Raw genomic sequence first — 64,186 nt, 5'->3', positions numbered from 1 at the left:
CTGCAGTGACTCTTGCTGTTTCTTCTGCTAAAGCGTCGCAGAAGGCTCTATGAGTGATGAAGCTATCTCTCCTGTTCATCAAATAGAAAAGAAGAAAAAAAATTTCATACTTAACCCAAAGAACAACAACAGTTGTAGTAGTAGTCACACACACACACACACACACACACACACACACACAACGGAGTTGTACCACCAATCTTAAAGAGAAAGATAGGTCCTAAGAGGAGAAGATAATTAACCAATGGATGAAAATAAAGAATATGTCAATAACAATCTATTTGACTTCTCTCATGCCTTATTTCCCTTTAGATCATAGAAGACAAATGAAGAGAGAAGGGCATCTTTTTTTTCTTTTTTTTTTTTTTTTTGGGGGGGGGGGGCGGTGGAGTCCTATTGTCTATTTCATTGATCATACATACAAGAATATTTCAACCACACAAATCACTTTCAGGCTTCTTCTACATCCTTGACCTACTAATTATTGTATGTGATTTCTATGAATCAAATCTAAATCCCTCAATCACCATATGTAGAAATTAAAATTTATGATGTTAATTTATATATATCAAAAATGATTGGTTGATAGATGTTAGGTTGCTACTCATTTTTTTAGGGAGGGGAAGCAAACGGCTGACACCGTTGCTTCAATTGGTGCTCGAAGAAAATTGAATGCTACTATTGTTGATCTTGTTTTTAGGAAGCATAATTAACCAGATCGGAACGTGTAACATTTTACAAAACTGATAGACTTCTTGTTGTACTTTAGAAAAAATTTACCGTGAAAATAGAGTCCCACAATCGCATTTGTACTCCCTAGTGCCACAAGTTTTCGAATGGGCCTTCCAATCTGATTGCACCGCATATCGTTTCGAGCACTTCTCACACTTCCATTTCTTTTCCCCGTGTTTTCGACAGAAGTGCTTCTTTATACCAGTGAGGTCTCCAAGAGCCCTTAAGGGGTGATGATGAACACAGCTCTTTTCGGGGCACACGTAGACTCGCTTTCGTGGTTCTTTGCTGCTCCTTTGCTTGAGCTTCCATGGAAGGTTATGGCCACGACGATGTAGCTGAAGGTTTTGATCTCTCTGAAATCCTTTCCCACATATCTCACACAAGAATCTGTTTGTAGCCATTAGTGTCTTTGGAGATAAGGCGATGACCTCAGCTTCAGGATCTGTAAATTAAAACAACAATTTATGTTCACATGGGATCGACAATCACAAACATTAAGATCTGCGAATATACCCATAATCATAAAATAAAAATAAAAGAACTAATTAAGAAAAAGAAGAAGAAGAATAAAAAAAGAGTACATGAAGAAGAGAAGATTACCTGGTGTTCCTGGTAAGTTTCTCTTCTTCTTTATGATTTGAGGATTGGATCCAAGTGTTGGGTTTTGAGTGAAAGCATTAGTGATTGCTTCTCCTTCCATCTTCTCCAACAATCTCTAATGATTCAATCTACAAGATATTCAAAGAAGAAGAAATATTAAGATCAATAATAGATTGATGATAAAGATGAAATCAAGAGGAAACCCAAGAGTGTTAGTACCTTTGTTATGCCTCTAATGTGGTTTCATGAGCTAATAAAAGGTGGGTCTCACACACTCTCTCTCTCTCTCTCTCTCTCTCCTGTCTTAAAAAAGATTAGTTTATGTGAGGCGGTGAAAAGTTAAAGATGAGAGGGTGGCCAAAGGTGCATGATGACACATATGATGAGGTTGGAGGAAAGGGAGTATCCATGCCTTTACCATTTGGAATGATTATCCCATAATTTGGATCATGTTTTTAAGGTGGATGAAGTTCTCTCAAATGGTGCTGTTGTCCAATGAGTGACTGCCATCTGTACATGGTAAGTCGCCCATATGATGTGCCAAGAGAATTTTCCAGATGGCAGTCACCCAATGGCCCTTTATACCCTTATATATATCACTCAACTACATCGGAAATTTACTTAATTTTGTTTTACTTTATGTTGAATTTTGTCTGGGAACTATAGCTCCAATCAGCAAGCTAATTAAAATGGGAATTCCATCAAAGTAAATTAGAGAATCTCCTCAATTTTATTCTTATTTCATATAGTCTAGCTTCTACATAAAGGCTACCCAAATGGGTCTCTTTCTTTATGAGCATAATCACAGTTAATTAAATATTAACATGTAAGTTAAAACTAAATCTTAAACTGGTAATTATTGAATATGAGTAATATGTACAATTGATTATTTATAGTATTGTAGAGGCTTTTTCATTGATTTGCCTTAAACAACTCAAATTTCCTTGATGATAGGCCCTCCCTCATCACAAACACGTTGGGGTACCGGTGTGGTACTTGTCAAACACCCTTTGATGCTTAAATTAGAATTGAAATTGCAGGGAATAATAAACCAAGCTTTTCCTCTAAAAAGTCTCTCTCCCCAAAGTCCTTCTTGTCGAAATCTTTCTCCTTATTTATAGGTTCACTTATTTTCTTAATCGCCCATTCTAATACGTTACCCCCTTATTATTCGTGAGGATTATTATATATCTCATTATAAATCATTCGGGTGGATAAAGAAAAATTCTTATTAAACAAGACAATGTTTTGTATCTCATCTAAGAGGAAGCCGTCTTGCATAGTCCTTGGGGGATTGCCCCCCTAACTGTGTACTGAGTGGACCTCAAGGAGGGATAGGAGGACCATCCATTTCTCTCATAGGGTCTTCTTTCTTTCTTTCAATGATGGCAACCAGTTCTTCTGGTTTGTCTTGGAAAAATCTTTTTAAGGGTAGTGTTGGAGTGAATCGCTCTTTGCCTACCTTTCCTGGCCTTTATAATAAAAAGGCTATTCACATTCCTAAACTTAATATTGAGGATGAAAGGCTTAAGTGGGATAATTCATTAGATGGGTATCTTCTTAGGAAAAAGCCTTATTATCAAGGATTGAAGATGGTTGTGGAAAGATTACGAAAGATTAAGGGATCGATGCAGATGCTCTCCATGATTGATGGTTTCTTTCTATTTAAATTTAATCTTAAGGAAGATTGTGATCATGTTCTTAATTTGGCAATTTGGTCGATAGTTGGGAGGTTGCTTATACTGCGTGAATGGAGCCCAAGGATTAAACCAATGCGGGAGCTTATCAAGACTTTGTCGTTGTGGATTTGTTTACCAAAACTACCTCTCCAGTTCTAGGGGAAAAATACGTTGGGTGTGATGGCAGTATGGTGGGTCAGCCTCTGCATATGGATGAATTAACATGCAAAAATCTCGAATTACTTATGCCAAACTTTGTGTCAAGAATGACATTAATTGTGAGTTTCCAAGATTTGTGTCATTAGAAGTTGATGATGGCCATGCTTATACAAAGGAGATCGAGTACGAATGGATGCCGAAATCGTATAAGACTTGTGAGACCTTTAATCTCCTCAAAGTAAGTGTGCTAGAAAATATATTGAGCCCAAGCAAATATGGAGATCTAACGAGGACGAAGCTAAGACGATAAAGGTTGTTGGTGAATTTCTTTATGGCGTGGATGAGTTTATTGGTGAGAATGGCAGCAAGGATTCAATGGTAGAGAAATCTGGTATACCTACGGTGATGGCATGTGAGGATGGGTCTAGGACCATTGGATCTATTGAACATATAAACAATTCAGATGGAACTGAAAATCGGAAGAGGAGGTTCAGTAGATTCGGGATAGTAACACGTTTGATTTAGCTAGAACTGTAAATTCGATGGAAATAGTTCAACAAAATCTAGACTTTGTTACTAAACGTAATCCCACAACGAGCTTAGAGGTGGACTTATCTTGGACTCCTTCTTTGGAGTAGCAACGGTGCCAAATAATAGCAACATTTTAAGGCCTGAGAATGGTAATGGAGTGGTTATGGATATCCAACCCATTCTGAATGTAGAATCTAATGTGGTTGAAGTTGAGCCGATATAGTCTGAGTTGGCAAACCGTAATAAATTCGATATTTTAGGGTCTAACTTGGGTGGTAATATAGGTAAAGATGGTAATCTTGAGGCAAAATAAGGGATTGACGATGGGCAACGTTCGAAAGCAAAACATCATCGTGTCTACAAATTTACATGCTCACAATTGCAGGCTATGAAACAGATAGGGGGACACTAATTCTAAATGAAGATTATCTCGTGGAATGTCCGGGGGCTTCACCACTAGAATAAATGGGCTAAGGTGAAGAATATTTTAAAGGAGAATAGAGAAGATATTATGTGTTTATCTAAAACTAAAATTCAGTAGAATTTGAGTGGAAAAGTTCATCGAAAATTGGGGAGCTCGATTTCCTTTGTGGATAATTGTGGTAGTGATCCATCTAGTAGAGTGTGGATTGGTTGGGATAGTAGCAGCTATGGGGTGGAGAAAATTTTGGAATCTAATCAATTTGTTCATTGTAAATTTGTGAATGCGAGGAATTCAGATGAGTTCTATTTAACGATGGTGTATGCTTTTAATTTTGGTGCAGAGAGGAGTGTCTTATGGAATGATTTAGGGGTGATGACGGTTGATGTGGATGGTAATATCCCTTAGGTGGTATTAGGCGATTTTAATTCAGTTCGATTTGCAAATGAAAAATGGGTGTGAGAGTAGTGCCGAGCAGAGTTTTGGAGCCGTTTAATAGATGTATTGAGTCTTGTGAATTGAGGGATTTGAATGTTGAGGAGTTTACCTTCTCTTGGAGTAATAAATCATGGGGGGGGGGGGGGGGTTGGAGGATAATGTATCGGTTGGATAGAATTCTTGTGAACATAATGTGGGTTTTGAAATTGCTGCATAGTTCTATGAATATTTAAATCATGGAATTTCGAAGCATTCACCAATGGTGATTTCAGATAATGTGAGGATCAATGGAGGGCCGAAACCATTTAAATTCTTTAACTATTGTTTGAGGTTTCAGGGCATTGAAGAAATGGTGGTTGTATCTTGAAATCAACAAGTTTGTGGAAATCCAATGTTTGTGGTTGCACAAAAATTGAGGCTTACGAAAGAGGCTCTTAAAAAATGGAATAAGGAGAGGGTTGGGGATATTTTTATGCGAAAGAATATTGCACATTTGGAGTTGCAAGAAATTCAAAATAAAATCCAACGTGACCCTCTTTTAATCCAGTTTTATCGGAGATGGAGAGTGGAGCTACTAGGAGAGTTCATAAGGAGATTCGAATTGAAGACTAATTTGTTTTGCAGAAATCTCAAATTCAATGGTTGAAAGAAGGGGTTGCGAATTCAAAATTCTTCCATGCTTCAATTGCGTCAAGGATTTCATCATAATTTATTCAATTAATGAAAAAGGATGATGGATCCTTCATGACTAATAAGGAAGAAATCGGTAATATGGGGGTTCATTTTTTTCAGAATATTTTTACTCCAATTTCAAATGATGATTGCCCTGTGATCCCGTTTCAAAAATGTCTATCGAAGGCAAAAGAAATGTCTTAATTGTTGCAGTTTTGCCTGAGGAGATTAAAGATGTTATCTTTAGTTCCCCAAGAAATAAAGCTCCGGGTCTGGATGGATTTCCAATAGATTTCTATATTTCTTTTTGGAATATAATGGGGGAGGATATGATCAAAGCTATGCAGAATTTTTTCAAAAAATCCAAACTTCTCCATGAGGTAAACTCCACGTTTATAACACGTATTCCTAAGGAAGATGGCGCATGTTCCTTTGATAAGGTGAGACCTATATAACTTTGTAATTTTTTATACAAAGTTATAACCAAGATTATGGCTAATAGATTGGCGGGATGTTTGGATTCTATTATGAGTAAAAACCAATCAGCTTTTATTAGAGGTAGAAGGATTTCTGATAATATTCTTCTCGCTCATGAATTAGTCATAAATTCTAATTGAGGTCGGGACCTAAGGTTTTTTGTACTAAAGTTGATATAAGGAAGGCTTATGATCAGGTTAGATGGGATTTCTTAATTGCAATTCTTAAGCAATTAGGATTTAATGAGATTTGGATTTTGTGGGTATTCGAGTGTATTTCTACACCAAAATTCTCTCTAATCATCAACGGATCTCATTACGGGTTCTTTAATAGTAGATGTGGGCAGCGTCAAGGCGATCCCATTTCATCGTACCTATTCACGATAGTCATGGAGGCCTTTTCATGCTTATTGGACGAACAAGTTCGAGTGTGACATGTTAAGGTACCTTCCATGTTCGAGTGCCCGATTATTTCACATTGTTATTTGTGGACGACTTGCTGATTTTTTCAGAAGATAGGGTATTTTTTTTCATTTATATTCATAAAACTCTTGATTTATTTACAAAAATCTTAGGACTTGAAGCGAATGATCGAAAGAGCTCAATATTCTTTAGCAAGGAGTGTAGAAGACATTCAACTATTTTGAATAAAATGAAAATTTAATGAAGGAGATTTACCTATTAGATACTTGGGACTACCATTATTTCTGTCAAAGTTAAACAATACGTTGTGCAGACCATTGATGGATAAAATATTGCGTCGGGTTGAGACTCGGATGGCGTCCTTGCTTTCGTTAATAGGAAGGGTAGAACACTTTAAGTCAATATTAAATAGTTTCCAGATTTATTGGAGATTGATTTTTTTTATTCCTTGGAGACTTCTGAAAGAAATTGAATAAGTTTTTGCAAGGTTTCTGTGGTGAGGTTCTTCTTTAGCTCAATCATTGCACCCGATTAGTTGGAAAAAAATGTGTAGTCCTAAAGAGGAGGAGGGGTAAGGCTTAAAAGGCATGTAGATTGGAATACTGTGGGGTTAATGAAACAATTATGATTTTTGGTAAGTGATACTAAATCTTTGTGGTGTTCTTGGATGAGAGCTCGGTATGTGAAAAATAAATCAATATGGGAGTATGATGTGCCATCAGACTGCTATTGGGTGTAGAGAGTGATAAGGTCCCATAAAGTCATTTTTGATATCGTAATTATACAAGGATTATCGACACCTAATTGTATTTGTCCCAAATAAACATAAATTGTATTAATTTGTCAAATTATTGAAACTAATAGATTTTCTTACTATTTGTAGGTAAAAAGGATAAATTTGGAGACAAATATTTTTGTAACAATTTTTGTTACAATATACAAGTCAAGAGGAGCAGCCTACCAAATTTCGGAGTTAAAATCTGTCGGCAATGGGTCCTTAGTGCTCCACGATAATCTCAAGGAATTATGCCTCGAGATCCAAGCTAAACATTCTAGACGCTTTGATTATTGTAACTGAAAACCCTTTCGAATCAACTGGAGCAAAAATTCGACCCAATAACCCGAATATAAATCTATAAATTGAGGGATTGTCCCAAAGGAAGGGGTCCCTTTTGGTCCCTCTTCATCTTCCTAATTTCTTTGTAATTTTTTAGTTTTTTTGTGATAAAGAGAATTCTTTTAAAGTGAGAGCTAAAAGAATCATCTTTTTTTTTCTTTAATTTTCCTTTGAAACTCCATTGTAAGATCATAAAGCTTGGAATCAAAGTGCAATATAGATTATCTCACTCTCTTCTCCACCATATTTGCTTTATTTCATTTTGTTTCAACTTGCTTCTTGCAATGATCGGCTAGATTCTCCATAGAGAAATCAATGATGTCAGAGTGAGTCTTACTTGATTTCATTTAAGCAACTCTTTATTTCCTATTTTAATTATGTTTGTGTGAAGTTTATTAAGTTTGGATTATCCGATTTGTATCAATTGTCCTCACTTTGATGATTCATGTTTAGATAAGATCAAGTTTAATCATGCTTAGTGACAACTTGAGATAGAAATCTAATAATACCACATTGATTTACAACTCACACATTTTGGATTCATATAAGATTAATTGAATAATCCTCCAATCCACAAACAATAGTTTGTTATGTGGATTGAGACTGAATTAGAGTTACTTAACTTGTTAAGTTGACTTACAAAGGTGGATTTGATCTTTCTAATTTCTTTTACATTGCTTTAAATTCATTTCTTACTTTAATTTCAATTTACTTTTTAACTGCAAATCTTCTAAATTGTTTTAAAATTCTATTTTGATTTCAATTCGAAAGAAATTTGAATTACTATTGTCCATGTGGAACGAATCTTATTCATTAAAGTTTCATTTATTATTTGTTCAATTCTTATATATGCAATCTACTACAAGTCCGAATAGAGAGGGCTTTGTAGGGTGAATGAACAAATTAGAAATTATATACGAATATTGATTGGAGGAGGGAGGTCAACCTTTTTTGGAAAGATCCTTGGTTAACACATAAATCTCTTATAGAAAAGTTTGGGAATATGATCATTAGCCAATTTAAAAGTCGTGATGATATTTTTGTCAGAGATATGTGCGATAATGGTAGATGGAATTTGATCGATCCTTTTACAGCAAGGATGCACCAGTTTTTGATCGGGTACAGGCTCATGCGTTACCAACGGAGGGATATGAGGATAAAGTGGTGTGGAGTCTTACATCGAATGGTAGGTTATCGTTGAGAAGTGCATGATATGTGATTCATGAGCAACAAAATCAGTTTAGATGGAGTAAATTTGTGTGGCATAAGGAACACATTAAACGACATGTTATGTGTGCATGGTTAGCCATCCAAAATAAACTTATGATGATAGAGAATTTATTAAAGAGAGGTTTAATGTTGCCATCTAGATGTGTGCTTTGCTGCAATACTAACGAGACTAATGAACATCTTTTCTAGAAATGTTCCTACTCAAGTTGGATTTGGAGGTCCATTATGCGATGGTTTGATACTTTTCCAAATAGTATGGAAGGGAGAATGGAGATGATGAGAGCCTTGGAGGATGCGTGTGATAACAAGGCAACATTTTTTATTTGGGTTAAGGTAGCATCAAATGCATTTTTTTTTATCATGTATGGAGGAAAAGGAATAAAAAGATTTTTGAAGGTGTGTTTAAAGATCGGAAAAAAAATCATTGATGATATTATTCAAGATCTGACCCTTAGATATTTTGATTTGGAATTATAGAAGTGGATCTGGTAAAGAAAAGTATGTTGAAAATATGCTGGAGGTATGACCCTATACCCCCTCAAAACGAGATGTACTATTTTTTGCCGATAGACTCGTCTGCAATAACATTTTGTCAAGGTAAATAAAGATGGAGCAATGGTGGAAGGGAGATCATCATTTGGGTGGATCATGAGAGATGATTTGGGCAGGTTTATGGAGTGCTCATTTGGAGGATGCGGCTTGAGTGATATAAATTTGGTGGAGTTGTTTGCAATTCAACAAGCTCTAATGGAGATTCAACATTTTGGCGTAAGCAGGGTCATTGTTTCTTCCAACTCTCTTGTAGCGATAAACTTGATAAAGGATATGGGGAAATGTCCAAGGAGGTATTTGGGTATTTGTAAGAGTATCCTAGCTTATTTCAACAATTTAATGTGGTTGAGTTCCAACATAGTTAGAGAGAAACAAATAGGGCGGCTGATTTTCTATTGAAGGAGGGATTGAATGTTGATTCAGTTTTTCGGTGGTCCTCAGCCTCTGATCTACCAAGTGAGTTGTGCTTAATTATACGATACGATTGTAATACTTTATTCACTAGTTTGTAAGATCTTGCATTTATTATCAATAAGGGGGGGGGGGGTCCCTTAGGGAAGATTGTGATTGACGTGATTAATCACTGGTAGAATCTTGGGAGGTGGTTGGGGATTTTCTGGAATCGACTCTTTGGGTCAAGTTTGGTTTGTAGGATGGTCAAGAACTGAAGTGAAGGATGTAATATCCATAAAGCTGAAAGCAATTTTGGAAGCAATGAAATTCACCTTATTTAAAGGTTTTAACTGAATTCTGATTTCTTCGGACTCCTTATACCCAATAAAGAGCATTAAGCGTGAGATTGATGTCTCTTGAAAGTATAATGAACTGGTGAAGGAAATTCAATTTGTACTCTTTTGAAATTTAGTGGAGAGAAAGCAACAGGACAACTGATTTTCTTACTAAACTTGATGCTACTTGTAGTAAATTTTCTGTAATTGAGGATGTTGATTCTATTTCTCAAGAGCTATCGAGAATAATCTTAGATGATGTAACTTGTAATTATTCTCAAAGTTAAATACAATAAAAAGGATGGGATCCCTCTAACCCTAGCTTACCGATGAAAAAAATAGAAAATGAATGTATCTTATTATAAGAAAACCTATTGATTAAGATGTTGATATGTGCCTTTCCAATTATATCATTCACATGCTTTGATTAACTCGTGTAGATTGCTCATCATACCACCCTTTGTTTATTTCACCCGTTAGTTTAGATTTCATGTTAGATACAATATTCTTGGTCATTTGATCATTAAATGTTCTTATCTAATCCTTGTTTCATCAAAATTTTATTGATGATTGTCTAGTCTTGTTGCAGTATCCCCTTAATATCACATGTCAAACAATAGCTTTATTCCCTCATATCAAGTTAATGATGGGTCCCGTTCAGCACCAAACATTTTGGCCAACATTTTAGCCAACCATTTTTGTCCTACATGGGTTAGAAGTTTTGGAATGGGCTGATTTTTGGTGAGGATGTTAGAAAATTGGAATGGGCTGAGCCCAAAAATTCCAAAACTTCTAACCCATGTTTTGAAAAATGTTTTGCCAAAATGTTTGGTGCTGATCATTTCTCGTTAATGATATGTTACCAGATTAACATATTTCCAGCCTATATCAAATGAGCCATTACTGCATCTAAGTGCATAGGAAGTTAGCCAAGATGAATATTTTCTTGCAATCCCTTGAAGGAAGCAAATGTCAAGGCTTCATGAATTCTCTACGAAAATGAGATGAGAGAAGACCATACCCATGACATCTAAAACAAAGCAACCATTGGAGTCCCTGCCAATGAAACTAGACCCTCCCCCATTTGCGGTTAGGATCCATCCAAATTTATTTTAATGATATTCAAAGAAGATTGATGGATAAATCAAGAAGGTCCCCAACTCAAATCTCCTACAATTCTATTGATGGTCTAGTCACACACCACATTTCCACTCAGAGGTACCCATGTGTACAATCTCTATTGAGAGATTTTTTTTCTCACAGCCCAACACGGCTTGACATGTGGCACAAATGACATAAGTAATTAAAAAAATTCTCTCTCCCTTCCACAATGGAAAACAAAAATTTCTTAATCAGATCATCTTGTGGAATTCAAGAACATGATTGGATAGATGATGAAATTTTGTGAACTTAAAAATAAAATATTAAAACAACTTATTTTCTCCATTGAATTTTAGTTTTAAATTTAAATTTGGATGCTCAGTAGCCATCTATTTTCAACTCCTTGGATCAAGCTTGAAAACATTAATTTTTTTTTTTTTTAAATAAATTTTTTTCATGAAATCTAGATGGCTATAGTGTTAAATAGCTAATGTGACAATCCATACTTTTTAAGATTTAAAATCTTAAAATTAAAATTTGTGGGTGGGAGCGAGAAATTTTCTCTCTAATACTTACATCATTTGCGTCACATGTCTAACCATTATTGGGCTGTGAGCAAAAACTCACTCACCTCGATGTGAGGAGATTTCAATTGACTACACTAACAAACAAAATATGTAACTACATATGCAATGTAAAATATGAGTAGATTTTAAGTTAAAAAAATTATGATCAATGGATTTGATTCCAAATAAGTTAAGTGCAAACCATGCACGTGCTCATCTGTCGAGGCAGCTAAAATCCGAAGGAAACGACACTTCCAAACACGAAAATATATAAACAAAAGGGAATAATCGTCCATATGACTAATGACTGTGACATCTCTCTAGTACTCCTTATTTTGACCAGATCTGACCCACTTCACCCCCCCTCCTATTTATCTCTTTAAAATCCTAAAATCACTGCAGCTGTAACACCACCCCTTGGCTGATTCAGACCGTTAGATTGGTGGGCCTCAACACCACCTTGAGTCATAGGATCAAATCAACTCAACGGACATCCAAGTCAAATTGAATTTTTGAGTCAAATCATCTCAGTATCATTTTTTCAAATTAACTTGAAAATCCAGCTGAACTCAGATGCCCACTGAGCCAAGTCAACTCGATGGGTATGTTTATTCATCAATCAGGTCAAATAAATTGATAGAAGAACCGACGAATCTTTCAAAAGAAATTTAATGGAAGAACATGATTCATTCCCAACCCCAACTTTTTGAGATATTGGTGTAATTTATATGTGTAAAACAAAGGAGAATCATCTACATTCTTCTTAATTCATAGTCATATTTATTTTATATTGTTAGAACAAACACACACTTCTGAAGTATAAATTGAACAAGAACATAGAAACAATCACACAAGACAAAAAATATATGTGGTTTAGTCAGAATTGATCTATGTCCTCGGGCGAAAGCTGTAGTTTCACAATATTAACCAATTGAAGAATCAAGTGACAACCTTCCTCTATCTCCTGTATCTCTCTAACAATGCGGTCAGGGTTTCTTATCCTTCTTACACTCTTAAGAAAAATTTCTAAAAATACCCTTTCTATACTTAGGATTACATAAAGGATGAAACGGGTCGGATCAAACCCCAGACCAAAGGGGTCCGAAATTTCGGGTCATACGGGTCGTTAATGGATCATCAAGAATCTGGGTTGAATTCATGACAACTCTCCAACATCAGGAACAGAAGACATAACTTAACATATATTTTAGGTAAGTATGGTTGTAGTAGAAGTGAAGGTATCACTTAGCTTTGGTAAAGGCTTGAGGAGAGTTGATCCCATGACCTAGGTTCAAATCCCATTGAACCCATCTTCAATTTCATTAACCACTAATCCCTTGCTCTCTTAGTCAAAAAAAAAAAAAAAAATCCTGTAGTAGAAGTGTAGTAAAATTGGAAGTCCAAAATTCTATTTAAACATTAATGGTGAAATGTATTTTTGTATTATTCATACTAAATAAATTTATTATTCCTTTTGTTTAATATTGTTCACAGTCGTAAATGTGTCTAATGATTTTGGTTATATATATATGAGTAGCGTTCGGCAACCAACGTTTTGTCTTATACGGGTTAACAGCTTAGAATGGGTTGATTTTTGTGAGGATGATCTCTATGGTGAGGAGATCATCATCACAAAAATATATAGTTAATTCCAAAACTTCTAACTTAACAGTCCACAATTCTTCAACTTATAAATCACTTTTGATGGGGTTAGAGATCATTCTCACAAAATATCAGTCCCATTCCAAACTATTAACCTATATAGGACAAAACGTTGGATCCCTAATGTTGGTTGTGGAACGTGACCATATATATATTTGGTAACACTCGGTCATAAATTTAATGAATTGATACTAAGACAATTCTTCTAATTTTTTTATCGCAAAGTTGTCATTATTTTAGGTTAAGGTGCGCATTTAACTTTGACCCATCATTTTGAGCCTTATCGCTCTATATAGCCTTCTACAACTCGTCCTCTAACCCTATCTTATTCATGAGATTTAAATGTTGAAGGAAATAAAAAAATTGATGGCGATGGATAAATTTTTTACCAAATTCCAAGATTAATCAATGAATTATTAAAAAATTCTTCGATTCGCATTTATTCGCCTAATCCCAAATTCGGACAATTTTACAAAATTTTGGAAAAATTCAAAAAATTTATAACTATGATTGGATATGACCTTTATGATGATGATGAAATTCATACACATTGTTCCAAAATAGATCATATATAGGATATATGCAAGATGATTGATCTTCTAGCCCAAATCAGTGACTTAGTTCAAACGAGTTTCAGGACCGAGTAAAATCTGAGGAGAGTCGAGTTGGAGACCACTTAAAAAAAATAGATTTGAAGAACACAAAGACGTCTTTGTGTTTAACAATTGAGTCTAAAAAGGTTAAAAGACAGGGAGCTGACAAAGGCAGTGAATTTTTGGAAGTTTGAGCAGTCGTCTCCTTGTGGGCTGACTTTTCCTAATATCATTAATCATAATCTAATGATGTTTTAGACACCTTTGCTTTTAGAATTTTTTTAATATTTAATTTTTGGAGTTTTGTTGTTGTTCTTTGGTGACCTAAGAATATACTCACCTCCTCCAACACTACCAAGTGCTTCAACTTTCAAGATTTACAAGATTCCTTCGCAAACCCCAACATAAATTACTGTCTTTCGACTAAAAAAACTCTCTTTCTCTCTCTCTCTCTCAGAATAATTAATCTTGTTTAGGCCAGAGATTACAGACAAATGAGAGAGATGGGTTTGGGAAAAAGCAAATTGTTGTCAATAAGGGTATGTTTGTTTATTTGCTGTTTGTTGATAGAAAAATTGTAGTGTCCAAACCACGTCGGATGCAACAAGCATACGACACGTATGAGATCACGGAATAAAGTTGAGCCAAATTGAAAATCGAAGAATCAACTTGAATGAGTTAAATGATATGTATTTTTTAACGTAGAAGCCCATGGGCCTAACTCATCCTCACAAAACCGGTTTGTAAGGTGAGGATGCCCCAGATTTATGTACAGCCTAAGGTCATGATGCCAGGCGATGTGGGGTTATCTCTTACACTCCCTCTTATATGTAACGTGTCTCCAACATCTATGTGATTACCTATTCTGATACCATGTAGAAGTCCATGGGCCTGACTCAACTTCACAAAGCCGACTTGTAAGGGGAGGATTGCCCCATATTTATATACAGCTCAAGGTCAGATACCCAAGTGATGTGGGACTATCTCTTACAATTTTTAGTGAACAAAGATATTGTATATTTTGTTAGCTCCATTGAGTTTAATTTCTAATCCATTTTGATACACTATAGGAGGTGAATTGACCAATTCGACAAGTTGAGTGTGCCAATTTTTGAAATTGACTCGCTGAATGGGTTCCATCAAAGTCTCGGGGTTGGGTCATTTAGAAATCCAATCAAGTCGAGTCAACTCAACTTAGCCAAGCTTCAAGTTTTAATAAAACTGATATCAACAACCCTTCCCCGAGGAAAAGTAATAATAATCTTTTCTAATTCCAAGGGATTGAGGTGTCCACAACTCCCAATAAACATATCCACAGGTCATATGAGACTCCCAATTCTTTGTTTCAGGTTGTTTAAAGAATGAATAATTGTACCATGCATCAATGGTTAATAGAACTGCAATTATATAGAAGAAAATATAAATGAAAAGAAATGGTGATAATGTATGAAGACTTGCATAGAAGTTCAGTGCGAGACATTTTTCTTATTGATCGATCAATGGTTGTGATGTTTATCATAGGGTTAAGCCCTTTTAATTTGGTCTTATCTGATTGCTCATATTAGCATTTAATTCACATAATTAACTGTGATTACAACTTTTTCTTTTATTCTTCTTTAATCTTTGGAAGAAAAGAATGATAGTTTCAATTCAAAATATTTAATTTGGAGAGAAATTGTTTAGCTTTTAATATAAAAAAGTAGAGCAGATATGGATCTAGAAGCCATTAAATAAATAAATAACTTTTGCTTAAAAAAAGCTGGAGAATAAATGGCTTTTATAAACCCTCCATTATATTATTTTTGAATCCCACATGTCATTATTCTAATGGAAACATTTCCTTAACCCAACTTTTAGTACAGTCATTAGGTAATATATGTTCACTTAAATATTAGTTTTGCTCAAAACCATGGTTTGGGGACTTTGGTCTATCTGTAATGAATGACAATGGACAGGATTTTGTAGGCTGGAGTGTCTCCAATGCCTTATTATTTTAAGTCATGATGGATGATTAATTATGGATCCATTCAGTAAAATTTAAATAAACATCCACAGCCACAGGAACCAGTTTATTATCAACTTCTCGATCTTTATTATGCTTAAATGGACAATTCTCTATTAAACCTGTAAGTGACAATTTTGCAATCTAGGATCGATCTTGAGCTAGCTAGTTTAGTGGGTATTTATTTTGATCTCAAGGACAGTTGAATTACAAGATTAGGGCCTAAAATGTTGTTGCTAGGGTCTTATTTACAAAGACTTTAAGATTGAATAATACATAAAATGCCCTAAATAGATATAATATATTGATAGTCCATATTTATTATTATTTTTGAATAAATTGTGTATTTTTGGATTAATTATGATTATTTATGTGTAATAAGTTAAAGTCGCGAGATTTAAAAGGATGAACTAAGATAATTAAAGATGCACATTACAATTCAAAACTAAAGAAAAAACCACAGATTGAAGATCAAAGTCAACTGGCCCACAAGCACTGCAACGCGGTGAACACCTTGGGCGGTGCCATGAAGTAGGCAAGAAATACCTTGAGATTCGTACAACTTTACGAAGGCATGATTTGTGACGTAACAAAATAGGGTTTGGACTTTTTGTAAAACACAGAAGTATTCTAAATCCTAAAGAAATCCTAATCTGGTCTCTATTAGACCAGAGCTAATTCATTTCATCTCTTTTGAGATCATCTTCTCTAGTTCTCTTCTATTTTTTTAATTTTTAATTTATATTATGTTCAAACTTTGTAAACAATATGAGTACTCTGTCAATTTCAAGTCAAGATTAATAAAAGGATCATCACTTTCTTCTCAATCTCTTTTTATTTTTTATTTTTTATTGCTATGATCTGTAGGTGGACCTTCGTTAAAGAGGTTAATGAAACATAAGCAAGATCATCTTAGATAATTATTAGTTTCAATCATGCTTCAATGTTTTATTGTGACTCTAATTTCTTAAGTAGTGATCATTAGATAGAATGCTATTCCCATAATTTTGATAGTTTAATCTTTAAATAAGTTCAAGTTAAACTATGCTTTATTAGAGATTCGATATTATACCTTTGATTTTATCTTATTAAATATTATTATAGAATTTAGGAGTAATAGTTTAATTAACAGATTTCATCTTCCGATCCAATAACATTAGTTTTGTTAATTTGATCGAGATAATAAATAAATAAATTGATAAGATGACTTGTTTTGGTGGATTTGACTGATTTAATTCTTTACATTCTGATTTTCATTCTGGTTTATATATCTTGGAATAGTTCTAATTTAATTTCCTCTAATATTTCAAACTATGATTGTTTTAAGTCAAAATAAAAATTATTGGATTAACGTTGTCTCTATGGATCGACCATTTCTTACCAAGATTTTTATATATTTTTGTTATCTTATTTTTATTGATAATTACGCGTGAAAAATGGGTGGGAAAATGTTCATTTTCCAACAACTTTCATCATGTCCATGATTGTGTATTTTCTTGTAATTCAATTTCCCACCCAAAGCTATTTTCCACCTTGGAAGGAAAATGTTTTCCCAACCATCCCCTAGGAAATAATTTTTCCACCTCTAATGTTATTAGTTTTTGTCGAACCTGTTTATGTATTTTTTTTTTTTTTGCTAAGCTATTTTTATACCCTAAGTTCATTTCATTTGCCCTATTTAGCATGTTATTTATCAATATTTCAAGTGGAAGTCCATTTTGAAGTATGCATATGAGACATCCTACCAGACCACTAGACTTGAACCTTACATATGTTAGGACAAAAGTCACAAATTAATGGAGATCTTTAAGACCAAAACTTGAATTAATAAGCACTAGATCATAGCCATCTAGCTAGGGCTGTTTTCTTACCCGCTTGTAAATTTTTCTAATCATCAAGATGATTAATTAATATACAAATATCAATTTCCCCTTGTCCCAGGTAGTAGAAATTGGCAATTTGAAAGATCCAACAACTTAGAGAAAACTTTAAAAAAAGGCGTGAATTGAGATGATAGAAGAGGATATAAACACATTTCAAATAAAAGAAGACATAATTCTAGATATGGTTGAACAAAGAAACAATGGTCGCTCAACAAACCCTAAATTCTCAAAATTAGGCTTTGTTAATGATAATGCTGAATGTTGTCTCCCTTTTGAATCATTTGATACACAAGAACAATGAAGTCTCATATGCCAAAGTTTTGGGGTCGATTAAATGAATCATGTACCTATATTCTATTTTGTTCAATGCAAAAATTTTTGTTATTGAAAGTGAACATAAATATAAAGAATAAATTCTTCATGTCATCACATGCTGAGATAAGCACTAAGCATAATAATTGACGGATCCGATGTCAACAAACACAAGAATACGTTGAATTGCACTAATATATCAAAACATATTCTCATTTTTTAATCAAAATACCTATAGCTCATCTTTCGACTAAATGCCATTATTACAAAGATTTACACTTTTTTATTCATAAATATCTTCCATGTAGAACGGTAGTAGACCCTGATTCCAATGTCACGTAGCATCTTAAGAGAATAGTGCTACGTAAATGAGTCCATTCTTTAGAGAATTGATAATGGAATCTAGTAGTAAATTGACCAAGTCATCATCTCTCCCTTTCTCTCTCACTCACTCATTGATACAATCATGTTGGTCAAATTAGAAAAAGACCCATTTCGATAAACAATTTAAAAACTAAGTAGCCATCATTTGTTGAGTGCGACCTTTATATTAACATTACAAAATGAAATAGTAGAGACCACTAAAACCTATCAACAAGATGATAATGTGCTCATCCAATATGATATAAGATAAATGATTCTCTTTCTCTCTTTTTTATCGGAATCAAAGGTGAAGAATTTCTCTCGTATAGATATCGTGTTAGACAATTCAATTGTACAATAAATCATTCTCGTGATATCTACCAGTAACTCTATCTCTTTCTTCTGGTTAATCGCTCTCGCCATCCTCCTCTCACTTTCTCACTTTGGTTCTCTTTTACAGATTTCTTTCTTTTGAATTTTTAAGAAGTGGAAAGTAAAACGAATTAGGAGATGAGATACATAAGAAAACCCTACAAATCCTAGTCATAAACCCCTAACCTTTTATCCTTGTTCCTCTCTCTCTCTCTTCCCTTCTCTATCTTTCTCATTCTCTTATCGGTTCCTACATTCCGTTCTATTTGGATCATTTGACACAATAGCGCTAGCATAAGTTTTTATTTATTTATTGGTAATAGTCACATCACTAGTAATTTTTAAGGTAAGTTCAATAATATTGCACTCGTTCATAACTCACATATGTTCCTTGGTACACCATAACATTCGTCGGATTTATACTGAGCCAATCACCTTAATGAAAGGAATCGCAACCACATTATTTCGCAAGAAAAGATTACATCCAAGCGTAATTACCGCATGAGTAAGGAGTAAGACCAATAACTAGAGACTAACTTTCATACTTTATATATTTCATAAAAAGTGAATTAGGACTGTACATTGCCTTTAGAGAATGCATGCGGAACGTCCAGTTCACGTTAAGAGAGAGAAACTAATGGCGTACATCCAATTAAAAGGTGAGAGAGAGATTTGTGCATAGGCATTGCAAATCATAGACTCTATCGAGAGTGACCTCCTCAAGTAATGGACATTGAAATTTCCACTAAGTATCAAATCTTTTAGTTAAAAACTTAAAAAGACTAAAGGCAACTCAATTGCATTGTTAATTTGCTTTAAAGGCAAATATAGCAAGAATCAGTGGACAATTCAACCCACTAGGATTAAAAGATATTCGAATTAATGTATAGGTGTGTGTAAGAGAGAGTGACTTGAAAATTTTCCTCAAACAAATAGTTCTACAAAAATTTGAAGGAATAAAATTTTGCTGATTATAACTTCCATCAAATATGTGCATTTTGATGTGGAACAAATTTTGTACTAGTTTCTAAAGTACGGTTGGCGATCAAAGATCAATGATTGTATGGAGAAATAGTCATCCAAAGAAATCACTTCCTTATTGGAACATTTTTATTCAACGAAGAACAATGTGGAGGAATGTGGATTTTGATCAAACCCATCTGAAGTCACAATGAATCGAACTCCATGTTTCAATTCTAACGGTTCCTATAAAGCTAAATATATCATGAAAGATATTACTTTTTACTCATATATTTGATTGAAAAGATGCTAGATATGTTTCATAAGCTCATTTCGAAATTTACAATAACTTCTTCGCAATTTTTGTAAATATTCCAGCATTTTTGGCCTGAAAACTATGTTCAATAGAATTGACTATTGGTTGCAAGTCATCCTATCTGTGTCTTTAACTGCTCAAGCCAAACTTCCTCAATAATTAAGTGCTCCCTCTATCATTTCGCCTTCATTTCCCGAAGTCTGGGCACTTCTGCCATTGTGCGAACAAGTACTAATATATATTTCATTATTAATGTGGATGAATCACATTACTATATATTTCATTGATTTTGGGAGACTGTTCTGATGTTGCCCATATTATGATGATAATTGGGTATTTAGTTACTATTAGAAAATATTTATGGTTGTTTACATGGATCATTGAAATTAGTTATTTGGATTTGAGTTAGACTTTGAAATTTTGTTTCTAAAAAATAGATGTTATTAAAGCAATGTAAATGAGACACTTTCTATTCTTGAATAGGATTTATATTTAGGTTGTTGTTTAGTACCTTTGTGAACTATTAGGATTGCCTGTGTTAGCATCATGTGAGAAGTTTTAATTTTTTTTTTCTTAGATTTTACTCTTAAGAATTTTTAAAATCTACCGCGATTGAAGCTTTTAGTCTTTACCTCATGAATAGAGAAAAAACATGTAAACTTATTCGAGCAACTACAAAAGAAAAACATTGTAAATAAAATTGTCTTAAATATTAATATTAAATCATCTCCTCAATCTAGATTTAAATACGATTGGAGAGCACTTAGATGGAACAAGACATTTTTCTTCTCGATCTACATTTCTTAGATCTAGCTATCGGTTTAGATTCAATATCCCAATCATCAACCTATTAAGAACATATCATTTTTACAACATCAAAGCTCTTTAATTCCATCAGTGATTTATCCTTCTCCCATTCTGACTCTGATTGGAATGGAAGAGAAAAGTTTGATCTACATCCCAAAAATGTCATGTGGCACAAAATCAGCTTGATTGGTGATTTATGACCATTTAAAACAATCAGAAATAATGTGGGATATGACAATATTTGGGTTGAGATTCAATTTTGTTTTCCAAAGTCGGATAAATAAGTTTTCAGACAAACGATAGGTATGGTTGCACTGTCATTAATTTTTCTTAGTAAGTATAAATTCATTAAAACATAAGAAATACAAACAAGAAGTAGAAGAGACCTACCTAAAACCAAAGGGCCAGGCTATTTGCCACCTATCATTTCTGCTCATTTCACCAACTTAAGCCACATTTTGGGGTAGGATCTATAGAGGTAAAGTGGGTGCACTGAGCATAAACAGTGGGTGCAATTAGAACGGCCCAAAAACCAAAACAAGTAAGGCTAAAGCCCAGCCAGGGCTGGGAATTGAGTTTAGCAGTTATATCAAATCTGGGCTGGGCCTAATTGTACAAAACAAAGTTAAGACTTAAGAAAACTTTGGTCCAATTTATTTGATGGGCCTTTTACTTTTTTATTTGTACAGCTCTTGTAGTATTTACTCTCTATTACTTGTAGCTTATATTAGGTTGTTTAATGAAGTAAAAAATATCTAGGGTGATTTAGGCAAACCCTCCATACGTTGGCGAATATTTGAGATACCCCTGCATTTGAAAACTAATGAAAGATCTTATTGCTGTGGTTTTCTATGACAAACTAGGAGTAATTGGCCGAAAAGCCCGTCTTCAACCTTTTAGTTTTTTAGAATATATAATATATTGAGTAATTTAGCAAGTCTTGTCTCTTGAATTTTATCCCATTAAAACCCATTTCTCATACAGTCATTTATTTTGAAAAGTCATTTATGGTAAAAACTTTTATAAATATATTATTAATTATAGGGATGACAATGGGTTGGGTGTGGATCAGATGAAACTATTTTCATATCCTTATCCAACTCTAAATCCGATTAACCATATCCGATTTTTTACCCACTTATGTTAAAGATATCCATATCCGACTATTTATCCATTTTTCTAAAAGATATCCATATTCAACTTGTACCCAAATTTCAAGCGGATATCTAAGTTGGATATATATACCTTATTTGGAACAAGATGGAAAACCTTAATTTTGGATTGTACATATATCTAATTGTGAATTTATCGAATTAAAGTCAGATAAACAGATATTCAAATTGGATAAGAAACATATCCATATCCAAACCTAAAAATATTCAGATAAAAATAATTGCGGATAAATTTATCCGAATTCATAATCTGATAAAAAATTTGTACCTATACCCAAATAACTTAGGTAGGATGAGTCTAATGAGTGGATATTATCCGACCCATTACCATCCCTAATTAATTGAGAAGAAAAAAATCAAGTAAATAATCTAATCATGTGGAGAATACAAATTCTCATTGAACTATTGGTTTGGCCCCGTTTTCAAAATACTGGTATTGTGATAATTTTGTATTAGTCTCTCATAAAAGACCATGGTAAGGGAGATATTATCATCAGTTTGAAAATGCAAAAGCGTATCTCAAATATTCTTCAAAACCCGAGGGGGTATTATAAAGTTCAAACAATTTTCAAATCACTTGTTGCTTTGTACCCACGCAATTATGCTATACTATTTAAAAGAAACGGATCCTTTGTGATTTTTGTCACATATTCCAAAATTACCCTTATAAGTAGGACAATGAGTTGCCTTCTTGTCAGTCCGCTTCAACATTTGAAGGAACCCTCTTTGTTATAAGACATGTGGCATTTTGAATTATTTCATGCCTTACATTTTTGCCAAATTTTAAAATACCTCTTTGAAAATGCAACGTGTAATCCAATGATGAGGGTTCCTTCAAAATTTTGAAGTAGGCTACCTGCTTCTAAACTTTTTCCTTCTTTTCTCTCGACATAAGCTTGATTCACTAAAGAGGTGTTGTTTCTAATGAAATGCTTTAGTCTTAGTCTTTGAAGACTTTTAGGGTATATTTGATTGCACATGGAAAATATGGTGGAAAATCAATTTCCATGGAAAATGACATTTTTCAAGTGTTTGATATCACATGGAAATGGAAATTCATTTTTCACCCCATTCAAAAAGTCCACTAAATCATGGATTTCACTTTCCCACCCATATGGGTGGGAAAATGAAATCCACCCATATTTTCCATCCTCAATTGTTCCTTACCACCACCACCACCACCATTACACTAATCTCGCCGTCGGTTCCGTCTCCGACCACCTTCTCTCTCTATCTTCTTCTTTTTCTTATTTTCCTTCTTCTCCATCCCTCACCTCCTCCGCCACCACCACCACGACGTTCTCCCCCCATCTTCCTCACTTACCTCCCTCGCCGCCGCCATCATCGACGCCGCTGCCACCGTCGTCGTCGCCACCTTCATCGCCACATCCTGCCCCCTCCCTCTTCCTCGTCATCTTCTTCTTCCTCTCCCCCTCCTCTCATCTTCTTTCTCCTTCTCCTATTCTTCTTTTTTCTCATATTTTTCATGATTTTATCCAAGTGAAATCAAATAATGGAATTTGATTTTCCAACCCTATCTATTTTGCACAACTAATTTTCCATGGATTTCAAATTCCATGAAAAGTGACTTTCCATGCAATCAAACATACCCTTATAGTATTTTCTTCTTTCCAAGCTTGAGTTTGACCTTGATCTATTAAGAATTGGGTTCACTTTTTAAAATAATGTTTTTAGGCTTTGTCTTCTTTGGAGGATTTTTTTAAAGGCTTTTTGTTCTTTTTGGATACTTAATCGTCCAAGAAAGAGGTTTTTTATTTATTTATAAATAAATACTTTACTTAATTTTTGTTACAGATTAAGGTCTAAATATTGTGTTGAAGAGCTTTTAATCATTTTGTTCTCTGAAAAGGGGGTTTAGGTTTTCTTGGAATAAATGGTTTCATATCCCTTTAATGGTCTAAATTGTGAGTGATTTTTTGATAATCCATTGATTTGATAGGTTTTAGTTAGTTGATCTAAAGTTTAAATCAGTCCCATTTCAATTTTAATAATTTTAATGTAGTTTTGTGGGTTTCACTCATCTCTTTCAAAATGGTACCGACAAACAACCTTTGTACTTGACCCGATGCATTTTGATGGGTTTGTTAACTCAATCAAGGATTACTGTTGAACTTATCAGGTGCATAAGTTTAATACCTAGCGTGAATCACTCAAACATGTTTCTTTTGACTTATAATGGATGCAAGGACCTTTTTGTGATCTCTTCTTAATTCTTTTTTCCCCCTATAATTTTGTACTTGTTCTAGTGCATTATGTGTCAGAGTCCAGATGAAGGGGAAAAAAAAAAAAAAAAGATATGTATATTGACTTTGAAATGAAAAGAAAAAAAATAATAATAGTTATTTTTCATCGACACCTGTTTATTCAAGGGGGAAAAAAAGAAGTGATTTCGACATACCCTCTAAGTTTTTGCCAAATCTTTATTTTCAACAGAGGACTGATCTCCCTCTCCTCTGTTGACATAAGTAATTGGTTAAATCACGTAAATCTTTGCGTTCTTTGTATATGTGTTTATTTTCAATTTTACTTCTTACTTTCGTTATAGTTCCACACAATATTGAGATAATCTTTGTATTTTCAAACTAATGACATCCACAACAAATTAATAGAAAATAGCATTTTTATCTTTCTTCAATCCTTTAATTTTTTTAAATATGTGTAAATCCTTGTCTTCAATCTTAAAGAATCTCTCTCCTTCAACTTTCAATCTAAATAAGATAGTTTTATTTTTAGGGAAGTAGATGACCATGGATTTTTTGGGAAGAAAATTCAAAGGTTTTTTTTATAAATTGTTAAATATGTTAGAAAAATTTCCTCTTAAATGTTGAGGAGATGTCTTTCACCACCTCATAAAAGGTGAAACTGAAATTCTTATTTTTTTTTCCTTCTCTTCGTCCATCCTTAAGCCCATTAACAATGTGAACCGCAAACACTAGACCCTTTTTGATGCGGTGGCTAATTTGACATGAAGAACTTGAAGATCGACAAATTTTTATCCAGAGTTTAAAGAGAAGGGAGCATTTAGGTCATTATACACTAGTCTCTTAGAGAAGACATACATCAAGGGGGCATATCATCAGTTTGAAAATACAGCGTGAGAGCAGGGGGTCTCAAATATTGACCAAAATCTCATTTTAGCTTACACATTGAAGTGTTACAAGTAAAAGTTGGCGTGGAAATATAAGATCTCCTTCACTAAAAACAAGCTCCTCTGGAGACTCTCCCACTCTCACTTCCCTTCCCTGTTATAAAACTTCTCTCTCAGAAAAACAGAGGAGAGAGATCTAAGGAAAGGAAAATGATGCAGAAGTTCTTCAGTAGGGGCTCTGCCTCTAAAGACAACAACGAAATCATCGATACGTCCCCCCAATCTCTCTCTCAGAGTCAGAACCAAAACCTTTATTCTCCTTCTTCCAGCACAACCGTCTTCGCAGCAGGTACAGGTCCCGCAAGGCCTCTTCGTATCGTCTACTGTGACGAGAAGGGAAAGTTCAAGATGGATCCAGAGGCCGTAGCCACTCTTCAGCTCGTTAAAGGACCCATTGGTGTTGTCTCTGTCTGTGGTCGCGCTCGCCAGGGCAAGAGCTTCATATTAAATCAGGTACCCCAATCTTTCCACAATTTTCTTTCTAGGTTTTATGTTATTGGATGTTTATTAGAATTTCTGTAGAAGTTAAAAAAAAGCAATTTTGGTTAACGGGTTTTAACAAGTTGTTAAAAACCCTAAGTGGGTATTAAAATGATTGTGAATTAGGGGTAGGGTTAGTCTAGTTTTGATTATTTATGCTAAGTTTTGTGTTTGTCTCTGTAAAGGATTCTAATTGAACGGTAGCGTGGATTTTGAGCTGTTATTTCTCTTTGGATTAATTAAAGAAAGTTAGTGGCGTTGTTTGCATCTCACTTGATTCTACATTGCTCAATGAAATTGAAACAAAAAATTTATTTAACAATTGAAATATAAAGATTCAGCAAGATTGAAACTTTTGTTGGAACATACTTAGCCAATTAGCTGGTGTTGGTGGATGCCTCACCTGCCAAGATTAGGTTTCTCGTAGGTCTAGTGTGCTATTTTGAGTGGTGTCTGGTCGGGCGATCAGTCTTTCCTAAAGCAAGGTGCTTGGGGTTGTGGACATTCCTAATCTTGGTAATATGGGTAATGTCTTGGAGTGTGTAGTTATATTGGCTTGCCTTGTTGCAACTTACAGGTGCAAAGCTATCTGGGATCCAATCATTGAAAGAGGTGGTAGGCATTTAGGGTCTTGGAAATTGAGGCTCTTATCTAAAGAAGTTAAATTGACCTTAGTGAAGAGCACCTTAGACGGCATTCTTATGTACTTTCTATCTTTATTTTCTTTGTGAAAAGCACCGTAGTTAAATTGGATAAATTTTCTGTGATTTCTTTTGGAATGATAACGATAGGTCTCATAAAATCCACCTTATGGAAGTTTTAGCATTGCTATTTTTTTTTGGTGTAAAAGGTTTAAAGAATTTAGGAGAATTTTCTTTGAAAACTTCTTACTTAGGTGGGAGAGGGTTTGTTAATATCTTTCTTTCTTTTTCGGCGGCTTGCCCGTCTTTTGGTAGGTTTGTATTTCTTCCTTCGGTTGGTCCTCTTGACCTCTGTTTTTGATATATGAAATTATCTTTATCTATCAAAAAAACAAAATCTACTGTATCAACTGGAAGACCATCTGTTCTTCCAAAAAGGGTAAAGGGCTAGGTTTTCATGGAACCATGGTGATGAGTCGACGCACCCAAGGTAATAGAAGTGAAGGAATAGAAAGAAAACAAGTACGAGTACAGAAAACCAAACCAATTATGTGGAGTCCTTACAAACTAATTCTTAAAAATAGAGTCTTCAAAAAAAAGATTTTGAAGCTCGTAAAGAATTTGCACCAAAAGAAAGTAAGGGCTGAACTGCTGATGATGACCTCGTGGGTTGGACCACTGGTTCGGTCCTGTTTTTAAATCATTAATAACATTGACCACGGAAAGATCCAATTAATACCAAAAATAATTAGTGAGATGTGAATAAACGTCGAAGGCAAAGTTACAAGGAATTAGTAGGCGATTAACATATTCACCACTACATTTGCTTGAGGAGTGAAAATCCATGAATAATTACTATACCATGATAAATAATATGATTCATAGTTAAGATCTTCTCAACTGCAACCGCCCATTCGCCATCTTGGATGGGATTCTAGATCTCCAAATACTAGGAGTTGGGAAGTCAAAAGAAGGGAGGATGGGTGGGCAAGAGCATGATAAAATGATTTGATAGAAAATACACACCTTCATGACTGTTTGACAAGACCCAACTCTCCTGAACCAAGAGATAAAATGGAAGTTAGCAAGTCTTTTGAGTTTGCTCTATGTTGTCGAGGGATCCTTAAGAAAGTGAAAAGTATTATTGAGAAAGAAACATTCAATTACATTTTACGTCTCAATTGAGTTTACACTATAAACATTGTTTATACCTGTGTAGTTAAGGGTGAAAGGCGCACTTAAGGCGTAAAGGCCTCCTAGTGCTTGAGGCGCACACTTGAGTAAAGTAAGGCACGATAAAATTATAAAAAATAAAACAGTGAAATGTGGGTTCTAGATATTTTACAATTATAACATGTATAAATGTGAGGTTTACAAACAAGTTAAAGTATTCAACAATTTAAGAAGAAGGACTATCAATAATAAAAGGAAAAGTAGAGAGGAATAAGGAGAATAAGAATAAGGGAAGAAAAAGACATAAAAGTAGAAATATAAGAAGAAGTAGGCTAACAACATATGTTGTTTTTGCCATGGCACAACAACAACTAAGACTATTAATGGGTGGGTTCAGGTTAGGCTTGGTTCAGCCCTAAAAAGGTGGGTTCTACCTTAGACTGGCCCTATAGCCTTATCGGGCCTAAGTTGAAATTCAATATTTTTAATGGTAAAAAATAAAACTTTCTAAATACTTATTTTGTATGTAAAAATTATACAATCAGACCTGAAATTAATGTCTTATTTAAACAAATTAATTCATTTTTAGTGAGGTGCAAGGCGCACCGTGCACCTTGCTCGTTGACTGAGGTGGAGTCGAGATGCGTGCATTGGTGCGCTTCATTTAAACTGCCTCGCCTCATGTATTAAGGCTCCTTTGGCCCGCTCTGCCTTGATGCGCGCCTGCACTCACCTTCACCACACTGGTTTATACTTTCTAGAGTCCTTAGATCTTCCACTTAAAGGAAAAAAGACAAAAGTCAAGCTTAATTTGCTACTTCTGATAATTTATAGATCAATTATGAAGCCACTACTTACAACCTAAATGGTTCTTCGGAATGCAAAATGGTGAAGACAAAAAGCTCAAAGACCAGATGTTGAAGAATAGAATACATCCAGAACATAAAATATATCATACATATGGCCAACTCGAGTCTAGAAGTAAACATCATGTTAGAAAGTAATTTGGAATTCAAATGACAGCACACAACATGAAGACAATTGGAACACATATGTTGGCAGCCAACAAGGATACACAATAAAACCTAAAATTCCACTAAGTCGTTTATGATCACAAAAAAGTATCCAGGTCTTTGTCGCATAGCTCAAGAGTTATTCAATGGACCTCAATTAACAACTTGATTTTTTTTTTTTTGATGAATATAAGGTTTTATTAAGAATATAAAATAGGTGGTTGTGAAGACATACCAAAACTGCGAGCCAATATAATGGAAAAACAAAAGCACAAGATCAATCTTATAGACTGAACCCTATATAAACATTAGGTCTTCGACGGAAATCTAATGTTTGTGGGAAATATTGAAGTTCGTAATTCCAAGAATGAAAAGTTTTGCGGAATTTTGGATTCATATTCAATTGCTGTATCAAAAAATTGTATTGCCCTTGAATCTGCTAAGGTTAAGGGAGGAGATTAACTATTGGAGCTTGCTATATTGGTAAAGACTATCTTTATTGATACTACAAACATGGGTTTACAGTTTTTCTTTTTGAACTAAACCCATCAAATTACTTGCCTACCTGAAAAAGAAGTGTTCTCTTTTGGTTGGGAAGTGATCTTTTTATCCTACCTGCAAAGAAAATGTTTTTTTATACCACTTTACAAAGCAAGGTTTCAGAACTAAGATTCGGGACCTGATTTGGGCAGGACTGAGATCAAGCATATATGGCTGTCACTAACATTTATAGACAAGTTGAACTGATTCGGGTGACACACGGATGTCTCATTAGAGAGAACATTCTTTGAAACACACCTTTCTATGCTTAGTTCTGAAACTATGCACAAAGTCTAGCCCAGGGGTAGCGATATTGGGTTCCAACTGAGACCACTTGTGTGGAGTTTTTATTGATCAAACCAAGTGAACAGTTACCTTAAGATACCATCGCTGTGAATCTGTAGGTAGTTTTTTTCCCCAATCAGTAACTGGAGCTGGACATGTTTCTTGTTTTTATTTCTAATTTGATAGTGAATGCATAGTTTTGTTATGTGAATGCACATTAAAAAGAATAATTTCAATCATCATGGAGAATTTATTTGTTCCATGGAGGGTTATTGGGTCAGTAGTATAAGCGGTAATACCAATCTAAATGATCTTGGAAAATGGTACATGTTTGTTTACCACATTTTTTTTATAATTGATCTCTGTAATTTAGTTTGTTTCTTGTGCTGATGTGTTGTAGCTTCTTGGGAGGAGTAGTGGATTTCAAGTTGCGTCAACCCACCGGCCGTGCACTAAAGGTCTTTGGATGTGGAGCGCACCATTGAAGAGAACTGCTCTTGATGGAACTGAATACAATCTGTTACTTTTGGACAGTGAAGGGATTGATGCTTATGATCAGACAGTTAGCTCCCCATCTTTTCTTATAAGAACGTGAACTAGTGATTTTGCAGTCTTTTGTTTAATAGGAGCATTGTCTACTTGTATCAGCTTGCATCAAGGCTAACATTTAGCTTATTTAACTGCTCCTTTGCTGACTGATACTTCGTTTGGTAGATATATATTTTTTTGATAGTTATGGGGTTAGTAGTTTGCAAATGAAGTTGGAACTCTCAGCCAAGTCAATTCTATATTTTCCTGACAATAAATGCTCTTAAAATCGCTGCATACAGAGCTGATTGTTGGAACCATTTGTAGAACATTCATGAAAGATTTCTGCTATCAAGCCACACAGATCTGTATGCAGTGATTTCAAGAGCATTTATTGTCATGTAATTTATTTATTTTTTGATCAGTTCATGTAATTTATTATTTGTTTCATACTTTATTCTTTAGATTGTCATTATACTAGATCCATCTTTCACTTTGGAAGATGCAATTTATACTCTTGCCTCGATATTTATGTTATTTAATTATTCTCCTTTATCACATCTTCTTTGACAGGGAACATACAGCACGCAGATATTCTCGCTGGCTGTCCTATTGTCTAGCATGTTTATCTACAACCAGGTTGGGACATTTCATGCTAAGTTTCATTTTTTAAAGCATAACAACTGGGTTTTATTTGAAACTCTTTGCCAGTCTTAACTTGTGCTTTGAGCTTCCATTTAACAGCATATTTATTCTTAATTATCAAAAACAAAATTTTTTTTTTCACTTTTTGCGGGTTTCCCTGTGTGCTGTAGTCTCTCCTCATTATTCTCCTTTCTTCTCATTCAGATGGGTGGCATCGATGAAGCTGCACTTGATCGTCTCTCCCTTGTCACTGAAATGACTAAACATATTCGTGTTAGAGCTTCTGGAGGAAGGACTACAGCATCTGAGCTTGGGCAGTTCTCCCCAATCTTTGTTTGGCTTCTGAGGGTGATATATTTTGACATTATTCTACTTCCCATGTCTGTTGAATTATTATTTATTGATAAAATAGTTTGGTGGTGAGTGAGAATTTAAATTAAATGGTCAAAACCTTGAATGCATGCAACCTAGATGGACAGCACCCAAAGAGGCGATCATCATCAAAGTCTTTCTAGTTTTTTCCCCCAAAGCCATATTTATCTATTTGGCAATTCATAATCTAATACTATGTCATTTGCAGGATTTCTATTTGGATTTGGCAGAAGATAATAGGAAGATAACTCCACGTGATTACCTAGAGCTGGCCTTAAGGCCAATGCAAGGTGGTGGGAAAGATGTAGCTTCCAAAAATGAGGTATCATATAGGATCTTAAAATGATTAAATAATGGGAGAATTTTTACAAGCAAACATAATATGAGCAATTTTTTGCTGTTGCTCCTGACATGCTAGTGTTCTCGGGCATTTGGTATTATCCATTTATGTATTGTTGTTTGGGTGTTGGGCATATAGAACATCTCTTCTTGGTTCAAATTTTGTTTTGTTTAAGTTTGCTCATAGTAGAGACATCTTTGGAATTTGGCATGGCCGAAACAAAGCAAGTCAAAATTTTTATTTGTATCGTTCATGTCAAAATTGTTCAGTTTGTATAAGCGAGATAAATCAGGAAATTAGGAGAGAAATTTTTTTGGAAAAAGCTTAGCATTCAAATCAAATGGCTAGATATCATCACTGAATTAAAATAGGATCAGAGCTAAAATACCAATAATGCTGATTTTTTGTATGTAGTGTGACCAAGAAGTGTCAAACATTAGTGTGGTCTTGATCCCAGAGAAAGAATGCTACATGGCATTTGATATACGATCATCAAATCTTTGAAGTGCAATGGGTACTAAATTAGTTTTACTCTGTAAACACTTGGTAGACCTAATTATATTGTACTTAAAATGGTATAGCCCTCCGCCAAAATGCCACGTGGAACACTCTGTGGGATCTACTCATTAAACATCACCTTTTTTTTTCTAAAGAATATATAAACAGAGAAGCACAACTACTGGTAGTTGACCTTACAAACATCTGACAATCGTGTCTTGTCCATTATGCCACATGTATATGTTAGCTTTATCTAAGCAATAAGCATATTTTGGACATAGCTTAGTATATTCAATTGGTGTCACAATGCGTGAACCATGGATACATTTATGGTCTCATAGTCTTTTTTTCCATGGAATGTGTTACTTTCCTAAAAGAAACAGCTGTTGACTTGGGTCTGTAATAGCGTTTATCAAACAACAGAATTATTATTTTATAATGTTGTAAATGTACATTCTGCTGTAAAATCTTTTTCATTTTAAATGTTATTTATGCTATATATCTAAGTGGGGGTTCCAATTTGTCTTGAAAAATAATGATCAATAGATAAGGGAGTCCATTCGAGCTCTTTTCCCGGACCGGGAATGTTACACCCTCGTGCGGCCTTTGAACAATGAGAACGAGCTGCAACGACTTGATCAAATATCTGTGAGTTTTCTTAATGTTTGCTCATATCCTTTTATTTCTTGTGTATGAATTTATGAACCCAATTCTTTCGTTGAGTTTCTACCTTATTAAATTAAAGTTTTGGGTACTGTTTGCAGTTGGACAAATTACGACCAGAATTTAGATCTGGCTTGGATGCATTAACAAAATTCGTTTTTGAGAGAACGAGGCCCAAGCAATTAGGGGCTACAATAATGACAGGCCCCATTCTTGCTGGTCTCACACAATCTTTTCTGGATGCTCTTAACAATGGTGCAGTGCCTACAATATCTTCATCATGGCAGGTTGGTATTCTACCATGTATGCAATTTCCAGTTCATTTTGTTTCCTTAATTACAGGAACTGAAACTAGCACAAGTCAGTTCAAGTGTTTCTTTTCAAATAAAAGGCGTAAAAAATAGAGACCTGTCGTGAATCAATCAACAGTTTAGGGCATCTGAAAAGTTGATTTTCAAATTTGTAATTGTTGTGGTCGTTCATTTTGGATTGTTGCATTCTAAGCTAAAGCTCATGCTATAGATATTTTAAGGATCGACTCCTGAGTGGTGTATCTTGTTTTTCATTCTCTCTTTATGCACTTATGTTTTGAACTTCTCTCCCTTGTTTATGTTCACTAATATATATTTATGTAGGTAATAAGATGCATTCCATTCAATAAATATTATGTCCGACTTAGATACATTAGTCCCTGATCGCAATTGAGAAAAATAAAGTTCTCTCAAGTGTCATTTACCACAAAAATCCAAAGATTTTTCACTCCTCTGTCCACCCTATATGTTCAAGTGGATAATTAATTTTTCTCTCATGAGGAGTCACAGAAATAAATCAATTTTTCTGCATATAGGGATTACGTCTTTTCTGTAATGGAGCTTCTGAATCTCTGAGCTATTCTTCTTTTGCAGAGTGTTGAAGAAGCTGAATGTCGAAGGGCATACGATTCAGCTTCTGAAGTTTATATGTCTTCTTTTGACCGCGCAAAGCCTCCTGAGGAAGTAAGTACCATTTAAACAACTTGTTAGTGATTTTTATTGTTTTCTAAAATCAGTTATTATAGGTTGCCTTAAGAGAAGAACATGAGGAAGCAGTTCAAAGATCTCTTGCTGCATTTAACTCTAGTGCTGTTGGGGCTGGTTCAGTGAGACACAAGTACGAAAAGCTTCTTCAGACTTTCTTCAGAAAGGCATTTGAGGTGATGATTATTTATTTCGCAAGAATGGATTGGTTTGGATAACTAAAGAGAGATTCATGTATGAAATAGTGGATGCTACTTCATATTTTAAGCTAATTTTGTTATCTATGAGGTTTTTTTTTAAGCTTGAACTACTGTTATCTTTTTTAGCAAAGTCACCTAATTCCCCTATAACCCGGAGAATTGCAAATGGGTCTTTTTCTATAGAAGTTTAATCAGATCTGTGTCTGGTTCTTTGGCAATTTACTTTTTTTTTTTTTTTTTTGATCGGTAAAGATGATTTATTGATAAAGGGGTCGAGATGACCACCCACAAAGAAAACGAAGCTACAAGACAAAGAAACCAACAAAAACAAAAGCAAGGATAACAAAACAAAGATATGGCCCCCGGGTCAGTCTCCTTGTAACGCACACACCATGTCCCAACGCACGACAAAGTCTTCGAAGAAAACCCCTTTGAATTATTTGTATAGTTTACTCCAAGAGAATAGGAACTCTAGAATAGAAGAAATTGTTCTTTCCATCGTTGGGGCTTTCCCCTCAAATATACGACTATTACGGTCTTTCCAGATACCTCAACAGATGGCGAATGGAACCAAGAACCAAAGAATCCGTTTAGAAAACGAGAATGAGGCTCCCCACGCCAACCAAGAGTCCAACAACTCCTTAACTGATCTAGGAAAACAACCCACTATCCCGAATAAAGACAAGAAATACGTCTAAATGTGGTGAGCCACCCTACAATGTATGAATAAGTGATTTGCCGTTTCCGCCTGGGAACTACACATACAACACTGGTTTGGAGAAATGAAGCCTCTTCTGATCAATTGGTCTAGAGTTGCAAGTCTCTCTAGAGCCGTCAACCAAAGGAAAAATGAAATCTTCGGAGGTATCTTATCACCCCAGACAACAAAATGAGGGAATAACGCCGTGTTACTAGGAACAATGCAATCATACAACGATTTTACCATGAACTTCCCATCCCGGGTACCTACCCACAATCTACTGTCTTCCGAAGGGTTCTGAACATAGATTCTCTCCACAGTGGCAATAAACCTCCCTAAAGGATCCAACTCCCAATCATTAAAAGTTCTTCTAAACCCAAAGTCCCAGTTTAGTGCCCCATTTTCCACCCTCTTGAAATCAGAAATAACTTGGTTCTTCTTCAAAGATACGAGAAATAGATCTGGAAACGAGTCCTTAAGAGGACCATTCCCACACCACCAATCCTCCTAGAGCCTCACCTTAGTCCCACTCCCAACCTTCCATCTCACTCTTTTCTTAACTGCCGAGAGTCTTTTAAGGATTCCCTTCCACACTCCACACCCCATCGCACCTCTAGCAGGGCCACTCTCCCACCCGTTTCCATTTACACCATATTTGTCCGCAATTACTTTCCTCCACAAACTGTCCCCCTCCTCGCCAAACCTCTAAAACCACTTCCCCAACAGTGCCGAATTCATAGAGCCAAAGTTCCGTATACCCAATCCCCCATTCTTCTTGGGCAGACATAGCTTACTCCAACTCACCCAATGGTGCTTTCTCAAACCATCCTTACCATGCCACAGAAAATCCCTGCAAATTCTTTCTAGTTGAACTTCCACAGATCTTGGCAATGAAAAAAGAGACAAAGTATAGATGGGAATGCTGGCCAACGTACTTTTAATAAGGGTAATCTTCCCTCCTTTGGTTAAAAGTTTCGCTTTCCAGCTGCTAAGTCTCTTTCTCATCTTTTCAATTACTGGCTCCCAAATATCTTTGCTCGTGTAGCCCATCCCCAAAGGAAGCCCCAGGTATGTGGATGGAAGGGCCCCTACCTGAAGACCAATTGGGGCCCCCACTACTTCCAACCCTTCCTCTTCCCCAACCGCAAACAGCTTGCTCTTGCGAAAGTTCACTAGAATTCTAGAGATTACCTCAAAACACCCAAGAATCCTGCTTAGGAAGCTCAGCTGACTTGGGGAATAATCTAAGAAGATTAATGTATCGTCTGCAAACTGCAGATGCGAAACCACATGACCACCCACCCTGGTAGTAAAGCCGGTGAGCTCCCCTCCAACCACGGCCTTGGAAATCATCTGTCCCAAAGCCTCCATGACTATTACAAACAAAAACGGGGACAGCGGGTCACCCTGGCGGAGACCCCTCGAACTCCTAAAATAACCAGTCGAAGATCCATTGACCAGGATCGAAAATGTAGCCGTTGAGATACACTCATGACCCACCTAACCCACCTTTCACCAAACCCCATCCTCCGTAGTAAATACTTCACCAAGTTCCAGTTCACATGATCATAAGCTTTCTCTAGATCAACTTTACAAACTAACCCCGGAATTCTCGCTTTTCTGCGCGAGTCAATGCATTCATTTGCTATAAGAACCCCGTCCAAAATCTGTCTCCCTGAAACAATAGCTCCTTGGGCCGAGCCAATAATATTACTTAGCACAGTCTTAAGCATGGAAGCTAAAAGTTTCGAGATGATTTTATAGACTGAGCTCACCAGACTAATCGGCCTGAGGTCCCTGATGTCTTCTGTCCCTGACACCTTGGGAATCAAAGCAAGGAAAGTACAATTGGAGCCCAGATCTAGAAAACCTTCCCTACAAAAATCCTCGATAGTTGCCATCACATATACTCTCACTGTTTCCTAACAAGCTTTAAAAAAACCTAGAGATAACCCATCTGGGCCCGGGGCCTTGTCGCTCGCCAAACCACACACCACTCCCCACACTTCATCTACATCAACCGGCCTTGGCAATTTACTTCAATGCCGTTGCTTCACCCATTTGTACAGATTTATCAGTTTGAGAGGAGAGACCAATTCCTTCATGAAGAAATTAAAGGAGTGAGTAGGGAGATATATATTTTCGAAAAAGGTGGCAACTACAACCCATTTACTTCTACTTTTCGACAACTTAAGATCCAAAAGAAGTTACTTTTATAGGTTTTCTAAGTTGAGCAGTTATCAGATCCACTTGTAGGGAGAACAATAAATAATTCATGTCAATCCCCCACTAATTCGAAGGTCTTCAAAGCATTTCTATTACTGTTGATGTGATGAGACTTGAATCGGTCTCTAACTCACTCCTTATTTCTCAATTTCTCAATCTAGATCTGGTTGATTATTTTCTGCTTGGCTGACTTATTACAATTATGCTTTATGTGTTAATCGTGTATCTTTTGATGAAGCACGATTGGGACATTCCCATGTGGATTGGGTACGTTCGTACTTTTTCACTTGTAAATTGTAATAAACGTGTTTTATTTTTTCCCTTTCAATTATTCCCCTAAATACAAGTATCTTGTTTTGATGAGCACAATAGTCATTGCTTCTGTGGTTTCGTACGATTTTTTTCCTAGCTATTTTCTGGGTAGTGCCCCAAGAGGAGGAAAATGACAAATAATAAATGCATTCCTAAACGGCTACACAAATATTTCCCCTTGAAATGTCTCTTCCCGTGAGGCAATTGGAGCCTAAGTGCCCCATAGACCACCTCAAACCAAATTGAATATGTCGTTGAGAAGGTCCGTGTACTTAAAAATTATATTCTTCAGTTTCTCTCATTAATAGATATTGTATGGTCTTTAGTTATCACTCCAACGGTTGGAGTTGTTTTTCGGAATTATTGATAAGCTAGTAAATTACTAAGGAGCAAGTTAAAGAGCTTCAGTTGATGAAAATGGTTGAAGCAGCATTGTGGTTGCAATAAATTGCACCTAATGTAAGCCGAACGCATGGCTCTTCGATAGTGCGGGTGGACGGGAGGAACTAAACCCTACAGACTTATTAGTCAAGCAACTATACTCTAGAATATAAACTTATTTCTGTTTGATCTCCAAATTTTGGGCACCTTTTGACCAAACAAAAGCTAAATATATATAACAAATAAATCCAATTTTAGAGCTATGACCACAATTACCACCACTCCTATTGGAACGTATGAGCTACATAAACTCTTAAGTTAAATCTGTTTTACCAGCACGAGAATCCAAATTAACAGCTTGCTAAATTCATTGTTAAGTTCTCTGTTAATGAGTAATGATGGTTTCTATTCTATCCTTCATTGCTAAGGATACCTCTGGATGTCAATATCAGTCAGTAATACATTTTATAGTTTCTGTTAAGGGTTTCACGAACCCAGCTATCCTTTCATTGAAGTAATGGTATTGAATATAGATTACCAAATCTAACGTAGTCTTACTCTTTCATGTATCTGTTTGGCACAATGCTTAAACTGTGTTTCTGTTTATTTGGATTGGCCACTAATGCAGGATTACAAAAGAAATGCTTTTATGGAAGCCGATTTAAGATGTTCAAACACCATCCAGAGCATGGAAAAGAAGTTACGAGCAGCTTGTCATGTTCCAGAAGCAAAAATTGATCACGTTCTTCAAGTGAGCTTTTTTATTGCCTGACCTCTCTTCTTGTTTTTCATGTTTTTGTTAGAAAATTCCCCACTTAATGTAGAAACTTATCTAGGGTTTAGAGAAGACAGAGAGAGGAGAAAAGAAATTCAGGAAAAATTAACTTGTTTATTTCTCCTTGTTAATTGTTTGTATACTTACACAAATAAATAGGAAAAGACAGAAAAGGACATGAACATGAAAAATATAGAAAAGACTAAATAACTAATATCACTGTTAACACTCTCCCTCAAGCTGGGGCAAAGATATCACACATGCCCAACTTGCCCATAAGACTATCAAAATTGGCGTGACCGAAGGCTTTAGTGAGGGCATCGGCTACCTGTTGTGTTGTAGGAACGAAGATGGTGCAGATGTCACCGGAAGAAATTTTCTCCCTGATGAAATGGCGGTCGACCTTAATGTGCTTGGTGCGATCATGTTGAACTGGATTATGAGCGAGCCTAATGGCCGCCTTGTTATCACAATACAACTGAAAGGGCAAAGGAGGTGAACAACCAAATTCACGGAGTAATAGTCGTAACCAAAGTAATTCACATATGCCAAGAGCCATGGCTCTGAACTCAGCTTCAGCACTAGAGCGAGTAACCATCGACTGTTTCTTACTGCGCTAAATTACTAAATTTCTACCCAACATAGTACAATACTCAGAAGTCGAATGACGATCTGTAATAGAGTCCGTCTAATCAACATTGGTCCATGCTTCAACACGCATGTGACCATGGAAACGAAAAAGTAAGCCTTTTTCTGGACACCTTTTCAAGTATCGAAGGATGCGTAGGGCAGCATCAAGATGTATTGTGCGAGAGGCATGCATGAATTGACTAACAACACTTACGACATAGTTAATGTTGGGTCGCGTAAGAGATAGGTAGATGAGTTTACCCACCAAATGCTGATAATGACTGCTATCTTCAAGGGCTTTACCATCATTGTCGCTCAATCGGTGATTGGGCTCGATTGGAGTATCAATTGGTTTAACCCCAAGTTTACCCACTTCCTAGAGCAGATCTAACACATACGTCTTTTGTGAAATAAAAATGCTCATCTTGGATCGAGCTACTTGAATACCTAAAAAATATCTCAGAAGTCCAAGGTCTTTCACTTCAAAGCGATTTCCAAGAAGATGTTTCAAAGTTTGGATCTTTGCAGGATAATTATTTGTAATGATAATGTCATCGACATACACAATAAGAACTGTAGTCTGAGGTCCACTGTGTTTGACAAACAATGTGTGATCAGTTTGACATTGCTTGTAACCCACATCCTGCATAACAGAGCAGAACCGTTCAAACCATGCACGTGGAGATTGTTTGAGACCATATAAGGACTTCTTGAGGCGGCAAACTTTCCCATCAACATTAGAAAAAAGAACTCCTGGAGGAGTATCCATGTATACTTTTTCTTACAAATCACCATGCAAGAAGACATTCTTCACATCTAGTTGGTGAAGCTCCCAAGAGAAGTTGATTGCCAAAGAGAGAAGAACACGAATAAAATTTATTTTTGCTACGGAGGTAGAAGTTTCTTGATAGTCAATGCTGTAAGTTTGAGCATAACCCTTGGCAACCAATCGAGCCTTGTACCTATTAATCGATCCATCTGACTTGTACTTCCATGTAAACACCCAATTGCATCCAACGGATTTCTTCCCCTGTGATAAGGACACTAACTCCCAAGTATCATTCTTTGCTAAAGCTCTCATTTCCTCATCCATGGCCTGTTTACTTGAGATTAGAGAGCTTCTTTCACACTGGATGGAATGGAAACAAAAGACATAGTAGCAACAAATGAGCGATAGGATTGAGACACGTCATGATAAGAAAAATTGAGAAATAGGGTGCGAAGTACAAGTACATTTACCTTTCCGAAGAGCAATGGGAACATTGGAATTTGAAGAAATTGGATTTGACTCCTCAATGGTGTGACATTGTGGATCCGCAATGACTTGTTTTCCCTTTCTCTTTCTGGTGTAAATGCGTCCAAACAGATTAGGGTTAGGCACTGACGCAGTTGGTTCAACTTCTCTAGTAGAATCGGGAATAATTGGAAAATGTGGTGAAACTGGAAAAGAGGACTCCAGAAGTGATTCATGATTAGTGGATGGAAGAAACCACTCCCCCTTGAAGGGATTGTCGATCAGGGCTAGGAAAGTAACATTGATCTTCAAAGAACATGATGTCCATTTTAACAAATCGACGACGAGTAGGTGGATGATAGCATTTATAACCCTTATGAGAATTAAAATAACCAAGAAACACACGTCAACGCCTTAGTGCGAGCATGACTGCATACATTAGCAAAACATACACACCCAAAGACTTGTGGAACCACAGGGAACAATGAAAGATCAAGAGAAAGGGACAACAATGGGGATTGGAAGTTCAAGAGGTTGGGGGGAGTACGATTGATTATGTAACATGCAATAAGAATTGCTTCAGACTAGAAATGCTTAGCAACGTTTATCCTTATCAACAACGCTCTTCCTAATTCCAACAAATGACGATTTTTCCTTTCAGTAATACCATTTTGTTGGAGTGTAGAAGCACATGAAGGTGGTTGTTCTATCTCTTGAGTAGCACGATTTTTTTAAGCCCCTATAAGTATACTCTCCTCCCTTATATGAACTAAGGATTTTGATCTTTACTTCAAATTGCGTTAGAACCATCGCATGAAAATCTTGGAATATGGAATAGACATCATCTTTTATTTTCATTAAGTACACTCACGTACATCTACTATGGTCATCGACAAAAGTAATAAAATAGCGAAAACCCAATAAAGAAGTAACGGGGGATGGACCCCAAACATTAGAAATGCACAAGAGAAAATAAAGAACTTTTATTTAAACTTGTTGGATAAGAGGAACGACAATGTTTTGACAATTGACAAACTTTACATTGTAATTCTGACTATGACATAGGCTAAAATAAAGAAGGAAATGGACGCTGTAAATACTGAAAAGAAACATGACCTAAACGAATATGCCTCCGCATTATTCGAGTTTTAATGACTACCTTACTACTATTCTGAGAAGCATGAGCATGTGGAATGTGGAATGTGCTGGACGTTAAGAAAGTACAAGTCATCTGCTTCACGACCACTGCCAATCATCCTCCTCGTTGCCAAATCCTAAAAGATACAATAAGAAGAAAAAATGGTAATACTGCAATTCAGATTTTTTGTAATACTACTAGTAGACACAAGATTAATAGTGAGATTAGGAACATGTAAAACATTGGACAAATGAAAGCTATGAAGAACCATGATGGTTCATTTACCGGTTATGGATGATAAGGAGCCATCAGCTAGGTTGACCTTGTCCTTGCCTGAACAGGGGCTATAAGACTGAAAGAAAGACGACATACTTGTTATATTATCTGAAGCTCCTGAATCAAGAATCCAGGAGTTGGAATGAGATGAGGAAACATGATTAGCAGTGGCAGGAGTACCTGTGTGTGCGAAGGAAGAGGTGACAGTGGAATCATCCAATAAAGCCCTCAAACGGTAATATCCTCTGCAGAGAATGATGCATGTACTACTGGAGAAGGTGTCTCAGAACTCGGGGCATCATTTGGTATGTCAGCATTAGAAGCATGATGAGCTAAAGAAGGTCGGCTCTTAGGTTGAAATGACTCAGAGCGACCTATCAAGTCCTAGCAGTTCGCTCGAATATGTCCAAATTTTCCATAGTGATCACACTTCGGCCTATCTCTGCTATTGGATGCCTAGGTGGGATTATTAAACTTCTTCACTCTTGAAGCTTGTCCGTCTCCCTGTCTACTAGCTGCCATGATTGATTTATCACTCACAAAAATATCTAGATGTCCCATAGCCAAACGTCGACTCTCCTCACTTTGAACATAAGAGTACACGGTGTTCAAAAGAGGTAGGGGATCTCTGTTCAGAAACTGAACTCTAACCATCTCAAACTTGGGATTCAGACCAGCGAGGAACTAGAAGGTGTGACGTGTTTCAACATGTTTGTTGAACTTAGCACAATCTTTCGGGCTTTCCCAATTGAAGGGTAAATAGTGATCGAGTTCTTCCCACATGTTGGGCAATTCAGAAAAGTAGTTTGAAAATGTCTTCTCCCCCTATTTGAGATACGATATATTTTGTTCCAATTGATAGATTCTCACACTATTTTGAGCCTATGAGTAAGTTTGAGTCACCGATTCTCAAATCTGTTGTGCGATTTTCAAGAAGAGGTATCCTCTACTAATATGGGGTTGCATTGAGTGCAACAACCGTGACATAACCAAGGAATTCTCAGCGTCTCATTAGTTGTACTTAGGATCTGAGATATTAGGTTGTTTTTCTTTCCCATTCAAATAGCCTGCATTCCATCTTCTAAGAATGGTTAGTTTCGTAGACTGATCCCACTTCAGGTAGTTCGTGCCATTGAGTTTAACTGTAGTGATCTGGAGGTTTGGATTTTCATCTTAGACTTACCCTGGGTCCAAACCTGTTATTGGTAGACTGTCCTGAAGTTACTTATGACATGACTTCAGAGAGAGTCCAGATCACACTTGAAATTACTCGGAAACACTAATGAATCACTTAGAACCTAAGAGAGGACCCTATTGTCACATTCCGGATGAAAGAAGGGGCCTAGATGACTGAAGGTAACCCTAGGAGACCTGTGGCAGCACTTGGGATGGCTGCTATGGCTTGCAGCAGCACCTAGGGTGTCTGCAGTAATCTATGGTAGCACCTAGGGCTGCTGTGATGGCCTGTGGCAGCACCTAGGATTGTTGTAGTGGCCTTCGGCTGCACCTAGGGTGGCTGCTGTGGCTTTTGGCAGCTCCTATGGTTGTGGGCGACAGCCCTAGAAGGGTGGGGAATCTTTTTGATCTTCTTGGTCGTCACCAAAGTTCTGATACCATGTAGAAACTTATCTAGGGTTTAGAGAGGATAGAGAGATAAAGGAGAAGAAATTTTGGAAAAATTAACTTGTTTATTTCTCCTTGTTAATTGTTTATATACTTACCCAAATAAATAGGAAAAGACAGAAAAAGGACGTGCACATGAAAAGGGCAGAAAAGACTAAATAACTAATATCGCTGTTAACACTAAAGTCTCCTTGTATGTTTGAATTTCCAGGTTCTGTTACATTACTGTTTTTGGAAGCTAACTCACCTTTTTTTTTCTTGTCATTTTTCATCTTATTTAAAATCAGTTTTACTGTTTTCGAGAGATTAATATGGATGCATTTGATATCCTATTATTGTGTTCCAATTTTCCAATGTTGTCAGCAAATGCTGTTTTAGAAAAGTCAGAGGCCTAAACCTCAAGGTTTTCCACTTTTTTCTTCTAACCCATTTGGGCCTTTTTAAGGTTCTATTATTTTGCAAGTATCCATGTTGGTGAGGACAAAAATTGCTTAATGGTTAGTGATATTAACAGTGAATTCTATCCAACAATTTTTGGTATTTGATAAAGACAAAAACATCCCAATTTCTGATATTCTTACTTAAAAGCAGAACTCAAAAGTTCTACAGAATAATATACTACAATTCCATCTGTACAAAAGTTCAAACACAAACTTATGCGATGATGCAGCAGACGTCCATAAAATAAGACTCATTGGTTTGACATAATATGTTAATTAATTTTGAACAAAAGTAGTTACTTTCATGTATTAATAAGGACTGTTATGGTAAAGAAAGTTCATCTGGAAAGGATGACATTGCTAATCATGCTCTTGCAATAAGGGGAAAAGAACCAAAAAGGCCAAAAAGGAAAAAAAAAAATTAGAAGAAGTCAGAGTCTGGAGCCCATGAAGTGTCAAATCTGACACAGGTGCCTCAACCATTTAGAGAGTGCCTGCAACTATCTGTAGTTGCACCTGTTTGAATGGCTGTAGTTGTCAACCATCAAACCACAAAACCAATGTGTAACTCAAGCATGTTGTCGAACTTCGGATCTACTGCCTGACTCTCTGTTGAAAGATTTCTGCATCGAGTAATTCTGGAGTGACCTCAAGACTGACATTGATTCTCACTTTGCTGACGTGGAACCATAGATGTTTTTCATCGAGATATGAGCGAAAAGCACCTATGGTTCTGTGCGCATCTCCATGTTAGCAAAGTGAGAATTGATGTCAATCTTGAGGTCACTCCAGGATGACTTTTTAAATATATTTAGTAGGGCATATTTGTTGTCGCCCTATTTTTTTAACATAGTATTGGCATAAACATTCCTTGCAGGTTCTTGATGATCTGCTGTCTGAGTATGAGACATCTTCTCATGGTCCAGGGAAATGGCAGAAGTTGGTCACCTTCTTACAACAGAGGTCTTGACTCATTATCCAACACTTTCGACTCTTTATCCAACACTCTCCATCTTTTTTTTCTGACAGATTTATTTTTTTCTAATGTTACCAAACTTTACAGTTTGGAAGGTCCGATACTTGACCTTGTCAAGAAGCAATTAGATCAATTTGGTTCAGAGAAGAGTGCTCTCTTGTTGAAGTGCCGTTCGATTGAAGACAAGATGGGTTTATTTAACAAGCAACTTGAAGCAAGCGAGAAGAGCAAAACGGAATATCTGAAGCGTTACGAGAACACTATCAATGACAAAAAGAAGAGCTCAGATGACTATATGAGTCGTATAACTAATTTGCAAAGCAAATGCAGCTCGTTGGAGGAGAGGTGTTTGTCATCGTTGAAAACTCGGGATTCTGCCAAGCAGGAATCTTTGGAATGGAAAAGAAAATATGAACAGATATTCTCAAAGCAGAAAGCAGAAGAAGAGCAAGCAAATGCAGAAATAGCGACTCTCAAGTCCAGAACTAGTGCTGCTGAAGCTATGTTAGCCGCTGCTCGTGAACAGGCTCAATCTGCTAAGGAGGAGGCGGCGGAGTGGAAACAGAAGTTTAACGTTGCCGCTCGAGAAGCCAAGATTGCTTTGGAGAAGGCAGCAACAGTGCAGGAACGCTCCAATAAGCAGACTCAGCTAAGGGAAGATGCTCTGAGGGTAGAATTCTCTGCTAGTTTGGCTGAAAAGGTGATTTTCTTTCTTTCTCAATTTCTGTTGCTTCCCATTTCTTGTGTTATATGCAAGGCCTTGCTGAGATTTTATAATAGTTTCTTTCTTGATTAATGAATGACAGGAAGCGGAAGTTAAGGATAAGATGGCAAAGATTGAATATTCTGAGCAGCGATTGACAACATTGAGTTTAGAGTTGAAGGTGAGTTTCTTAGGACCTTCATTTTTTTTTATCTCCGATATGTGTTGTACCTCTCTCTCTCTCTCACACCACACACACACACGCACACGCACACACATACACACACACACACACACACACACATTGGTGTCAACCAACCAACTACTCCAAAAGACCAATCTGTTGGAGAGGGGGAAGAACTGTGAGTATAGAGGGTCAAGGGGCTTAAGTGGGTGTGACACACCCGAGAGTGGATGAAAATATACACTCCCCCTCTCCATGGAACCCGTGACCTATACGAACCTCGCACTCTGATACCATGTTAACCAACCAACTACTCAAATAGTGGTACGTGGCGAAGAAGAAAGAGGTATTCTTTATTCCTTCAAGAGATATTTATATCAAGGGTCAGGTTCCTTTAACTCAAGAAATATGACTTGGGGAATGACACAAAATCTTGACAGTGTAAACAAGTAAACAACAAATCTAATGGTTGAGATTTTGTGCCTATCTCAACAATACATATCCCTATGATACTTATCTCGAGGATATATTTCAACTGCTAGATTTTGTGTTTACATGGTCAAGATCTTGCGTCATTTCTTGAGTCAATGGAACCCAACCCTTGTATCAAATACATAAAGATAGGAAAAGATGATAAAGGACAGGGAAATAAACATCATATCTGATAACAATTGGTTTACAGATAAACACTCTCATGTAAGAACACACAAAATGTTTTCTAATCTACTTGCAGGCTGCGGAGTCGAAATTGAAGAATTATGATTTGGAATCATCAGCCCTGAAAGATAGAATCAAAGAGTTAGTTGAAAAATTGGAATCTACCAAGGAGACAGCTCAATCGTTCGAGAGAGAAGCCAGGATGCTAGAACAAGAAAAGATCCATCTCGAGGAGAAGGACCTGTCTGAGTTCAAAAGGTTTGAGGAAGCCCAGGAAAGGTGTAAAATCGCTGAAAAAGAAGCTAAGAGAACAACCGAGTGGGCCGATAAAGCACGAGCTGAAGCAGCCATAGCTCAGAGGGAAAAGAGTGAGGTTCAGCGGGTGGCGATGGAAAGATTGACCCAAATTGAGAGAGCTGAAAGACAGATTGAAACCCTGGAAAGATTGAAAGCCGATTTAATGGAGGAAGTAGAGAGATTCCGTGTCTCTGAAATGGAAGCTGTCTCCAAGGTTGCATTACTGGAGGGAAGGGTTGAAGAGAGGGAGAAAGAGATTGAATCACTATTGAAATCAAACAACGAACAAAGGGCAAGCACCGTACATGTCCTTGAGAGTCTTCTGGAGACCGAACGAATGGCTCGAGCAGAGGCGAACAATAGGGCAGAAGCCCTATCTATGCAACTGCAATCCACGCAGGGTAAACTAGATTTACTTCAACAGGAGTTGACTTCTGTCCGTTTGAACGAAACTGCATTGGATAGTAAACTCAAGACTGCTTCCCATGGAAAACGTTTGAGGCACGAAAACTATGATGTTGGAGTGGAATCCGTCCAAGACATGGAGATAGATGATAGAATAAACAGAGGTAGGAAGAGGTCTAAGACCACAAACAGCCCTATCAAACACGCACAAGCGGAGGATGGAGGTTCAGTTTTCAGGGCGGATGAGGATAACAATCACAGCCAACAAACCGATTCGGAAGATTATACAAAGTTTACTGTGCTGAAACTGAAACAAGAACTCACAAAACATGGTTTCGGCGGAGAATTACTTCAGCTTAAGAATCCTAACAAGAAGGATATTCTATCGTTATATGAGAAACACATCCCCCAGAAGTAGTAGCTGCCTCCAACTTGTGGTTTGTAACCTACTTAGTACCGATAGATCGGCTCAACATACTTTAAGAAAAAAAAAAAAAAAAACATTGGAAATTCTTCAGTCGGGATTTGATTCCCGAAAATTGTTCGCCATTAATCCATGCAGAGATATACGTTGTAATTATAAATGTTTGTTAGTTATTTTATGTTTTATAGGGTCGTTGACATGGGAGATGATGTATGGGTTAGAATTTATTTTTTTCCCATCTGCTTTTAAACTGTAAGGCTTGCTTTTGCTGCTTTGAAAGATTAATGATACGGTTTTGCATTTCTAATGTCTGGATATTTGATGTTTTGTGGTCTTGCTGGATCATTTGAAGAGTGATTTTTTGAGGTTGCCACTGCTGTTCTCAAACCTTGATTTTACAATAATTTAGAGAAGTTATCTTTTACAAATTAATCTCACTTCCAAAATGTAGACTTCAGCTGGCTTCCAAAAAATTGTCAAATTAATTGGATCTTTATTGGAATCGGATTCCATGATAAATAATTTGGACCTTAATCTAACTTTTTTCTATGAAGGTAAACTAATTTGGACCTGTACTTGAACTAGATGGCTGAGTTGAAGAAAGCCTATAAAAAATAAGGAACTTCAATTGCCACCAACTTTTACTAAGATCACACCAAGATGTGTGCCAATTCTTTGCCGATTTCATATGAATTGGGGTTCTCTTAACAAAAAATTGGTGTGGAAATAGAATCTCTCTAAAATTATCAATAAAATTTATCTCCACGTCTTAGATTTATTATATGAAAGAATGTTTAATTTATTATTGCATGAGTAATTAGTCACATAAATTTTAATTTTTTTAATTAGAAGAAATCAATTTGATGACTTTGAAGAATGATCCTACCATGGTTTAATTAATTTGATAAGTTTTTGATCCCAATTCAATCTTTAAATCACCGAAAAACAATGACAGATTGTAAGATCTCATATTTTATTAAAATATTAATTAATTAATATTTTTAGTTAATCTCTAAGCATGATTTTAAATCTTGTCTGATAGGTATTATCCACCAATGAGATAGATAGACAAGTCAAACGTATGGGATGGGATTTAAAATCATGGTTCAGTTGTCTCATTGTTGAACGAGATGACTCAAACGTATCAGAAAACTCATCCGATACAATACTTCAAAACAAGTTTTAAAACCATGTCTCTAAGTCATCGTACAACTTTCTATTATATTAAAAAAATTTAGTTGGGTTGCATTAGAATTGTAAAAAGATCAGTGAGTCATAAATCTAAATCAAGACTCTGTTGGAGCAAAAGAACAATTGTTTAAGAATCGTTGTCTAGGGAAATGTATCATCCCCATTAATGATACATCCGGTGCACTAACAACGTTAGTGGTGTATATTGTTTACACTGTTTACTTGCTAGTTGCTACAATATTTCACTTCCCACCAAAGCATGTTCCTCTGATAACACCTTTGATGGTCCTTACTTAAAAACCCTTCATATTGTGATTGTTAAATTTGAATCAGTGATTTGATAGTCCTAATGAATAAAATAAAATAAAAATAAAATCTTTCAACAATCCATCATTTACGTGGCACAGGAACAATGTCACACCACGGCATATTGACCGATTAATTTTATTTTTTGCATCATAAGATAAAAACATTCAAAACTATATATATACTATAATATAGACCAAATACAACGCAAAACACAATACAAGTTCACAGTTTGTAATTCATTATAACATTAAAATCAATATTATTGATAATGCTTCATACTCTCTAAACATATTTGTGAAAATCCTTGGCTCATTTTTTTGCTAGAAGCATAGGTTGCCCAGTCGACGCCTTGGTGGATTTTGATTGAAAAATTTGATAAAGTGGAATATTGATATTGCCCAAAAGAATCCCACTAGAAATCCGACCCATGCGCCTTCCCACGAGAACCATGGCTCATTCTCCAACTCCTTTGCCCCATAAGCTGGTGGACTCATTGTGTGACATGGGACCTGGATTTGTTTCCCACACAACCCCTTGTTGTTGGCATAAGAATTGAGATCGTTCATTGTGTCCATCTGACTGCCCTCCGGAATTTGACCCTCAAGTTCATTATTGCTTACATCCAGCTTTGTAAGTTGTTTAAGATTCTTGAATATTTGTGGAATTACACCATAAAGCTTGTTATGTGATAAATCTAAACTCTCTAGATTTTCAAACCCTCCAAAGCTCGTAGGGATGCTCCCGGAGAGTTTGTTATATGAAATGTTAAGTGATTTAAGACCTTTAAGACAACCTAAAGAAGATGGGATCTCACCAGACAACTGATTTCTTGACAAATCTAGCAGGCTATACATACTTAAGCTCTTGCTAGATAGACGTTGAACCATGCTCTTCCAATTTACGTCCATGCCACTTCCCGTCATAAAGTGCAGTGGGCTTAAACCGTCCGAATAGAAACTCCCTACAGGATCAGAATTATCAGGTTCCTTTTTCATCTTGTTGAGATAGTCGAACATTTGTGGAATTTCTCCAGTGAGATTGTTGCCAGAAAGATCAAGGATTTGAAGGTCAGTTAGATTGGATAGAAGATTAGGGATTGAACCATGCAAGTAATTTTCCCTTAAGATTAGAACTTTTAAGCGTAAGATTTGAGAAAGGAAGTTTGGTACCTCACCTGAAATTTCATTGTTATGGAGATCGAGGTATTGGAGATTTGCCATTTTAGTCAAATTCTCTGGTAGGTGGCCTGAGAATCTGTTTTGGCCAAACTTGAGTGTATATGCATTTCTTCCAATATCCGTCGGAACTTCACCAGAGAATTGGTTGAAGGAGAGGTCTACGTACCACAAAGAAGGGAATTCAAGAATTATATGACCTGAAAATTTGTTATTGGACAAATCTAGATATCCTAAATTGGACATCCTTCTCATGGATATTGGCAATGACTCAGAAAAGTTATTCTGAGCCAACGAAAGAAATTCAAGATTAGTCGCATCGCCAATGTTCTTTGGAAGTTGGCCGATAAAAAAGTTGTTTGAAAGATCAAGGTAATATAGGTTAGGGTTGAAAAGAAGAGGTGGGAGAGAACCTGTGAGGTTATTGTTGTTGAGAATAATATTTGTAACACTGACGTTGGATAGCCAATTGGGAAATTTGCCGACAATTCCACAGGATCCCAAGTTTAACGTTTCCAACGAAAATTTGGGTTTTATCTTCGAGTAATTACCACTCAAATTGAGTTTGTTTCCTCCAAGAGACAATTGCTTCAATCCCTTAATTTCAAATAACTTCAATGGAATCCCTCCTGTAAAATAATAAATAAATTATTATTAATTTTTTAAATCAACGGATTAATGGATTTTCAAGTTAATAACGATTTACTAAAATTTTACCTGATAATTGGTTGTCGTTGAGGAGTAAAGTATTAAGGACAGACAAATTTCCAAAAGATGTAGGAATTCCACCAGTTAAGTTGTTGTCCATGAGGTCCAAGAAAGTAAGGTTGGACAAGTTGCCGATTTCAATTGGAATATCTGATGAAAGAGAATTGTTTCGAAGTCTTAAGTATTGAAGTTCCCTCAGATTGTGCCAAATTGATTTTGGGATTCCACCTGTTATTCTATTACGACTGAGATCCAAGTGAAGAAGCTTCGACAAGTTGCCAATTGATGTTGGGATTCCACCTGTTATTCTATTACGACTGAGATCCAAGTGAACAAGCTTCGACAAGTTGCCAATTGATGTTGGGATTCCACCTGTTATTCTATTACCACTGGCATCCAAATAGGTCAAGCTTTTTATATGAAAGAGTGGTGTGAGAGCCGCGGTAGTCAAATCCTCCATAAGGTCGAAGAGATGAAGGCCTTCGACTGGCCTTGATGACAACAAAGTAGAACAGGTTACTCGCTCCCATTTACAACAATCAGTAGTAGTGGTAGTTGTTGTTGTATTGGAGACCCAAGAGGAGAACAAGAAACTGTTGTTATGATTTGCAAGTAATCTGGATTTGAATTGGAGGAGGGCTTGTTTATGATCTTCAGGACAGCATAGACATAGACTACTACTTTTGAAGAAGAAGAAGAATAAAAAGATGCTCAAGTAAGAAGAAGAAGAAGAAGAGTAATGGAGTTGTGGTGGCTTTGATTTGGCCATGGATTGACGGATTTCTTTCTTTCTTTCTTTCTTTGGCAAGATAGGCTACAACTTTAATAATAATTGAAGTTGACTGGTCAATTTCAAAAAGAACGAAAGATTCATATTGATTGATTTACTTAAAGTCTTTGGATGGTTTCTTTCAAATAATTTCTCTCATCTTTCCGCATTGCAAGTCATGATATATGAAAGGTACTAAGCACATCAGTCAAACACTAGAACAAAATGTGTTTACATTCAGATTACAAGATCAATTCAAAATATACATTTTTTAAAATCAATTATTAATTTTTAATATTTATTTGTAATTTTTAATATTTATCTTCAGGGCAGCATAGACATAGACATAGACTACTACTTATGAAGAAGAAAATGAAGAATAAAAAGATGTTCAAGTAAGAAGAAGAGAAATGGAGTTGTTGTGGTTTTGATTCGGCCATGGATTATTGATTGCTTTCTTTCTTTTCATCTACTTTGGCAAGAGAGGCTTCAGCTTTAATTTAATAACAATTCAAGTCAAGTCAAGTCAAGTCTTGCCTTGGGGTTAATTTCAAACATGACTGCTTGACTCAAAGTCGTTAAGTGGTTTCCTTGTCATGACTTATGAAAGGAACTAAGAAAAACAAGATCGGATGGGTTCAAATTCAGATTACAAGATGATTCAAAATATTTTTTTTAAATCAATTATTAATTTTTAATATTTATTTATAATTTAAATTAATAGATACGACAATCACAAAATCTCATCTTATATATATTTAAGGATACACATTGGTCGGCTCTGCAACGCACTAGGTAGAATTTTTAGTCTTACCCAATAAAATCGGTTCACACCCAAACCTACTAGTACAGGATCAATTGAAAATAGTCTTTTAAGGGTTTACCTCAAAGGTTCAAACCCAAAGGCTGTTTATGATAGATACTCCCTTAGTGTTGAAATAACTGCCTCCATGAAAGCATTAACTTTTTTAATGATAAGAATACCCCTCATTTGAAAAAGGTTGATTAAAAAAATCTAATTAAGAACACTAAAGTTATGTTTGATTGCATAATTTGTTATGTTTGATTGCATAGAAAATTATGCGGAAATTGTAATTCTGTAGAAAACTGCTATTTTCAAGTGTTTGGTGAGTCAGAGATTAGAAAATTGAACGAAAAATGATTTGCCAACACGCAATTTTTCTTCATTAGCGGTAAATCATTTTCTTAGTCCTGCACCTTAGAAAAAAGATTTGCCATCACACGTAAGATGAAAAAGGCAAATAAGTTAAAAATTATTTTCTTTTTGTAAGTTTCTTATTAAATAATTTATTTATAATTATTTCAATATTTAAAAAAAATAAAAATAGAGAGTTGCTGTTGGAACCCCAACTTTTATTGATCACAGCCAAGATAAAAAGAAAAAAAAAAATCGTAAATAAAACTTTGGGTGCCAATTGAACCTCTCCCAGTTTTTTGCTAGATTATTATCTATATTTTTGGTTTAGGATTTTATAAACTCCAACTAAAATTGTTTGAATGAGTGTTATAATGTTGAGATTATACTTTGAGCCAAACCTTTGTGTTGTTTGAAGAGTGTTTTAATCTTTAATTGGGGTGTGATAAATAATTAAAATTTAGGGTGCCAATAGTAGCTCACATATATATAATTTAAGAAATTGGAGTGTCAAAATTCAATTTTTTTCACAAAAGAATGATTTTATCATGGTTTTTTATATAATTATCACCAAAGTAAAATTAAAATAATGTATATATTTATTTTATTTTATTATGCAATTCTAACAACATAAATAATTTTTTGCAAAACTTTTCATACTATGCTCAAACAGTAAAAAAGAATTTACCTAACAAATCATTTGCCAAGTTATATTTTCTCTGCAATCAAACACAACATAATTGTATTGTCAATTGGTATTAGATGAAATAAATTTTAACCATTAAATATTATATTTTTACACAACAAAACTACCCCTCACTTAGGATGGATGAGGTAAAATTTATTTGTTGATTAAAAAAAAGAATAATCCTAATGAGCATTGGTACACACACCCAAAAAAGGAAAGTCCATACCATCAAAAATCGAAAATCCTAGTAAGCTTCCCCTTAATTTTTGTGTGTTATTTATCAAATTGGGGTAATATGTGAGATGCCCCTTTATTTTCAAAATGATCACTTGTCCCCTAGACCTTAATCTTTTCTTTTAAATTAACAAATAAATAATTTAAATACCCTCTTTGCAAACTATAATTGAAAATCCTTAAATTTTTTTCCTAAAACTAGTCATCTTCAACCTCGAGAGTAAATTAATTTTAATTTTTAATCCATTATTTTGAACATTGCCCTAATTTCTAGTAGAAAACCCTATAATTTATTCTTTAGATTGGAAAGATAAAGTATATTAATCTTAAAATTGAAAGATATGATATAATTTTTACCCAATAAATTGAAGACGAATGATTTTGAGAAAAGAAATCAAAGAGATTTTGGTTTGAAGTAGAATATGGTGGTAGTGAGATCATTTTGCATTAATATATTGGGGAAGACAAAGGTCAAAGGGACATGTGAGTGTTTTAGTGAATATATGAGCTACCCTAAATTTTAAACGAATGACATTGGCCCGTCCGTGACTTGAATCTTTTCTCATAAACAAATAAGAAATTACCTAAATACCTTTTCTTCTCTCTCTTACTAAAATCTCTTGAATTTTCTCTCCAAAACTAATTATCTTCAAGCTGGTCATCCTTGTCATTAACCATAGTCCTGCCCCCACTATTCCCCCCCCACTATTTTTAACCATAGTCTTGCCCCCGCCATACATATAAAGCTAATATCCAACACTTCAATAGAAAACTAGGGGAAAAAAAATTTGTTAGAAAATTATTATTGTCTTTTAGTATAAAAATAATATTTTACTTATTATTGTGTAATGATATTTCTACAAGTAACTTTTTGAAATTATAGTATTTACAAAAATGGCATTATACAATAATAAGAAGATCATATTCTTTTTCACTAGAAGAAATAATTTAATTACTTCTAAAGAGATATTTTCCCCCATTGAAATCTTGGACATTAATTAGCATCTTTTGTATGTATTTAGACTATAGGGAAATTTTTTATAATAATCGTTTCATCAAAAATTTCAATTTCATATTTAAAAAAATCAAAATCCAATATTTTAATTTGACTTTTGTGTTAATTATATTAAAAAATCATGATAAAATAATTTCTTTGGTAAAAAATTGAATTATTAGACCCCAATTTCTTAAATTATTAGAGAAGTACTATTGGCACCCTATTTTTAATTATTACGCCCAATTTCTAAAATTATTTATCACATCCCAATTAAAGATTAAAACACATTCTTCAAACATTATAAAGGTTTGGCTCAAATTATAATCTCAACATTATAACACTCGTTCAAATAATTTTAGTATTTGTTTACAATTATGATTAGGCTCATATAAAATTCTAAACCCAAAAAATATATCAAATCTAACAAATAATGAGAGTTTTTTTTGGCACCCCAACTTTTATTTATTATTTTCTTTTATATATTTGAGGTGTAATCAATAAAAGTTGGGATACCAATAGTAATTCTCTATTTTTATTTATGAAATAAATATTGAAATAATTTAAAAAATGGATTGATTCAGAAATAAAACTACTAATTTTTTTTTAACACTTTTTTCTAGTGTTCCATATGCTAGCAAATCATTTTTAAAGGGGAAGGGGTTTAGAAAATGATTTGCCATTAATGAAGGAGAATTGGGATTGTTGACAAATCATTTTCCACTCAATTTTCTAACTTTTGACTCCATCAAACACTTGAAAATTGCAATATTCCACAAAACTTCAATTTTCGCCTTATTTTCCATTAATGAAGGAGAATTGGGGTTGTTGACAAATCATTTTCCACTCAATTTTCTAAATTTTGACTTCGTCAAACACTTGGAAATTGCAATATTCCACAAAACTTTAATTTTCACCTTATTTTCCATTAATGAAGGAGAATTGGGGCTGTTGACAAATCATTTTCCAATCAATTTTCTAAACTTTGACAAACACTTGAAAATTGCAATATTCCACAAAACTTCAATTTTCACCTTATTTTCCATTAATGAAGGGGATTTGGGGTTGTTGACAAATCATTTTTCACTCAATTTTCTAAATTTTGACCCGTCAAACACTTTAAAATTGCAATATTCCACAAAACTTCAATTTTCACCTTATTTTCCGTGCAATCAAACGTCCCCATACTCTCTCACTTCAAGGAAGCAATGATCCCAATCAATTGGAACAAAGATTTGATGTTTCAAAATTTATATCCTAAGCTGATGAACCAATGGCATGACGCCACGTGTAGTAAGAAAAATCAAGAGTGATTGGTTGATGGAGAGGGATTTCCGATGAAAATTTTGGAGAAATTTAAGGGTATGTTTGATTGCATATGGAAAATAAGGTGAAAAATCAATTTTCATGGAAAATGACATTTTTCAAGTGTTTGATTGCACATGAAATGAAAATTCATTTGCTACCCCAATCAAAAAGTCCACTAAAATATGGATTTCACTTTCCCACCCATATAGGTGGGAAAGTGAAATCCACCCATATTTTCCATCGTCAATTCTTCCTCATTCATATCTTCTTCTTCTCCACTACCACCATCACACTAACCTCGTCGTCGTCACCATCGCCGTTGTCGTCTCCGTCATTACCATCTCTACCCACCTTCTCTCTATTTTTATCTCTCTCTCTCTCTCTTCTTCTTCTCCTTCTCCATCCCTCATCTCTGCCGCCGCCACTACCACCACGTTCTCCCCTCATCTTCCTCATCATCTTTTTTCTCACTTACCTCCTTCGCCACTGCCGCCACCACCACCACGTTCTCCCTTCTTCTTCCTCACTTACCTCCGTCACCACCATTGCCGCCGTCGCCACTGTCGCTACCGTCACATCCTCCCCCCTCCCTCTTCCTCATCTTCTTCTTCCTCTCCCCCTCCTCTCATGTTCTTCCTCCTTCTCCTACTTTCCTTCTTCTTCTTCTTCTTCTTCTTTTTTCTCATATTTTTCCATGATTTTATCCAGGTAAAATCAAACAATGGAATTTGATTTTCCAACCTTACTATTTTTCACCACTATTTTTTTCATGGATTTCAAATTCCATGGAAAGTCACTTTCCATGCAATCAAACATAAGGGCTTTATTTTACTTACTTTTTTTTTTTCCAATGCGCATGGCGTCGTGCCATTGGTTCATCAACTTAGAACATAAATTTCGAAACAACAGATCTTTGTTCAATAAAGTGCATCTTCCCTTGTACAAAGCCTATGTAAAAATCAGTGTTTTAAATATTGGACTAGACTGAAGGATCGATTGGATTTCCTATAAAAATCGGTTCAGTTCTTAATGAACCGTTACTAATGTAAGAACTGACAATTTTTTGAAGACCAGAGGTTCAATCGTCCAAACCGTCGGTTTTCAAGAATCAATTATTGAAAAATTGAAGATTTTCTAATGATTCTTTCTCTTGCAAAGTTAGAAAATCTAGTCCCTAGTTTACATGTTTAGATTTTTAATTCCTAATATATATAGAAATAATCTACCATACCTAAAATTCTAACAAATAAAATCTAGATTTTTTTAGTACCAAATAAATATAGAAATCTATTATAACTAAAATTTCTAATAAATAAAATATATATCAATCTAATATTTTGAGCACCAAATAAATATAGAAACCTACAATAACTAAAATTCTAACAAATAAAATCTATCAATCTACTAAACCAAATATTAGTGATCTTTAAATAACTAAAAAAATATCCTTAATTAAATCAAAACTCTAAAATTTTAGAATTTTTTATTTTTCATAAAATAAAGACAGAACATTAAAATACTTTAAAGCATTGAAGAAAAAGAAATATTGCGGAAAAAAATTAAAATTTCAAATATTTGGTTCTTAATTATTTATATTGTTGATTTCATCATCAAGAATTTTAGAATTTTTATTTATATTTTACTTTGATTTCATGGAGGTTGTTCATCAATGTTTGTTTACAAAATATGTTATTGTTTTAATATTCTTGTAGATTTACAAAGTAAAATTTAATTTTTAAATCTTATATTTTACTTATTCATCATGAATATTTTATGAAGATGTAATGAGAAAAGACATGATCCGTGCATATATAAAAATCGGTTCCACAGAACTGAACCTCGGTCAAACCCCAGTTCGACCAATTGAGCAAAATTTCGATTTGACCATCGGTTCGATTTTTAAAAATTGATTAAAATTTACTAAAAAGGGGCTGTTTTATGAAAATAGAAATATTCCCAATTTTATAATTTTTTTTACATAAATGGTTATCTGATGTATGGTCACATTTACTAGTTACTTGTTTATTACAACAAGAGTATATCAAATAATCTTTTCATAATTTTTATTGACAAAATCGGGCATATGGCCTTAAACTTTAAAAAAGCATAGATGGTTCAGTAATTTTGGCAAGACAAATAGCTGTTTTAGTAATTTCTCAAAAATTAAGAAAATGACATATGTTAAAATATGTTAAATCATGATATATCTGTCCAAAATAATCAAGCGCTTTGAATTAAATACAGAAAATTCCCCTCTTATTTTTTCTCTCTTGATTGCTCCTAATTCCAAAAAAAAAAAAAAAAAACCAAATAGATTAATTTATTTCATTATTAAACAACAATAATTTCCTTGCCATTGTTGCCACCGAGGAACTCTTCTTCCTCTACTGATAAAAGAGAGTAAATTTTCAAGTTCGAAATGAAGAAGAAACATTAGTGGGCCCGAGTCTTGGTCTCAAGCCTGGGACACGTACTTCACACCAATTAGTAGTACGCACTAACAATGGGGCACAAGATTCATCTCCCGATGAAATACTGGATACTATTGTGCTAAGGAATGCAGAAGCAAGCCCACGACAGAGGAAGTGACTGGGCCGAATCCTACGGACTGTTTATGCTAGGAGTTAAATCAAAGCAGGCCCACGATTTTCAATTACCCGTTGGAGAGCTAGTTCAGCGAGTTCCATCTCATCTTGAAATTCTGGACGTTGATGTGGTAAGGCATGCAGGGGCCCAGACCACGATTGCGGAAGTGAGTGGGCCGAGTCCTATGGACTGTTTTTGCCTGTAATTAGATCAGACCAGGCCCACGATGTACAATCAGCCCGTTGGAAAGCTAGTTCGGTTGTATGGCCTAGTAGATCAATCGAATACAGATCAAAGTGATCAAGACACAGCAGCTGGTATCTCCGCAGTGGGCCAGAGCTTTGGCTTCAAGTCCGTGGACGTGTGCACGTGGAAGGTAGCAGTGGGATACATGCATCAACCCCTCATGAACTCTTGAACGCTGATGTGGTAAGGCAAGCAGGGACCAAGCCCACAAATAAGGATGTGAGTGGGCCCAGCACTATGGACCGTTTTTACTTTGAGTTAGATCAGGCCAAGTCCATGAGCTACAATCAGCTCGTTAGCGAGTTTGTTCAGTTGCATGGCCCAGCAGCTCCATCGAATACAGATCTTAGTGATCAAGGCACAGCAGTTGGGACCACCATTACTGGTTACTCTTTTGAACATATAGCAAGGAAGCCCATTAACAACCCGTTCTTGGAGGAGGAGTTATTACAAGACATGCTAAAGAGGGAGCTCATTTTGGCTGGCAAGCTGGACTTGGTGGAAACCGACGAAGCTAACGAAGGAGAGCCGTTGTGGTTAGAGCACAGAGGGGTAGAACGCCTAGAGTATTCGGATTCTGAGCTTGTTCTAATACAAAATGACGACTCAGTGACAGCACCAATTGCCGAGGGGAGTATGAGATGGGCCCAAGAGGATGCAATGGTATGTAATCGACTATTAAGAGTTGAAACAGAACCGATAAGGAACGAGTTGTTGCCACAGGAGGTGACCGATGGCTTGAGGGGGAGGGGATTGAGCGCCACAAGTCAGGGAGGATTTCTCCAGCTTCTCCAGGCTGTCGAAGGGTTGGGTTTTCGAGGGGTTAGCCGTGACAGTGGGGAGTATGTAGGAGGGGGAGAACATGATAGGGTTGAAACAGAAAGTGTTGCACAGGTAGAGACGGGTACGGCTTCCTTTCCATTGGTCATGGTAGATATGGAGGATAACTCAAGGAATTGGGGCGGTGGAAGATTGAAACAATAGGTAGTGGGAATCTTAACTAACTGGATCATTAAAATTTTGAATGAGTTCAGTTGGTCTACCAGATTGGTCACAAAAGGACAGACGGAAGGGTTAGGTATTCTGATAGAATTGGCACTAAAGAAATGGGATGAGGATGAAGTTTGCTATGATACAACGATTGAAGAGAAAGATCCGATAGACGAAGAACAAGCCATTATCCGAGATGAGGTGGAGCTCATTCTTAGGGCAGAAGGGGATTAGGTAGAGACAAGACAACAAAGCTATACAAGTAAAGGGAAAGAACTAGAGGTGGTGGATGAGAATAGAGTTAAGAAGCTAAAGGTAAGGCAGGCCAAAGAAGTCCAAGAGCTACAGAAAACATGAGCTATAGTCAAGGCTGGAATGTCTTTAGTCTTGAGAAGCAGGAGAAAACTCAATGTTACAAATGTCGATTAGATTCCTATCCTGGAATGTGTGTGGCATTAATAATAAAACCAAAAGGGCTTCGATTAAGGCAATGCTTCAAACGTACAAACCCTATATTGGGACTTTACAAGAAACTAAAATGAATCAGGTAAATAAAGTGGTGTTGCGAGATATCTGGAGTGGTCGGAACATGGGGTGGAAGTATCTAATAGCTAATGGGACAACATGGGGAGTCTGGGTACTATGGGATAAGAAGTTGATTGCGGTTGAGGATTCCTTAGTGGGAGCCTTTTTTGTGTCAATCTTATGCAAATGTGTAGGAAAAGAGGACAGTTGGGTGTTCTTGGGCGTCTACGGGCCTACCAAAAAGTGGAGGCACAAACAGTTCTGGGAGGAGCTAGACGATGTGGGTGTTTATTGGAACCGTTCGTGGTGTTTGGGGGGAGACTTTAACGTTATTAGGTTCGCCTGTGAAAAACAAGGGGGTTCGAAGATAACAACAAAGATAAAATAATTTGGGGAGTTTGTAAATAAAAATAATTTGGTGGACATTTCCCATCAGGGTAGAAGCTTTACTTGATCCAACCATCATAAGGTGCCCACCCTTAACAGACTAGACAAGTTTCTTATCTCAGATGATTGGGTATTGTTGTTCCGTCAGATCTCCCAAGTAGCCATTCCAAACCCGATGTCTGATTATTGTCTTATACAGTTGGAAGCAGGGTCGTTTTATAGGGGTCCAATTTCGTTCCGTTTTGAAAGCATGTGGTTGAATCACCAAAATTTCAAGGAAATGGTGGCAGATTGGTGGAGGAGTTTTGCTTTTATAGGTATAGCAGGGGAGGTGTTTAAAAAGAAGTTGAAGGCTCTAAAGGAGGTTCTAAAAAAATGGAACAAGGAATCATTCGGAAGGGTGGATATGTAGAAAAAAGAGGCCCTTTTGAGAATTGAGGAGTTGGATCAAAAGGAAGAATTGAATCCGATCTCGATGAGGTCAACAAGAATTAGTTTTCGTGAGAAATATCAATGGATGACACTTATAGAGGCGATTAGTTGGAAATAGAAGTCTAGATTTAGGTGGCTTAAAGAAAGGGACGACAACATAATTTTTTTTCATTGTATGGCTAATGCTCGGAATAGGAACAATCGCATCACAAGAATAAATGTGAACAGAGAGCAATTAGAGGGGGAAGAAGCGATTGCTAAAGGGATTGTAGATTTCTACGCGAAGTTGTATACCGACGATGCTCGTACCAGACCAAAATTGGAATTGCTGCAGTTTAATAGAGTTTCTAAGTTTCAATGTGATTGGTTGGAAAGACCTGTGGAAGAAAACGAGATCTAGGATATTATCTCAAGCATGAAGAATGATAAAGTTCCTGGGCCGGATGGATTTCCTACGGAGTTTTATAAAACGTATTGGGAAATCATTAAGTGTGACTTCGGTGTGGTGATAGAGGAATTTTTCAGAGATGGAATGCTTGATCTCGACTCTAACTACACTTTTATCGCTTTTAATTCCAAAGGTGGGTAGAACTAAAAACGTTAAAGATTTGAGACCTATTAGTTTGGTGAACACTAGTTACAAAATTATCACGAGTACTAGAAGATTAAATAATGTCATCCAAGGACTTATAGGATGTAATCAGAGTGTATTTATCAAAGGGAGGCAGATTTTGGATGGGGTTTTAATAGCAAACGACTGTATCGACTCTAGAGTGAGATTTGGTAAAGTGGGGGTGGTTTGTAAGGTGGACTTTGAAAATGATTATGATCACGTCAATTAGCAATTCTTGGAATACATGCTGGGAAGAATGAGATCTGGTAAGAGATGGATCTCTTGGGTTATGGCGTATGTGCCTTCTTCTTCCTTCACGATTCTGGTAAATGGGACGCCTCATGACTTTTCTAGAAGCACTAGAGGGCTCAAGCAAGGGGATCCTCTATCCCCCTTCTTGTTTATCATTGTAGCTGAAGCGTTTGGGAAGATGATGGAGATGGGGGTAACAAATGGTTATTTTTCGGGATTCAAAGTAGGAGCAAGCATTATTTCTGTTTCGCATATTCAATTTGCAGATGATACACTAATCTTTTTAGATGACTCCATAAACCAAATAAGGGGATTAGGCAATTTATTATGTTGCTTTGAAGCGGTGTCAGGTATTCCGATAAACCTAAGGAAAAGCAAGATATTCCTAGTAGGCATGGTTAGATGCATCACTCTTCTTATGGCTTCGTTGGGATGAAAGGTAGGCAGTTTACCTTTTTCTTATTTGGGGATTCCGTTGGGGGCTCCATATAGGAAGGTGGCGATTTGGGACCTGATAATAGAAAGAATCGAAAGGAAACTAGCGATGTGGCAAGTTAACTGTCTTTCTAGGGGGGGTAAATTGACTTTGATTAAAAGTGTATTGTCTAGTATCCTAGTTTATTTCCTTTATTTACTCTCAATGTCCTGAAGTGTGGAAACAATGCTATATAAGTTATTTCATAATTTTCAATGGTATGACAGAGATGGAAGTAGAAAACATCACTTCGTAAATTGAAAATAGGTGTGTTCAGACAAGAAGCACAGTGGCCTCGGTATTAGGAGACTCAGGGCAATGAACATGACTCTGAAAGGGAAGTGGTTTTGGAAGTTTGGGATCGATGGGAATAGCTTGTGGAGACAAATTGTATAACACAAATACGGGGCGAATCAGATAGGGTGGGAAAGCAAACCGGTGAAGCATTCCTATGGATGTGGGATGTGGAAAAGCATCATGATGATCATTCCCTTTTTCAAGATGAGAATCAAATTCAAAGTAAGTCAAGGTAACCAGGTAAGATTTTGGGAAGATATATGGTGTGGCAACCGTTCCCTAATGGAGGTTTTTCCTACTTTGTATTCCATATCCTCAAAAAAGGACTCCCAATCAGATCATTCCGATGTATGATGGGCGGAGAATGGGCATGGGACTTTGGGTTTCAGGGAGGCCTCGATGAATCGAACATTGAAGAAGTTGGTAGATTAGTTGACAACACTTCATGTATCGAATTACGTACGGGTAGAGAAGATGAGAGAGTGTGGATGGCTAACAAAGATAGAAGATTCTCAATTTGTTCCTTTTATTACTCCTTGTACAATAATGGAGATATGTTCTTTCCTCATGTCTCAATTTGGGGGTCGAAAGTGTCAAGAAAAATTGCTTTCTTCACATGGATGGTGTCTTTAGGAAGGATTCAAACAGTGGATTTTTTTATGTGGCGTGGACTGTGCAAGGCGAGTTGTTATGTGTTTTGCATGGAAAGTGGAGAATCATCAGATCATTTGCTCCTTCATTTAAAGTTTGCACATGGTATTTGGGCTCACTTCTTTAACTTATTTAGAGTTCTCCCTGGCCTACCTAAAACAATAAAGGATATATTCACTTGTTGGTTGTCATTTGGATTTTCGTTTAGTGGAGTGCTGAGGTTGTTATGGAATAATACACCTTTCGCAATTTGTTGGGGGGTGTGGCTTAAGAGAAATAGGCGTATTTTTTAGGGGAAACATAAAGATTGTACAAATACGATTATATCCATCTTGGGGCTTATTTTCTGTTGGTCCAAAGTATATAAGGAGTTTAGGGGCATTTTCTTTGAGGATTTTATGTATAATTGGGATGAGATTCGTTGTATTTCGTGTGAGGAGTGTCATATTTGTAATGTTTTACTAGGTTGGTCACCTTGACAGGCCTGGTGCTGTTCTTGAATGAAATACTACTTATCAAAAAAAAAAAAAAAAAATCAAGCACTTTGAATTTAATCCAAAAAATTCCCCTCATATTTTTTCACTCTTGATTGCTCCTAATTCAAAAAAAAAAAAAAAAAAAAAACCAAATAGATTAATTTATTTCATTATTTCCTTGCCATTGTTGCCACTGAGGAACTCTTCTTCCTTTACTGATAAAAGAGAGTAAATTCTCAAGGAAGAATTGAAGAAGAGCCATCATCATGGACAATAAAATTGGAAATAAGATGAGTAGGGCTTGGTCTATTGCGGCCGCCTTGATCGTAGGAAATGAGTGAAGGACTATAGTATTCGATGATATCGTTGTTCTTGAGATTGGGACTATTAATGTTCCCATTTCGATCTTTCGAATTAGAAGGAAGTGAGTCCTTCCCACCTGAACTACTATTACATTGCCTTGGTTGTGTCTGATAGAACACCTTTGAAACCACCAATTCTCCATCTTTTTCCTCTTCTTTGTTGCCAAGGTGGTATTGATGCATCACCCAGTTGGTCTTCTCAGGCTTTCTTTGCTTCCCATAGTTTGTATAGAGCACAAGTATCTTTTTGTACCCTTTCAACTTCCCACCAACTAGAACTGGTCTAGTCTTGCCTGTTTTGTGCCATCTTGTTTCGCTTCCATCTTCATCTGTATGAACCTTCCTTTGCTTCCTCGTTCCAGTTGTGTATGCTTTGGATGGACGATGAAAGAAGCGGCGGATCAAGCCATCTTTGCTTACTCCTGCATGGGGGAGAACTGAGCATGTTTTGATATTGTAATGGAATTTTGTAAATAATTTTTTTTGAGGTTTTTCAATATTTTCAAAAATGTCAGTGTACAAAAAAGACAAAATAACATAAAAGATTT

The 64,186-nt window shown here is 35.8% G+C and overlaps 3 protein-coding genes and 1 pseudogene across 3 annotated transcripts in view; 1 reads left to right on the top strand and 3 right to left on the bottom strand.

Moving 5' to 3' along the window:
- Positions 1 to 1,626, bottom strand: part of LOC147390449 (zinc finger protein MAGPIE-like) — a 2,822-nt gene extending 1,196 nt beyond the window's left edge. Inside the window, exons 1-4 of the mRNA XM_086459400.1 lie at positions 1,555 to 1,626; positions 1,336 to 1,463; positions 781 to 1,177; positions 1 to 71 (exon numbers count right to left, since the gene is read on the bottom strand). The exon at positions 1 to 71 is cut by the window's left edge and continues 1,196 nt beyond it. Coding sequence (XP_086315526.1) covers positions 1 to 71; positions 781 to 1,177; positions 1,336 to 1,435 — 568 coding nt within the window. The 5' untranslated portion in view covers positions 1,436 to 1,463; positions 1,555 to 1,626. The remainder of the gene's footprint in view (positions 72 to 780; positions 1,178 to 1,335; positions 1,464 to 1,554) is intronic.
- A 23,458-nt stretch (positions 1,627 to 25,084) lies between these two features.
- On the top strand, positions 25,085 to 47,013 carry LOC147390448 (uncharacterized). Its single transcript, XM_086457361.1, has 14 exons — positions 25,085 to 25,492; positions 29,572 to 29,733; positions 30,273 to 30,338; positions 30,549 to 30,692; positions 30,925 to 31,038; positions 32,101 to 32,202; positions 32,319 to 32,504; positions 33,123 to 33,212; positions 33,275 to 33,409; positions 37,681 to 37,803; positions 44,046 to 44,131; positions 44,232 to 44,844; positions 44,951 to 45,028; positions 45,765 to 47,013. The coding sequence occupies exons 1-14, from the start codon at positions 25,190 to 25,192 to the stop codon at positions 46,806 to 46,808; spliced, it is 3,246 nt and encodes a 1,081-aa protein (XP_086313487.1). The 5' UTR covers positions 25,085 to 25,189; the 3' UTR covers positions 46,809 to 47,013.
- A 1,464-nt stretch (positions 47,014 to 48,477) lies between these two features.
- On the bottom strand, positions 48,478 to 50,981 carry LOC147390447 (uncharacterized). Its single transcript, XM_086460216.1, has 2 exons — positions 50,207 to 50,981; positions 48,478 to 50,118 (listed from the first exon to the last, which is right to left on the bottom strand). Exons 1-2 carry the CDS (start codon positions 50,964 to 50,966, stop codon positions 48,635 to 48,637), a joined length of 2,244 nt encoding a protein of 747 aa, XP_086316342.1. The 5' UTR covers positions 50,967 to 50,981; the 3' UTR covers positions 48,478 to 48,634.
- A 12,470-nt stretch (positions 50,982 to 63,451) lies between these two features.
- On the bottom strand, positions 63,452 to 64,103 carry LOC147390446 (NAC domain-containing protein 73 pseudogene; annotated as a pseudogene).
- Positions 64,104 to 64,186: the final 83 nt, after the last annotated feature.

Source organism: Akebia trifoliata, chromosome 11 (assembly GCF_017979445.1).
Source record: "Akebia trifoliata isolate Shusen 1 chromosome 11, ASM1797944v1, whole genome shotgun sequence".
NCBI lineage: Eukaryota > Viridiplantae > Streptophyta > Magnoliopsida > Ranunculales > Lardizabalaceae > Akebia > Akebia trifoliata.
The sequence above is the reverse complement of the archived record's forward strand: the minus strand, read 5'-3'. Positions and strand labels throughout refer to the sequence as shown.

Coding starts and splice junctions, on each gene's coding strand:
- LOC147390448 (XM_086457361.1), top strand. CDS start 25,190: ATGATGCAGAAGTTCTTCAGTAGGGGCTCTGCCTCTAAAGACAACAAC. Junction 30,339..30,548: donor GCATGTTTATCTACAACCAG/GTTGGGACATTT, acceptor CTTCTCATTCAG/ATGGGTGGCATCGATGAAGC. Junction 44,132..44,231: donor GTCACCTTCTTACAACAGAG/GTCTTGACTCAT, acceptor CAAACTTTACAG/TTTGGAAGGTCCGATACTTG.
- LOC147390447 (XM_086460216.1), bottom strand. CDS start 50,966: ATGGCCAAATCAAAGCCACCACAACTCCATTACTCTTCTTCTTCTTCT. Junction 50,119..50,206: donor CAACGACAACCAATTATCAG/GTAAAATTTTAG, acceptor ATTATTTTACAG/GAGGGATTCCATTGAAGTTA.